Source organism: Rhinoderma darwinii, chromosome 3 (genome assembly GCF_050947455.1).
Source record: "Rhinoderma darwinii isolate aRhiDar2 chromosome 3, aRhiDar2.hap1, whole genome shotgun sequence".
Classification (NCBI taxonomy): Eukaryota; Metazoa; Chordata; class Amphibia; order Anura; family Rhinodermatidae; genus Rhinoderma; species Rhinoderma darwinii.
In genome coordinates, this window is record NC_134689.1 from 407,430,045 (window position 1) to 407,502,133 (window position 72,089).

Genomic DNA, 72,089 nt, shown 5'->3' on the forward strand with positions numbered 1-72,089 from the left:
CCCGATGCACACTGCCACAGACACTGTCACCGACAGTGTGCATCGCGAACGGCAGTGACGTCCTGTCACTCTGACAGGAAGTCTATCAGGAGGCTGGTCCTGATAGGCTTCCGTACATGGCAGACACGGAGGCCATTCAGTGGCGGATTAAGTAGACCATAGGCCCTGGGCTGTTACCCATAGTTGGGCCCCCCTTCTCCACCGCCGCCCTGTAACTATTGTTAACACTTCCTTTTTGTCCAGACATTAACAAATGGGTGTTACTACTCCCCTTGTCAAAAGGCTGTGTCCCCACATACTGACAGTCTCCAACCATCGCTGACAGTATCGCACCCTGTATGGACACATTCTCCTGACAAGGGGAATAGTAACACTTATTTGTCTATCAGTCCTGGACTGCACAAAGACTCTGTAAAATACAAGGATTTCCTATAATAAACATGTCAGTAGAGATGACAGATTATCTATAAATCTAGTGACTCACAGGTGACTACGTAGTTTTTTTTCCTCTTCTCCATCCATTCCAGACTTCATGACGACTTTTCCCGGCCATGACCCATTTCTGCAGAATTTGCCACTCAGATGTCTTTGGCTCCTCACTTTTCCAACATTTCCACACCTATAAACAAAGATAATATTATCATGGTGCCACACACTGTGCCCCTAAATATAATAGCACCAAACACTGCACCCCTGAATAAAATAGTACAAACACTGTGCCCCTAAATATTATAGCACCATAGACTGCGCCCCTGAATATAATTGTGTCAAACACTGTAGATAGCACCACACACAGCCCCCTGTAAATAGCGCTACACAGTCCTCCCCCTCTGTAAATAGCGTCACATAGCCCTCCCCCTCTTGTATATAGTGCTACACAGCAATCCCCCTTAGATATAGTGATACACAGCGCTCCCTTCTATATAGTGCTATACAACAATCCCCCCTTGTATATTGTTCTACACAGCGTCTCCCCCCTTGGACCTGCAGCTCTTGTAATTGCATAGTATAATGTCCCCCGTAGCTGCCCCCACAGTATATTGCCACCAATAGCTGCCCCCACAGTATAATGCCCTTCATAGCTGCCTCTACACAGTATAATGCCTCCATAGTTGCGACACAGTATAATGCCTCCATAGCTGTGACACAGTATAATGCCTCCATAGCTGCGACACAGTATAATGTCCCCATAGCTGCTACACAGTAATAATGCCCTCATAGCTGTGACACAGTATAATGCCCTCATAGCTGTGACACAGTATAATGCCCCCATAGCTGCGACACAGTATAATGCCTCCATAGCTGTGACACAGTATAATGCCCCCATAGCTGCGACACAGTACAATGCCTCCATAGCTGTGACACAGTATAATGCCCCCATAGCTGTGACACAGTATAATGCCCCATAGCTGCTACACAGTATAATTTCCCCATAGCTGCTACACAGTATAATGCCTCCATAGCTGTGACACAGTATAATGTCCCCATAGCTGCTACACAGTATAATGCCCCCATAGCTGCGACACAGTATAATGCCTCCATAGCTGCTACACAGTATAATGCCTCCATAGCTGCTACACAGTATAATGCCTCCATAGCTGCGACACAGTATAATGCCCCATAGCTGACACAGTATAATACCCCCATAGCTGCTACACAGTATAATGTCCCCATAGCTGCTACACAGTATAATGTCCCCATACCTGCGACACAGTATAATGCCTCCATAGCTGCGACACAGTATAATGCCTCCATAGCTGTGACACAGTATAATGCCTCCATAGCTGTAACACAGTATAATGCCTCCATAGCTGCGACACAGTATAATGCCTCCATAGCTGTGACACAGTATAATGCCTCCATAGCTGCTACACAGTATAATGCCTCCATAGCTGCTACACAGTATAATGTCCCCATAGCTGCGACACAGTATAATGTCCCCATACCTGCGACACAGTATAATGCCTCCATAGCTGCGACACAGTATAATGCCACCATAGCTGCGACACAGTATAATGCCTCCATAGCTGCAACACAGTATAATGCCTCCATAGCTGCGACACAGTATAATGCCTCCATAGCTGCGACACAGTATAATGCCTCCATAGCTGCAACACAGTATAATTCCTCCATAGATGCGACACAGTATAATGCCTCCATAGCTGCTACACAGTATAATTCCTCCATAGCTGCTACACAGTATAATTCCTCCATAGATGTGACACAGTATAATGTCCCCATAGCTGCGACACAGTATAATGTCCCCATAGCTGCGACACAGTATAATGTCCCCATAGCTGTGACACAGTATAATGCCCCCATAGCTGCGACACAGTATAATGCCCCCATAGCTGTGACACAGTATAATGTCCCCATAGCTGCGACACAGTATAATGCCCCATAGCTGCGACACAGTATAATGTCCCCATAGCTGCGACACAGTATAATGCCCCCATAGCTGCTACACAGTATAATGCCCCCATAGCTGCTACACAGTATAATGCCCCCATAGTTGCGACACAGTATAATGCCCCATAGCTGCGACACAGTATAATGCCCCATAGATGCGACACAGTATAATGCCCCATAGATGCGACACAGTATAATGCCCCCATAGATGTGAGTGACACAGTATAATGCCCCATAGATGTGAGTGACACAGTATAATGCCCCATAGATGTGAGTGACACAGTATAATGCCCCATAGATGTGAGTGACACAGTATAATGCCCCATAGATGTGAGTGACACAGTATAATGCCCCATATGTACGTACCTAATAAATAAAAAAAAAAATAATTACTTACCTATCCCGGTTCCCACGACGGTGGGGGATGCTTCTCCTCTTCTGCACTGTGCTGTGAGTGACTCCGTGCAGACAGGCGCGATGACGTTACTACATCGCGCCTGCCTGCACCGAGCCGCTCACAGCAGAGCCTGTGCTCACAGGCTCCAGCATTCCACCCAACTGAATCTGCGTCCTGTGGACGCAGATTCAGTTGGAAGCGGGAAGCGCGGCAGCGCTGCATAGTTGCATAGTTTTTTAACATTGTGTGCGGGGGCGATGGGCCCCCTGGCAGCCTCGGGCCCCGGGCGGCCGCCCGAAACGCCCAAATAATAATCCGCCATTGAGGCCATTACTTGGCCACCGGTCGCCATGCTAGCCATCTGCAAACCTCACGATTTCATTGTGAGGTCTGCCGTTGTGCTAGTAACCTCTAATTTCAATCGATCACCGCAATTAAGGGGTTAATTGCCAAAATCAGCAGAAATAAGCCGCTGATCGGTATACAGTGGAGTGTCAACTGTCGGGGACAGCTGGCCTCACGGTTCCCTGGCACACTATCGCCGACAGTGTGCACCGGGAACCGCGCAGTAACTGTACGTCCCCGTGCGCTAAGACACTGGCCACCCGGACGTACAGTTGAGTCGTGGTGCGCCTAGGGGTTAATGATCCCTCATTATGATAATGAGGCACATGGTTTATATACTGCATGTATTGGTTGTGTCACTATGCTTGAAAACGGTCCTATAGCAGGACGCAAACGTTGCAGCTGTTGACTGAATAAATCACATTCTATTTTGGAACCTTCGGAGTGCTGTGGGATTTCTTTCACTTATGCCTTACAATCCACGGATCTGGATTACCTGCTTGCACCATCTCCGTGTTGGAATTTGACGCAATGTGCTGCTTATTTCTATATATATATATATATATATTATACACGCACATGGCCGATTGTAGCTGTTCTGCTGTCTAAGGGAAAAATTTAAAATGGTGCCCCCCCATCCGCCAAAAAATCATAAGAAATCCAAGTAGCCAACCTCTAAAATGCCCACAAAGATGGCCCCATACAGTATAATGCCCTATAGCAGCTCCATACAGTATAATGTCCCCATAGCTGCTCTTATACAGTCTAATGCCCCATAGCTGCCATACACGGTATAATGCCCCCTTGCATTATAATGCCCCAACAGCTTCCCATACAGTATAATGCCCCTCTAGCTTCATCCTTACAGTATTATGCCCCCATACAGCATAATGGCCTCATACCGTATCATGCCCCCTTAGCTGCCACCATACACTATAATGGCCCCTCAGCTGCAACCATATGGTATAATGTCACTATAGCTTCCGCCATACAATATAATGCCTTCATAGCTTCCTCCATACAGTATAGTACCCCCATAGCTGCCCCCATACAGTTGAATGCCGCTTTAGTTGCCACCATACAGTATAATGCCCCCTTAGCTGCCCCTATACATTATAATGCCCCTTTAGCTACCACCATACAGTATAATGCCCCCTTAGCTGCTCCAATACAGTATAATGCTTCATATCTGCCCCATACAGTGTAATTTCACCTCAGCTGCCCCCATACAGTATAATGCCCCCTTAGCTGCCCCTAGTGCCACTGCCCACATATAAAGTGCCAGTGCCCACGTGGATAGTGCCACACCCCCTAAAAGATAGGGTCACCCCCCTGTAGATATATCACTACCCCCTGCTGTAGCCATTGGCCGGGGATTCCGCTATGGACAGTGACATCAGGGATTCCCTCTATGAGCTTAATCCCCGGCCACAGCATCGGCAATGCTCTGGCATGGGATTCCACTGTACCGGGGAGTCCTTTGTACTAATGCTGAAGCAGGGATCTGATGGTTCCCTGCTTCATCATTGGGTTCAATTGTATCTGCGTCCTGCGAAAGAAAGATACAGTTGACACCAGGAGTCCAGGACATACCACCGGCTGCCCGGATTGGAGGGCCCCCCCTCGAAATCTGGGACTGTCCCGTTGAATCCGGAATGTTTGGAAGGTATGTAACAACCACTGTCTGATTGACAGCATTCCATTACTAGGCTGGGGCTTAGTATTAGTCAGTAAAAAGACACTAACCCCCATTATTACCCCAGTACCCATCGCCACCAGGGGTACCGGAAAGATCCGGGTACGATACAGTACCCGACCATCTGAAGTGATGGCCGGGCAAAGGGGCGGCTGCAGGCTGGTACTGCTAGGCTGGGAAGGGCCAAAAACTGTGACCATCGTTTCAGATGGTCAGGTACTGGATTGCGTCCTGCTGTTCATGATACCCCTTCTAGCGTTGGGTACCGGGGTAATATTGGGAGTGTAACATCCACAGCCTGTCGCACTCACTTGCCCCCCGATGGCCACGGCCGCAAACTTCCATGTCCGTGTCGGCACCTCCCTCCCAGGAGAAGCCAGCGCTCGTATCCGCCCATTTCTGCACTGGTCTTTAAGGTGCGCGCGCGTGCTCGTTCCCGGCCTTAATGGACCAGTGAGCACATATTTATTTAATTAATTATCCCCACATCACCCTGGACAATAAGTAGGGCCCTGCCCTTTCACTCCTTGCCTGAGCGTTGTTATGTTTACCCATGTTAGTCTTGCAAATGGTCCCTTAGTCATATCCTGTTCCCAGTGTTCCCGTGCCCTGCTACCTGTATCCTGTATCCCGTGCTGTGTTTGTTCCAGTGCCCTTTCCAGTGTTGGAGTTGTGTAGTACCATCTGCCACACCTGCTGTCATTCACCACGTCTGGTGACGTCTGTCACGCCTGGTATCATCCGCCACGTTTTGCGTTATCTACCGTCAAGTTCCATCTGTGCTAAACCTCTACTACTGACAGGACTGTTACAGGTACTCCCATACTAGGACTTTGCATAGACTGTATATACTATTGTTTGCAGAGCTGCTACTCCGCTACGGCCTAGTGGGTCCACATACCCATCGTGGATCGTGACAGGCTGAGTGCTAGCCTTTTTACTGACTAACGCTAAGTCCTGCCTTAGTAATGGACGTCATCAAACAGACAACTGCCATTACTAAGGCGGTAATAAAGTATTAGAAAAACACAGAGTCATAAGATTTCTTTTATTGAAATAAAAACTCCCTTACACAATCCTCGCTAACCATTTTATTTTATTAAAAAAATAAAATAAAACATAAATCATCGAAGTAGTCCAACGAATCTTCGACGTAGTCGAAACGGTCCAGTGGAACCTGCAAAACAAAAATGAGCAATATGAAAAATAAAAAATAATTATAGTCATCCACAACAGTCTTCTGTCTTCTTTTTTTCTCCCCTCTGTCGCAATACCCCATTTCTGGTGATAAACTGCCGTTTGGGCCCATGGGAGGGCTTAGAAGGAAAGTAGCGCTATGTGTTTGATCGAGTCCAGATTTTGCTGGATTGGTTTTCGGGTGCCATGTCGCAAATGCAGAGCCCCAGAGATATCAAAGCAATGGAAACCCACCAGAAGTGACCCCCATCTTTGAAACTAAACCCCTCAAGGAATTGATTTATCGCTGTTGTGACCATTTTGACTGCTCAGTTTTTTTACAGCACGTATTTGAAATTGGGCTGTGAAATTAAAAAAATTGCATTTTTTCCAATAAGAGGTCATTTTTGATCAAAATTTCTTATTTTGACAGGTAACAAAATACCCAATTTTGTTGCCCAATTTGTCCTGAGTGTGGCAATAGCCCATTTGTGGTGATAAACTGCCGTTTGGGCCCATGGGAGGGCTCAGAAGGAAAGGACCACCATTTGGCCTATTGTAGCTTTTCTGGTGCTAAGTCATGTATGCAGAAGCCCCTGAGGTACCAGTACAGTTGAAACCCCCGAGAAGTGACCCCATTTTAAAAACTACACCCCTTAAGACATTCATCTAGAGGTGTAGTAAGCATTTTGACACAACAGGTATTGTTGAAAAAAGGTAATGCACAGCAGATGGTGCAGTGTGATATTTGCAATTTTCTATATACAGTATCTATGCCATTTCAGTGTCCAATATATTGTGCCCAGCATGCGCCACCAGAGATATACACCCTATAAACTGTAATGTGGGTTCCCCCAGGTACAGCAATACCTTACATGTGGCTGTTATCAGCTGCCTGGGCACACAGCAGTGCTCAGAAGGGTAAGATGAGGGGGATAAGCTGTGCGGAGTGCGTCAGGGTAGATGAAAAATCTAAGGGATGTATGATAAATTTTAAAACACTTTCATACAGAGCCCTGGTTTTTCGGGGCACGTGTCACATTGAGATATTGTGTCCTCCCTTATCCCTCTCTTATAGCAGACTTTGGACCTCTTTTGACTTTTTCCCTTCTTGCCAGTTTGGGGAACTTCTCCTGGAATGTGCTGCCCTGGTACGATGCGTGTGGCCTCGCTTCCAGAAGTACTGGGTGCCCCCCCCCTTCCTGGTCCCTAAAGATTAGGTTCTTGATAATGATGTGCATGGCCAGATTCTTATACCACACCACATGGCGCTGTAGGGCTTCAGGAATTGATCTGACAAGTCCACCCCTCCCATGTACCTATTGTAGTCCAGGATGCAGTCTGGTTTGGGGGTCTCTGTACTGGTACCTCGTACTGGTACATGGGTGCTGGTGTGGCCATTTATTGTTATCAATACAAGGACATCTCTCTTGTCCTTGTACTTGACACACAATATGTTGTTGCTAGATTGTGCCCTGCTCTCACCCCTTCCTCTTTGCCCAAGCAGTGTCTTAGGGAGGCCTCTCAGATTTCTTCTAGCCGTGCCGCATGCCGCAGGACTTCTAGATGCGAGGCACTTAAAGAGCGGGACGCTGGTATAAGAATTATCCAGGTAGAGGTGGTAACCCTGGTTCAGCAGTGGGTGCACCAAATCCCACACAATTTTTGCATTAACTCCCAGTAAAGGGGGGGGGGTATTCTGTGGGCTGAGTACTGGTGTCCTTCCCTTCATATATCCTAAATTTGTAGGTATACCCTGATGCAATCTCACAAAGCTTATACATCTTCACGCCATACCTTGCCCTCTAGCTCGGCAGGTACTGGCAGAATTGAAGCCTCCCTTTAAAATCTACCAAGGACTCATCAATAGAAATACACTTCTCGGGGGTGTATGCTTGGGCAAACCGGGCACTGAAACGGTCTAATAGGGGTCTCCGTTTATACAAACGGTCAAAACTGGGGCCATCTCGGGGTGGGCACTGCTCATTATCAGTATAATGTAAGAAGCCAAGTATTGCCTCATTTATTTTTTTTAGGTTCCATTTCAGTTCTGAAGTTGCTTTGAGGGGCCTATATATTAGACACGCCCATCAAACACCCCATTTTAGAAACTAGACCCCTCATTGAACGCGGCTTTTAAGGGGTTAATCAGCGGGGACACAGCGATCAGTCCCCGCTATAGGATATGCAGCAACTGCTGTACAAGACAGCAGCTGATACAGCTCCTGCATGTGTCGGAAAGACGGCCGAAATGGCCGTTAATCCCGCAACGTAAGCACGACGGAATATTACGTCGCTGAGCGTTAAGGGGTTAAAACATGAGGTTCTTATAAACATTTTTATCATATTGTATAAGTCCAGTAGCCACTTCTCGGAGGCCTCTTTTAATTGAGTCCCTACTCTATTAGGTGCAGCACTGCATGGCGGTCGCGGTCTAGAAGGAGATCACATTAGGGTTTCCACCTTTTTGCCCTCAGTTTGTCCACATGGAAAGGTGACATTTTTTATCTATTCACATGGTTGTGGTGTTGTGTGGTGGTCTATGTTGCTGTGGTATTGTGCATGTGGGGGAATGTGGCTTAGAGCCAAGATGGCCTCGCCTTTCAGCAGGGGTAATGTTGAGCTTTTGGGTTGCCCCCCTGCAGGTGCCTTGTTGCGGCGAAGGCGGCCGCCATGCAGTACTGCACCTGATAGAGTAGGGACTCAATTAAAATAGGTCGCCGTGAAGTGTTAAGTGGACTAATACATTCTGACAATTATTTTTCTAAGAACCTCCTGTTCATGTTTGTGCAGCAATAGATGAAGGTATAAAAGTGGATGTGCGCTCCATGTCTTGTTCTCCCATGTTGGTAGATAAGTCATGTAATGTGTTTATAAAGATCCATCAGTAATCCGCTTCATGGAGACGACCTTTCTTATTTTTAGTTGATATATTATTCTTACTATTACTTTATAAGAAATGACTCGATACTTTACAGCTTTATGATATTTTATTGAGCTGATAATAAGAAAATAATGTTCGACCTTTCTGTGGACACCGGTGGAAGTGTCCTCCATGATTTTATAGGATGAAGTGGACTTCTTATATGGTCAGTGGTGGGCTTGGTGTTCACTGAGGTGAAGAGTTTTAATGGATGACCCTTCCAAGAAGAGATGGACCTGGCTGTGTGCCATCAAGAGGTCACGACCCTCCGGCTGTGTGCCATCAGGAGGTCGTCACCATCAGGCATTGTGCCATATCCAGATGTAAACTTCAGACTGGGGGCCATCACCTCAGTTCTTCACCACTGACAGCAGATGGTAGAGAATAGACAAACCCAACAGTGTGGTCATAAGGTGGCAAGAAGGTGAGATGCTGATGACTTCAGGAGGCATTACTCAACCTGTAATCTGGATGAAATAGTGATGGTTCAGGAACAGGTGAGCACTTGTGATGACTGAGGCATTTTTGCTCACCTCAGTCTTCTTCGCCTCTTAAGCATCCCCAGAAAGATCTTCTTCTCGCTCTTGTGCGTCTGGATTCGGATGTACTGGGTTCTGGTGTTCTGGGTTCCGGTGTTCTGGGTTGTTGACGTTGATAGACCAGAATCCTCTCCTCATGACTATTAGAAGAAGGAGCTTTGCGTCCTATGTTGTCAGGAGGTATTGACTGGGCCCAGACGATGTTACTGAATGCCACATTATACTTGCGTTTTGGTGACTCTTTCACATCGTGTAGAGCAGAAGCAATAGGTTCACTTGGAACATTCTGTGATACAGATTTATGATGTATTTCTGATGTTCTTGATTCTGGTGTTCTGGGCTCTGGTGTTCTGGATGGTTGACGTTGATAAACCAGAATCCTCTCCTTATGACTATTAGTAGAAGGTGCTTTGCGTCCTGTGTTGTCAGAAGGTATTGACCGGGCCCAGACGATGTTACTGAATGCCACATTATACTTGGGTTTTGGTGTCTTTTTCACATCCTGTGGAGCAGAAGCCGTGGATGGTCCAGGACGTTCCTTGTTAGACAGGACTGGTGTTCTCCTGGATTCTTGTACCCGAAATTCAGGGGTATAAATCGGCTCCTTACAAGCTTCTTGGTCTTTCAGAACATTTTCTTTTTCAGGAATGTGACTTTGTTTGGTTGTGTCCTTGGCTTCAGCTGTACTTGTCAGAGGTGATTCTGTGTTTGGTTCTTCATCAGAATCAGAGGGCTCCTCCTCCTCCTCCTTCTCCCTCTCACTCAGGACAGGCACTATAGCCAAGGACAGTATAAGGACGAGTGGTGACATCATGATGACACAGGCCACGCCATTGATGAGCCGAGCATGAAGTTTGATCTCACATTCAGAGGGGTCTTTTTTGGGAACCACAGGTGGTGGGTCGTCCTGTAACAGAAAGAGGAATAATAAAATCTTGTAGATATTAGGTTACCGCGCCATTTGTGTTCTTGCTGCGCCATTTTATCATCTCCTTTTCTTGTGTTGAATCTGCAAATTTTTACTTACCCCAAAGACCATTGCATTTATCCAGCTGTAGAACCTCTGTAATATAATCGGCTTCTCACGGGGGGCAATAGATTCATTTGGAACATTCTGTAAAACAGATTTATGATATATTCATGACATGTCACATGACTGTCGCCATCACTATCTTAACCCCTTAAAACACCGCCTATTTCGGACCAAAGGAGGCAGCGATATTTTTGTTTTTCCTTCTTCGCATTCTGAAAGTCATAATTTTTATTTGGTTTTCAGTCTATGGAGTCATATGAGGGCTTATTTTTTTTAGAACAAGACGAACATTTTAATGGCAACATTTTGGGGTACATATAATGCATTGTATTCGTTTTATTAACTTTCTTTTGGTGGGAGAGAGGAAAAAATCTGCAATTCTACCATTGTTTTTTGGATTTTGTTTTTACAGAGTTCAACGTGCGCTATAATTGACATAATAAATAAATTTATTCTAAGCGATACCAAATGTATATTTTTTTCATGATTTTCCACTTTTGCTCAATAAAAACCTTTTTTTTTAGAATTTTTTTTATGTGTTGCTGCATTTAAAGACCCCTATGATTTTTTTATTTTTAGTCAAAGGAGCTCTATGTTGTCTTATGTTTTGCAGGACGAGTTGTAGTTTTTATTGGTACCATTTTGGGGTACATACTATATTCTTTTCACTTGGATTTCAGTTTCATTCAGAGGCGGGATGATCAAAAAACAGCAATTTTGCTGTTGATTTTTAGTATATTACGAAGGCAGTGATACCAAATATGTATAGGTTTTTTTTTCATTTTTTGCAGCTTTTCTAAAATAAATGGCTTTGTACAGGGAAAAAACAGCGACTTCCTTTGTATTTTTAAATATTTTTACAAAATGTTTTTAACTTTTATTGTTCGTCCCACATGGGACTTGAACATCTGACTTTCTGATTACTTATATAATACATTATGTAACACTTCTGTATTGCAATGCATTATATGTGTCAGTGTAAAACTGGCAGGCAGCTTATTAGGCTTCTGTTTATGCCAGACCTGCCATAGCAACCCATCGGCACACCACGATCCGTTTTCATGGAGTCCGGTTGAGTGATAGAGGGAGGCCACTGAGGGGTTAAATGTTCAGGATCAGAGTTTTCTCCATTCCCGGGGGTTAGAGTCTCTGCTATCACAGCGTTGTAATACTACAGCAGCTCGCGTTAACTTACCGCAAGCCAAGACGTATTATTACAGAGTAGGGTGGAAGGGGTTAAAATCGGGATTTTATTTTAACTTATACAGGAACTTTACCCTATAGGGTCCCTGAATAATAAGCCCCAACAATAGAGAAGCTACTTACCCCAATGCACCACTCTCGTGTCCTTGTATGTCCAGGAGGAACGTACGGGTCCCCAACTGGGTCAGATAGAAATCCCTACAACACAAGTGATAGATGTAATGTAGACTCTATTCTATCCCGTGCAGGTAATGGGATTATTACATCTATATTCCTGTACAGCTGATTATTAGGATCTCCTCATCTACTTTATGTCTATTGTTTCTATGAAGAGCCGACATTTCCTGATAATAAATATTATACTGGTGATACAACCAGATACAAGCAAGTAACTCACCCCAAAGAGCTGGAATACGATCCGTATATGTGGAACCACGTCCTCAGACTGGAAATCCTGAAAGACAAGAAGTGGCTGTAATACCCCGGATAAGAAGAGTAAAGTGGGGGTTTGGTTGGACACCCCCTTTTTTCAGATTGTGGGTCCCACAGAGACAGGATAATGACGGGAGCCCCCACTACTTGAGTCCTAAATAATGAACTGCCCCCAAAATCACCGGACGACCACTGTTCTCAATGCCGGCCTGTTGTCCTCCAGAGCTGAGAGACATATTACATGAGACTCTCAGCAGCAGCTAGTAGAGGGGGGTCCTGAGTGGGGGTGACCCCTCTATCAGCGTAATAGAGTAACAGACACCAGACAAACTCTCTAATAGGACATTTTGTTAGAAATCAGTAGAAAGTTGTTGCGTTACCTCAAAGTTCCATGTTTTCTGGGGTTCGGAGGAACCTTTATTGAATGGAAGATATTTAATCCAGAATAAAAGGTCCTGTAAAGAGACAATATGATCATTATAGTCCTATATCTCCTGCATAGAAGAGCGCAGTATATTTATATATATGGTGAGGAATGTTCTAGAGGCCCAGAATGTAGCCAATCACAGTGCGGAAGCCAGTGACATCACACAACGTCTATTCCCATCCCCCCAAGTTCTACATTAGACATCCGCGTCCCCGTCATCCATGAAAAGAATATTCCATATATAATATCAGAAGAAGTTGTGGATTTACCTCCAGCGTCCATGGAATCAGGTTGTTGGTTGGACTTTCATATAATGGAAGGTGATGAGTCCAGTATGAAAAGTCCTGCAAGAGACAAAATCATCATTATAGTCACCTCTGTCCCATACAGAGCAGTGTATATGTATATATGTGCCCCCTATAGATATATATACTGTACAGACCCCACACTTATATCCGCTCTGACCATTCACATCCTCTGTATATTCTCTTGTTATATCTCCCCCTTCATAGCAGATAATTCTTACACCCCCCAATCACCTGACCCTGCCACAGCCGATTCCAAGTTACCTCTATATTGAATAAGGGAAACTTACTCACCGGCAGCGTACCGCAATGTACGGGGTAGATCAAGTTCAAAGACAGAAAAAATAGGATAATCCTCATTTTCTCCAAAACATCAAAGGGTCTCTCAGCACCAAGATGACAATGAGATAGAAGCTGCGGGTGGGCGGAGCCCCCTTATATACCCCCAGCTGTGACATCACAATGCCCTCTGTGACATCACAATTTTCTATGTGACATCATCACCGACCACACAATACCACATGACATCATCACACACCACTAGACATCATGTGACTCTGAGACTATGGGCCTCATGTATCATAACCGTCTAATAGAAAAAATTTCGTTGTTGTCCATAGCAACCAATCACAGAGCAGCTTTCATTGTAGCACAACAGTTAGGAGATGAGAGATGCACTGTGATTGGTTGCTATGGGTAACTAGGACAGTTTTCCTGTTAGACAGTGTGGATACATGAGGCCGCCATCTTTGAATTATCTTCCTGAACCATTAAAAATGAGAATTATCGTATTCAGTATGGAGGTACACTATGGAGGGGTCACATAGAAACATCAACATGGCCCTTCTCCTTGTGTGGACCCTAAAAAATCAACAACTCATCTACTCTCCAATATATATATATATATATATATATATATATCATCCTACTACATCTCATTATCCCCTACACATCCTTACATTCATCCAGAGCCCTCGATACCTAACACCCCCAAGTGTGGCCCCCCTGTGGAGCTGCAGATGTGGGGACGGAGGCAGGAGAGGGGCCCAGCGTCTAGATACCCCTCCCCCAGACACTGACTTTGAACTCAGGAATTGTCCCTTGGATAATGGCGGTTCCGCTCTGGACCTTACTGCACTGACATGGCCCAATACTGAGTTACAGACTATGGACTTGTTACTATAAGAGGGGGTCACATGTACCCCATTTACTTATTGTTGGGCTTTAAAGGGACAGTAGCAAGGACCCACAATTAAGTCCAGGACATTATCATTATCGTTACCCCCTCCCCCATCACCTCACCCTGCCGCAGCTGATTCTAGGCACCCGCCATATGTAATAATAGAGATGTACTCACCGGCAGCGTACCGCAATGTACGGGGTAGATCAAGTTCAAAAACAGGAGTAATAGGATAATCCTCATTGTCTCCAATACGTCAAGGGGTCTCTCAGCACCAAGATGCCAATGAGATACAAGCTGCAGGTTCACGGAGCCCCCTTATATACCCCCCATTGTGACATCACAATACCCTCTGTGACATCATCACCCACCACACGACACCACGTAACTTCATCACCCACCACAAAATACCACATGACATCATCACCCACCACACAATACCACGTGACATCATCACCCACCACACAATACCACATGACATCATCACCCACCACACTACCCTCTGTGACATCACCCACCACACAATACCACGTGACATCATCACCCATCACACTACCCTCTGTGACATCATCACCCACCACACAATACCACATACGACTAAATTTATGAAAGCAAGAAAAGATAGAACGATCAAAATAGCGCACACCCAATACAAATAGTTTGAAAGAAGAAAAAAACTTTTATTGATCCAAAACATATATATATATGACACACAAATAAAAACATTTAAAAACATGTATGAACAGAAGCCCATGTGTAGATAAACAGGGCAAAACTACAGTCACTATACTTGTCTCAATAGGACAATAATATACCAATAGATGGATAGTACTGGGTAAATATAAAGCCGCTACTCAACAACATACAATAATCACAAGAACCAGAAACCTGGGATTACCTGGTGCTCAGCATGCCAAGAATTGCTTTATAATGCAGCTTCCTCAGGGGAAATAGAATGCCACACACAATACCACATGACATCATCAGCCACCACACTACCCTCTGTGACATCACGCACCACATGTCACCACGTGACATCATCACTCAGCACAAGACGTCATGTGACCAGCACAATTTCCAGATTTAGTTATTTCTAAAGTAAAAGCACCACGTAACATCATCACCCACCACAAAATACCACGTGACATCTTCACCCACCACACAATACCACTGACATCATCACCCACCACACTACCCTCTGTGACATCATCACCCACCACACAATACCACATGACATCATCACCCACCACACAATACCACATACGACTAAATTGATGAAAGCAAGAAAAAAAAATCACGATCAAAAAAGCGCACACCCAATACAAATAGTTTGAAAAAAGAAAAAACTTTTATTGATCCAAAACATATATATATGACACACAAATAAAAACATTTAAAAACATGTATGAACATAAGCCCATGTGTAGATAAACAGGGCAAAACTACAGTCACTATACTTATCTCAATAGGACAATAATATACCAATAGATGGATAGTACTGGGTAAATATAAAGCCTCTACTCAACAACATACAATAATCACAAGAACCAGAAACCTGGGATTACCTGGTGCTCAGCATGCCAAGAATTGCAGCTACACAAGGGATAAAGCTGGAGAATGAATTACAAGCAGGCACCAGAAAACAGATAGAAAACAGAAAGAGTAGACGCCAAATATTTGAAGCACGCCGAATATCAGGTACGCATAACCCAGGAGTGCTGAAGTAAGGGAACTACCCCACGCGTATCGCTGCTTTACATTGCAGCTTCCTCAGGGAAAATAGAATGCCACACACAATACCACATGACATCATCAGCCACCACACTACCCTGTGTGACATCACGCACCACATGTCACCACCATGTGACATCATCACTCAGCACAAGACATCATGTGACCAGCACAATTTCCAGATTTAGTCATTTCTATAGTAAAATCTTGAGTTTCTTGTACTGTCCCTGGACATTGGGGAGTGCTGGTGACGTGTGTGACAGTGCCATAGTGAGACTTCTCTTCTCCTGTATACCAGGATATATGATAAGGCCACATGCACACGTTGCATATTTTGCTGCGGAAGATACTCACTAAAACCGCAGCAATACTCAGGAAACTTGAGGTGAAAACTGCACCTAATCATGCGTTTTTCTATAAGTTTTTTTACATTTTGATGAGATTTTCGGCGCGTTTTCATGCTGCGGGTTTTGGTGTGATTTTCCACAGCACTAGGCAGATATAATTTGCGAGGGGAAACACAAAATAAATTGACATGCTGCGGATTCTAAAAAACACATTGCTGGTCAATTTCCGTCCCGAAAAATACTGCAGTACATGAGATTTCCTGGAATCTCATTGACTATGCTGGTACTGTATTACGCCATCCGCGCGGCATAGCCACACGTATACGCATCGTGCGCATTGAGCCTTACGCTGCTGTTACAAGGTGTATACATGTAGTATATGTCTCTGGACGCCATGTTGGTTGGGAGGGGTGCCAGTCTCTGGCTATCAGAAGTTTAGGAGTGTGGCTGGCGCCATATTCCGGGTGAGGGGCAGCATGTAGTGGGTGCTGCTCCCATGGAGGGGAGGGATTTCAGTTACTATGGTAACATCAGTAATAAATATGGAGGAGCAGCGCTGACTTTTCAGGACTAATAAATAATCGTATTAATTGTGTAACGTTCCCGCACCGCCACTCGCCGTTCTCTATATGTGGACGTTACGTTATCAGGTGTAAACAGAGGAGAGGAATGACGCCATAATGCCGTTTTTCTATGTCATGTGACCAGTCCTTATAATATAATATCTGTACAGTTAATGTTCATTATATTATTTTCTATCAGATATTTATAGCTGGAGCTCTGTTATTACTGATGCAGCGTGTGAGGAGATTAGATATTTTATTATAAACAATTCGCTCCTCACGACTCGTATCTGACTCGTATGTCGGAAAAGTAGAATAGGTCTGAACACCAAATATGTCACTGTATATACAGCGGACAACTGACATATATACATTACTAAATCTCCCCCGTACATCTCCAAACATGATAAATCACTGGCTGCCTGCACCACCACTAGGGGGAGCTGCTTTATATGGATTTATACAGATAGCGCTGAACTCAATGGAAGCTGTAAACATCTCTATGTAGTGAGCTCCCCCTAGTGGTGGCTGCAGGAAATACAATGGGAGCTGCAGGAAATACTATGGCTCTTTATCAGGAAGCAGGAGGATCAGTGCCGGCCCCCGCTCACCTCGGGCCCCATAGCAGTGACGTGGTCTGCCTCTATGGTGTGTACAGCACTGAGTATATGTAGCTATTATGTATATGTACAGTATATAGTAGTAATAGTTACATATCCTATATATATGGGTTTGCATCAACAAAATCCCAATTCCAATACAGGTGATTTTTTAGGCCATCCAACATACAGGACCCAGAAGGAGTGCTAGGAGGGCATGTCGAGGAGGAATAGAACAAAGAAAAATGCGACCGCCACTTTACGACCACAAGGAATGAGGAACCCACCCAACATAGGGAAATATCCTCAGAAACAGTGGTAAAGATCTCATCCACTGTTTTGACACCCATTATACAATCATTGGTCTTGTCCAAAGGACTGTCTTTCTGCCCAAGACAAACGATGGATTGGTTTGGTTTGGAGTTGGATTTGTATAATTTCATTAGGAGTTTAAAATTAGAAGTGTGGTTTAACATACGTGGGGTAGATACTGATTACAACAATGTTGACAGTGGATTCTGTCTGAACAGTCTTGGACTACATGAGAAAAGTAAATTCCAACCACCAAGTTTAGAACATCCCATAGAGACTTATATGGATTTAGTTAAAAAAAGATATTGATAAATTGCGTATTGAATGCCAAGATATGAATTTGAGACACCCTGATATTACATCTATTGAAATGCTGGCTCTTTACTAGACCAACTCAAAGACTGGTGGCTCCCTCATTCTGATAAGAAATGGGTAGACATAGAAAAAGCTTCCCTAGGAGTAGATAACTTAAAAATATATATTGTACTCAAAAGCCATTAAATATAGGCCAGAACACGGCTCCACATCTACAGTACATGCTACTTTACAAATTTGGAACAATTTTACTAAAAATAAAGATCTTGATATGCCACCAAAATAGAGAAAATCCCATTCCAAATCTTGAATGACTTTCTTCCAGATCTAGACATAAACAGCTGGATAAACGCAGGCTTAACATATATAGATGATCTATATGTGGAAAATAATCTATGTTGCTTCTCTGACTTATCATTCAGATACAAACTAGATAAAACTCAATTCTACAAATTTCTGCAGATAAGAACGATTATGAGAGAAATTCCATATCCATTACTCTCCCTACCTATGCCGGCCTCTACGTACTTAAATAACCAATTAAAAAAAATTAAAGGTATTCACACGTTTTATCAGATTGGTTCCCAATCACTTACCTTTGAAAATCAGACACATATATCTAAATGGCATAGAGATCTGAACGGCCAATTCTCAAGAGACCAGTGGTCAAGAGCGTTCTCCATCTCTCTTAAATCCTTTTCCTGTACTAATCATCAAGAATTATATTATAAAATATTCTATCGATGGTATCTCACTCCGTATAAACTTTCCAGAATATATAGTGATGCATCGCCCCAATGTTGGAGAGGCTGTAACCATTTGGGATCCATACTTCACATATTTTGGGAATGTCCTTTATTATTAACCTTTTGGCAATCTATTAGTGCATTACTAAATGAGATTACAACTCAAAATATCAACCTCACGCCGGAACTTGGGTTACTACGGCTTGGAATTGATGTTATTCCCAAACAATTCCAAATTGTAATATGTCATATATTAATATCTGCCACATCAGCTGTAGCATTCAGATGGAAAACATGTAACGTCCCGACCATCACAGACATCATTAAAAAAGTCAATACAAACTATCAATATGAATATATTTATGCCTGTAGCATACAGAGACATGACCGGTTCTGTAGAGATTGGATGTGTTGGAATAATTCTGTATATGCCGTACCACTCCCTTTCTAGTGGGAGCTCATATGTTGTCTATTGTATACATTTTATTTTTTCTTTATGATGACCTGTATACGTTCTTCACAACATTTATTTTACTTACCTTTCTTTTATTATCCATATTATTTTGAATCCCATTTTCTCAAAATGTTAAAACTTATAGGTTAATTATTATTTGAGACTAACTATTTACTTCTACCTGCGAGTAGAACTGTTATACACATATATTTTCTGATGTCTCAACTGTTTAATAAAGACATATTGAAACAGAAATGCTGGCTCTTGATGAACTGATCCATAACCACGATCTAACCATAAAACCCGTGGACAAGAGTGGGGCGATCGTGGTCATGGACACTATTATGTATATGAGGGAGGCATATAGACAGTTACAAGATGGGAATGTCTATAGATTACTTATTGGTGATCCTAGGTTTGACATAGAGAGAAAGATTTTGAAGCTAGTCAATCAAGCTTTTGAAGATGGGTTAATTGATCGTGCCCTAAAGAAATATCTTATTATTGAGCATCCTAAGACACCTTGTCTTTATTTGTTGCCTAAAGTGCATAAATGCCTTGCTAATCCCCCAGGTCGCCCGTTAGGGACTCTATATTGAACAATATTTCTATTTTTATTGATAGAACATTGAGAGATTTTGCTATAGATACTAGGTCCTATATGAGAAGTACCTCTGACTTTATCTGTAAACTACAACAGGTCACACCACCGCAGGGGGCAATACTTGCTTCCTTCGATGTAGTGTCACTGTACACATCCATTGACCATAGTAATGGGTTGGAAGCTGTCAAACATAGATTGCTCACATCGGTATGTAGTCCATCATGCTGCGAGCTGATTATTTCCCTTCTGGAACTTATACTTTCCTCTAACTACTTTGAATTTGATGATACATTTTATCTACAACTAAGGGGCACGGCAATGGGGTCCTATATGGCCCCTACGTATGCCAACATTTTTCTGGGCATGATGGAGGAGATGTCGATCTATGTATCCCACCACTTCACATATGTTCTGAGGTGGAGGCGATACATAGACGACATCTTCCTCATCTGGACAGACACGACAGAATCCTTTTTGGAATTCCACACCTTTTTGAATCAAATTGATCCAGATATTCAATTTACTTATACTTACTCGACTGAGATGATCCAATTCTTGGATGTCTCAATAAGTATTAAAAATGATGTCTTATACACTAGTCCATATACTAAGCAAACTGACAGTAACACCATTATTGAAATTTGAGAGCTCTCATCCGAAAAAGATGATACGCTCTCTTCCATACAGTCAAATGCTCAGGTATTGTGGATGATGATTCAGAATTGAATCAGACTCTTGATCAGATGATCCTAAACTTTAAACATAGAGGATATCCAAGACGACTGTTGAATACATTTAAGCACCAGGTCAAGAAGACTCCTAGAAATAATCTATTGGTTAATCCTAAATAGCGTATATCTCTTTCCCGTGTTCCGTTTTTGTCCACCTATCACGATCTTAGTGGAGAAGTGGCAAAGATTTTTAATAGACATTGGGGCATTATTAAGAACAGTTATAAACACATTGAATCGTTTAATAACGCACCCCTCATGTCATATAGACGTCCACAAAATTTACGTCACAAATTAGTCAATAGTCTGACAGATCGAAAAACAGGACAACAGACACTCCTTAGACCGAAAAAAATGGGTAACTTTCCCTGTCTCTATTGCATTAATTGTCGTCTTATGCATAGGGGGAATGTCTTTATTCATCCACAAACACAAAGAGAGCACAGGATTAAACAATTTCTTACATGCGCTTCGGATTGGGTTATTTACGTTCTCTGGTGCCTGTGTTCACTTCTATATGTCGGTGAAACCTCTTGTGATTTCAAGACACGTCTGAATAATCACAGATATTCCATTCGTAAGAAGAAAAGTGATTTACCGGTATCGAAACATTTCTCGGAACTTGGACACACAGAAAAAAATCTTAGATTTATGATTTTGGAACAGGTTCCTAGCCCTTATAAGGGGGGTAATAGATCAGCATTATTACACAAGTGTGAATTGAAATGGATCTTTTTACTAGAATCATTGAAACCAAAGGGCCTCAATGTTGAGTTCAATGTTATGAGACTCATTACCTAATATGTCGCGTTCCCGTTTTTTTCCCCTCCCTGTCCTTGCGGTGTCTTTCTCGGTGAATGTATATTTATACACACATGCGATACATGATTTGTATATTTGTAGATTGTTTTTAATTTTTCCTTTTTTCTCTTTCCAGAGGATTATAGAATTTCAGGACCACTCACCATGACTGGAGCGCTGTCTTCATATATGATGTATGATATCTTACACAAGTCTCTCTGTTTACATTAATATGTACTAGTTTAGTATTATTATTATTTCTTCTTTTTTAATCCTTTGAATTCATGAGAGACATGTGTACATTTAAATTTAGGGGCTATTGAATATATATTAACCCCTAAAAATCTTCTTCTTGCTGTCATCAAATGAGTAATAGGTTTTCTAGCGGCTGTCCCTGTTCATGAATTTGGAACGGGATTACACACGGACCATTTTTTGATCTAACGATACCCATTTCTATTGGTTCGGTTGGCTCGAGTAGTCATTTGTAAAAGAGCAGATAATATGTAACACAATTAAAAATTAACGTCAATTTCTGCATTTATTTGTATGATTACCTTCACAATAAACATATACTTTGATTTCTTTTTGACACTGTCTATTGTACATATGTCTCTCATATCCATGACTGGATTGCTAGCCATTATTTCCCTGGACTATTGTCCTGTTTGATGTCGGCGTACAGACATATCATAATCCATAAATTGCAAACCTATTTTGTTGGCCCTCCTTATGCAGTTACACTGTATCTTATTCACGGAGGTTCGTATCCGGACCCCCAGCGCATGCGCAACAAATAAAGCATCGTGTGGTTGCTATGCAACCGGACGCGTCTGTGATGACGACACAAGCATGCCCAGTTCTGTTTGGAGGACGCCAGACATCCTGACCACACGTGGAAATCAGCACGAACAAGGATTAAACTGTTTACTTCACATATCAAGTCAGTGATTGGTGAGTGGCCTGAAGACCTTGCCCCCTACACATATGATTGCATTTTTGATTAAGGGATAATCAAGCTATATTATGCGTTTTTAAATGTATGTCTATTTTTACACTGGATTTTATCACTGTGCACTGTTTTCATAATTGCAACATATGATATTTATACAAGTATTTATATCCTGTACCACATATGTTTTTGTCTGTGCACTTTATTAACAACTTTAGGACGCAGCCTGTTTTGGCCTTGTGGCTGTAATGATGGGGTAGGGAGACAGACAGGTGAGCCCTAATCTACCCGCCACTCGGTCCCTGCCTACTTGCAACTACCCGTCATAGGCGACGGGGTACAACTGGGCGACGGTCCCTACGCTCAGTAAGTGCACGACAGACACACAGACAAGGGTACACAGAAGCTAGGGAAATGGGGCAGCCTCCCACGGAGACACCGTGAGCAACGAGAGTAGTGAACGAGCCGAGTCAAACCAGGAGTGCACGAGGTACAAAACGCTGAGCAGGAGAGTAGTCAGTAAACCAAGGTCAATAACAAGCAGAGGATCAGTAGTTCAAGCAGCAGAGCCGGGAAAGAAGCAGAGCAGAATCACAGGCAAAGGAGGAACAGGAAAGGCAGGTATAAATAGACAGTGGGCGGGAGCTAGCTCCGTCTCGTCAGACTGTGATAGGCTCTCCCACTCCTAAGCCTGCCACCATGATTGGTGGAAGATGGAGTCAGTCTCACAGACAAAGGAGCAGGTGCAGACTGATTACCCACAGGCGTCGACACAGGAGCTGTTTCTGGCAGATCCTTTACAGTGGCACAGCCGATTTTGTCAGATCTGACATGTGTCACTTTATGTGGTAATAACTTGGGAATGCTTTTACCTATCCAAGTGATTCTGAGTTTGTTTTCTCGTGACATATTGTACTTTATGATAGTGGAAAAATTTGGTCGATAAATTCAATATTTATTCGTGAAAAACATCAAAATTTAGGGAAAATTGGCAAAAATTGGCATTTTTCTAAATTTAAATGTATCTGCTTGTAAAACAGATAGTAATACCACACAAAATAGTCACTAGTTAACATTTCCCATATGTCTACTTTATGTTTTCATCGTTTTTTTAATGTCCTTTTATTTTTCTAGGACGTTACAAGGCTAAGAACTTTAGCAGCAATTTCTCACATTTTCAAGTTAAAAGGCCATTTTTACAGGGACCAGTTTAGTTGTGGGTTTGAGGGCCTTATATATTAGAATCCCCAAATAAATCACCCCATTTCAAAAACTGCACCCCTCAAAGTATTCAAAACAGCATTCAGAAAGTTTCTTAACCCTTTAGGCGTTTCACAGGAAATAAAGCAAAGTAGAAGGGAAATTTACAAATTTCTCTTTTGCCGAAATTCATTTGCAATAAAAAAAAAATCTGTACCACAGAAGGTTTTACTAGAGAAACGCAACTCAATATTTATTGCCCAGGTCCTGCAGTTTTTAGGAATATCCTACATGTGGCCCTAGTGCCATAATGGACCGAAACACCGGCCTAAGAAGCAAAAGAGCACCTACAGGATTTTGGGGCCTGCTTTTTTTTAGATTATATTTTAGGCACCATGTCAGGTTTGAAGAGGTCTTGTGGTGCCAAAACAGTGGAAACCCCCCAAAAGTGACCCCATTTTGGAAACTAGACCCCTCAAGGAATTTATCTAGGGGTATAGTAAGCATTTTGACCCCACAGGTATTTTGCTATATTTATTGAAATTAGTCTGTGAAAATGAAACTCTACTCCAAAATTTGTAAAGCAATGTCTCCCGATTACGGAAATACCCCATATGTGGTAATAAACTGCTGTTTGGACCCACAGCAGTGTTCAGAAGGGAAGGAGCGCCATTTGGATTTTGGAGCGCAGATTTTTATGGATTGGTTTTTAGTGCCATGTCGCGATTGCAACGCCCTGGAGAGAACAAAATAGTGGAAACACCCCAAATGTGACCCCATTTGGGAAACTACACCCCTCATGGAATTTTTCTAGGGGTATAGTAAGCATTAATACCACACAGGTTTTTGCCGAATTTAGTAGAATTAGGCCGTGAAAATTAATATAAACATTTTTGTCCACTAAAATGTTGAATTTTTTCATTTAAAGGAGAAAAAGTCACCCTAAATTTGTAACGCAATCTCTCCCGAATATGACAATACCCCACATGTGGTAATAATTTATTTTTTTAATAGAAATGAATTCATCTTTGCAGGACTGATGCTTTTTTGCTTTTCCATTTGATTTTCACTCCACGCCTTCCAAACGCCATAACTTTTATATTTTTCCATCAATTGAGCGGTGTGAGGGCTTATTTTTGGCAGGACGAGCTGTAGTTTTTATTGGTACCATTTTTTGGTACATGCAACTTTTTGATCACTTTTTATTACATTTTGTTAAAAGCTTTGGTGACCATAAAACAGTGATTTTGGTGTTTTAAATTCTTAATTTCTTACGGCGTTCATAATGCGCTATAAATGACCATTATATTTTATTCTGCGGGTCGGCATGATTACGGCGATACCATATGTATATAGTTTTTTTATGTTTTGCAGCGTTTGCACAATAAAATCACTTCTTTATAAGATAATTTCTTTTCTGTGTCACCATATTCTGAGAGCCGTAACTTTTTTATTTTTCAGTCAAAAAAGCGGTGTAAGGGCTTGTTTTTTGCGGGACGGGTTATAGTTTTTATTGGTACTATTTTGGGGTACATGCGACTTTTTGATCACTTTTTATTTTATATTTTGATAGGGGTGGTGACCAAAAAATAGTTATTCTGGCATTGTTTTTAGTTGGTTTTTTTTTTGCGGCGTTCACCGTGCGGTAAAAATAACATTGTAGTTTTATATATTGGGTCGTTATGAACGCGGTGATACCAAATATGTGTACTGTTTTTTAACGTTTTCATTTTGTTCCTATAATAAGAGACTTATTATAGGAAAAAAAATCTTTTATTTTTACACTTTTGTAAAACATATTTATTAACGTCTTTTTACTTTTTTCTTTACTTTTTACGCTTTCTTTTTTTACCTGCAGGTCTGATCGCTGCTAGAATACATTACACCTACCTAGGTAGTGTAACGTATTCCAACTGTCAGTGTGACGTCACAGTCACTCTGACATTTACCAGGCTGGTCCTTATAGGCTTCCATACACGGCAGACCCGGAGGCCGTTGTCTGGCCCCCGGGTGCCATCTCAAGCATCAGCAGGCCCCCACAATTGCATGGGGGCTGCTGATGTGCTATATACCCCCTACATGTGGAGATCGCAATCGAGCTCCACATTTAACGGGTTAATTGCCAATATCAGCGGCAATGAGACGCTGATCGGCAACAGTGGAGTGTCAGCTGTCAGGGACAGCTGACGTCCCGGTTGCCAATGCACACTGTCACAGACACTGTCACCGACAGTGTGCATCACGAACGGCAGTGACATCCTGTCACTCTGACAGGAAGTCTATCAGGAGGCTGGTCCGATTTCATTGTGAGGTCTGCCGATGTGCTAGTAACTTCTAATTTCAATCGATCACCGCAATTAAGGGGTTAATTGCCAAAATCAGCGGAAATAAGCCGCTGATCGGTATACAGTGGAGTGTCAGCTGTAGGGGACAGCTGGCTCCACGGTTCCCGGTGCACACTATCGCCGACAGTGTGCACCGGGAACCGCGCAGTAACTGTACGTCCCCGTGCGCTAAGACACTGGCCACCCGGACGTACAGTTGGGTTGTGGTGCGCCTAGGGGTAAATGATCCCTCATTATGATAATGAGGCACATGGTTTATATACTGCATGTACTGGTTGTGTCACTATGCTTGAAAAAGGTCCTATAGCAGGACGGAAACGTTGCAGCTGTTGACTGAATAAATCACATTCTATTTTGGAACCATCGGAGTACTGTGGGATTTCTTTCACTTATGCCTTACAATCCACGGATCTGGATTACCCGCTTGCACCATCTCCGTGTTGGAATTTGACGCAGAGTGCTGCTTAATTCTATATATATATATATATATATTATACACGCACAGGGCCGATTGTAGCTTTTCTGTTGTCTGAGGCAAAAATGTAAAATGGTGCCCCCCCATCCGCCAAAAAATCATAAGAAATCCAAGTAGCCAACCTCTATTGGAAGTTTATAGTATTAACGTTTCTTTTTTTGGTAGGTTCCGCTGGACCGTTTGGGCTAATTCAAAGATTTGTTGGACTTGCATAATGGAGTTTTTAGTTCAATAAAATATGTTTTTTTTTTTTACAGATGTAGCCATCACACAACAAAAGCCATTGAAAAAATAATTGAAAAAGTCAAGATAAGGGATCTAGCCACTGTTTATGTAATGCGTTAATGCGAGTCAAGATACAGACGGCTACATCTGTATGTCTCTGTTTTTTAATACATTATTAGCGCCTTAGTCATGGCATACCTCCCATCTTTCAAGTAACGCAAAGAGGGACAACCAATGCGGAAAGTTTTTTTCCTTTTAAGCCATACCTCTATTCCCGCCCAATCCCCACCCATACACATCCGGTTCAGCCCACACAGTATCATGCTCCCATAGTGCCTCCCACACAGTATAATTCCAAATAGCTGCCCCATACAGTATAATGCCCTCACAGCTGCCCCATACAGTATAAAGCCAACACAGATGTCCCAATACCGTATAATACCCACTCAGATGCCCCCATGCAGTATAATGCCCACACAAATGCTCCCATGCAGTATAATACCCGAAAGTTTCCCCATACAGTATAATGCCCACAAAGATGGCCCCATACAGTATAATACCCTATAGCTGCTCCATACAGTATAATGTCCCCATAGCTGCTCTTATACAGTCTAATGCCCCATAGCTGCCATACACGGTATAATGCCCCCTTGCATTATAATGCCCCAACAGCTTCCCATACAGTATAATGCCCCTCTAGCTTCATCCATACAGTATTATGCCCCCATACAGCATAATGGCCTCATACCGTATCATGCCCCCTTAGCTGCCACCATACACTATAATGGCCCCTCAGCTGCAACCATATGGTATAATGTCACTATAGCTTCCGCCATACAATATAATTCCTTCATAGCTTCCTCCATACAGTATAGTACCCCCATAGCTGCCCCCATACAGTTGAATGCCGCTTTAGTTGCCACCATACAGTATAATGCCCCCTTAGCTCCCCCTATACATTATAATGCCTTTTTAGCTGCCACCATACAGTATAATGCCCCCTTAGCTGCTCCAATACAGTATAATGCTTCATATCTGCCCCATACAGTGTAATTTCACCTCAGCTGCCCCCATACAGTATAATGCCCCCTTAGCTGCCCCTAGTGCCACTGCCCACATATAAAGTGCCAGTGCCCCCGTGGATAGTGCCACACCCCCTAAAAGATAGGGTCACCCCCCTGTAGATATATCACTACCCCCTGCTGTAGCCATTGGCCGGGGATTCCGCTATGGACAGTGACATCAGGGATTCCCTCTATGAGCTTAATCCCCGGCCACAGCATCGGCAATGCTCTGGCATGGGATTCCACTGTACCGGGGAGTCCTTTGTACTAATACTGAAGCAGGGATCTGATGGTTCCCTGCTTCATCATTGGGTTCAATTGTATCTGCGTCCTGCGAAAGCAAGATACAGTTGACACCAGGAGTCCAGGACATACCACCGGCTGCCCGGATTGGAGGGCCCCCCCTCGAAATCTGGGACTGTCCCGTTGAATCCGGAATGTTTGGGAGGTATGTAACGGCCACTGTCTGATTGACAGCATTCCATTACTAGGCTGGGGCTTAGTATTAGTCAGTAAAAAGGCACTAACCCCCATTATTACCCCAGTACCCATCGCCACCAGGGGTACCGGAAAGATCCGGGTACGATACAGTACCCGACCATCTGAAGTGATGGCAGGGCAAAGGGGCGGCTGCAGGCTGGTACTGCTAGGCTGGGAAGGGCCAAAAACTGTGACCATCGTTTCAGATGGTCAGGTACTGGATTGCGCCCTGCTGTTCATGATACCCCTTCTAGCGGTGGGTACCGGGGTAATATTGGGAGTGTAACATCCACAGCCTGTCGCACTCACTTGCCCCCCGATGGCCACGACCGCAAACTTCCATGTCCGTGTCGGCACCTCCCTCCCAGGAGAAGCCAGCGCTCGTATCCGCTCATTTCTGCACTGGTCTCTAAGGTGCGCGCGCGTGCTCGTTCCCGGCCTTAATGGACCAGTGAGCACATATGTATTTAATTAATTATCCCCACATCACCCTGGACAATAAGTAGGGCCCTGCCCTTTCACTCCTTGCCTGAGCGTTGTTATGTTTACCCATGTTAGTCTTGCAAATGGTCCCTTAGTCATATCCTGTTCCCAGTGTTCCCGTGCCCTGCTACCTGTATCCTGTATCCCGTGCTGTGTTTGTTCCTGTGCCCTTTCCAGTGTTGGAGTCGTGTTGTGTCATCTGCCACACCTGCTGTCATTCACCGCGCGCGTGCTCGTTCCCGGCCTTAATGGACCATTGAGCACATATGTATTTAATTAATTATCCCCACATCACCCTGGACTATAAGTAGGGCCCTGCCCTTTCACTCCTTGCCTGAGCGTTGTTATGTTTACGCATGTTAGTCTTGCAAATGGTCCCTTAGTCATATCCTGTTCCCAGTGTTCCCGTGCCCTGCTACCTGTATCCTGTATCCCGTGCTGTGTTTGTTCCTGTGCCCTTTCCAGTGTTGGAGTCGTGTTGTACCATCTGCCACACCTGCTGTCATTCACCACGTCTGGTGATGTCTGCCACGCCTGGTATTATCCGCCACGTTTTGCGTTATCTACCGTCAAGTTCCATCTGTGCTAAACCTCTACTACTGACAGGACTGTTACAGGTACTCCCATACTAGGAATTTGCATAGACTGTATATACTATTGTTTGGCCAGCTGCTACTCCACTACGGCCTAGTGGGTCCACATACCCATCGTGGATCGTGACAGGCTGAGTGCTAGCCTTTTTACTGACTAACGCTAAGCCCTGCCTTAGTAATGGACGTCATCAAACAGACAACTGCCATTACTAAGGCGGTAATAAAGTATTAGAAAAACACAGAGGCATAAGATTTCTTTTATTGAAATAAAAACTCCCTTACACAATCCTCGCTAACCATTTTATTTTTTAAAAAAAAATAAATAAAACATAAATCATCGAAGTAGTCCAACGAATCTGCGACGTAGTCGAAACGGTCCAGTGGAACCTGCAAAACAAAAATGAGCAATATGAAAAATAAAAAATAATTATAGTCATCCACAACAGTCTTCTGTCTTCTTTTTTTCTCCCCTCTGCCGCAATACCCCATTTGTGGTGATAAACTGACGTTTGGGCCCATGGGAGGGCTCAGAAGGAAAGTAGCGCTATGTGTTTGATCGAGTCCAGATTTTGCTGGATTGGTTTTCGGGTGCCATGTCGCATTTGCAGAGCCCCAGAGATATCAAAGCAATGGAAACACACCAGAAGTGACCCCCATCTTGGAAACTAAACCCCTCAAGGAATTGATTTATGGTTGTTGTGACCATTTTGACTGCTCAGTTTTTTCACAGCACGTATTTGAAATTGGGCTGTGAAATTTAAAAAATTGAATTTTTTCCAATAAGATGTCATTTGTGATCAAAATTTCTTATTTTGACAGGTAACAAAATACCCCATTTCGTTGCCCAATTTGTCCTGAGTGTGGCAATAGCCCATTTGTGGTGATAAACTGCCGTTTGGGCCCTTGGAAGGGCTCAGAAAGAAAGGACCACCATTTGGCCTACTGGAGCTTTTCTAGTGCTTAGTCATGTATGCAGAAGCCCCTGAGGTACCAGTACAGTTGAAACCCCCGAGAAGTGTCCCCATTTTAAAAACTACACCCCTTAAGACATTCATCTAGCGGTGTAGTGAGCATTTTGACCCAAGAGGTATTGTTGAAAAAAGGTAATGCGCAGCAGATGGTGCAGTGTGAGATTTGCAATTTTCTATATACAGTATCTATGCCATTTCAGTGTCCAATATATTGTGCCCAGCATGCGCCACCGGAGATATACACCCTATAAACTGTAATGTGGGTTCCCCCAGGTACAGCAATACCTTACATGTGGCTGTTATCAGATGCCTGGGCACACACCAGGGCTCAGAAGGGAAAGATGAGGGGGATAAGCTGTGCGGAGTGCGTCAGGGTAGATGAAAAATCTAAGGGATGTATGATACATTTTAAAACACTTTGATACAGAGCCCTGGTTTTTCGGGGCACATGTCACATTGAGATATTGTGTCCTCACTTATCCCTCTCTTATAGCAGACATTGGACCTCTTTTGACTTTTTCCCTTCTTGCCAGTTTGGGGAACTTCTCCTGGAATGTGCTGCCCTGGTACGAACCGTGTGGCCCCGCTTCCAGAAGTACTGGGTGCCCCCCCCCTTCTTGGTCCCTAAAGATTAGGTTCTTGATAATGATGTGCACGGCCAGATTCTTATACCACACCGCATGGCGCTGTAGGGCTTCAGGAATTGATCTGACAAGTCCACCCCTCCCATGTACCTATTGTAGTCCAGGATGCAGTCTGGTTTGGGGGTCTCTGTACTGGTACCTCGTACTGGTACATGGGTGCTGGTGTGGCCATTTATTGTTATCAATACAAGGACATCTCTCTTGTCCTTGTACTTGACACACAATATGTTGTTGCTAGATTGTGCCCTGCTCTCACCACTTCCTCTTTGCCCAAGCAGTGTCTTAGGGAGGCCTCTCAGATTTCTTCTAGCCGTGCCGCATGCCGCATGACTTCTTAAAGCGAGGCAGTTGAAGAGCGGGACGCTGGTATAAGAATTTTCCAGGTAGCAGTGGTAACCCTGGTTCAGCAGTGGGTGCACCAAATCCCACACAATTTTTGCATTAACTCCCAGTAAGGGGGGGGGGGTATTCTGTGGGCTGAGTACTGGTGTCCTTCCCTTCATATATCCTAAATTTGTAGGTATACCCTGATGCACTCTCACACAGCTTATACATCTTCACGCCATACCTTGCCCTCTTACTCGGCAGGAAATGGCAGAATTGAGGCCTCCCTTTAAAATCTACCAAGGACTCATCAATAGAAATACACTTCTCGGGGGTGTATGCTTGGGCAAACCGGGCACTGAAACGGTCTAATAGGGGTCTCCGTTTATACAAACGGTCAAAACTGGGGCCATCTCAGGGTGGGCACTGCTCATTATCAGTATAATATAAGAAGCGAAGTATTGCCTCATTTTGTTTTTTTAGCTTCCATTTCAGTTCTGAAGTTGCTTTGAGGGGCTTATATATTAGACACCCCCATCAAACACCCCATTTTAGAAACTAGACCCCTCATTGAACGCGGCTTTTAAGGGGTTAATCAGCGGGGACACAGCGATCGGTCCCCGCTATAAGATATGCAGCAACTGCTGTACAAGACAGCAGCTGATACAGCTCCTGCATGTGTCGGGAAGACGGCTAAAATGGCCGTTAATCCCGCAACGTAATAGTCCGTCGCTGAGCGCGAACGGGGTGGTCAGCGCGACGGAATATTACGTCGCTGAGCGTTAAGGGGTTAAAACATGAGGTTCTTATAAACATTTTTATCACATTGTATAAGTCCAGTAGCCACTTCTCGGAGGCCTCTTTTAATTGAGTCCCTACTCTATTAGGTGCAGCACTGCATGGCGGTCGCGGTCTAGAAGGAGATTACATTAGGGTTTCCACCTTTTTGCCCTCAGTTTGTCCACATGGAAAGGTGACATTTTTTATCTATTCACATGGTTGTGGTGTTGTGTGGTGGTCTATGTTGCTGTGGTATTGTGCATGTGGGGGAATGTGGCATAGAGCCAAGATGGCCTCGCCTTTCAGCAGGGGTAATTTTGAGCTTTTGGGTTGCCCCCCCCTGCAGGTGCCTTGTCGCGGCGAAGGCGGCCGCCATGCAGTGCTGCACCTAATAGAGTAGGGACTCAATTAAAATAGGTCGCCGTTAAGTGGACTAATACATTCTGATAATTATTTTTCTAAGAACCTTCTGTTCATGTTTGTGCAGCAACAGATGAAGGTATAAAAGTGGATGTGCGCTCCATGTCTTGTTCTCCCATGTTGGTAGATAAGTCATGTAATGTGTTTATAAAGATCCATCAGTAATCCGCTTCATGTAGACGACCTTTCTTATTTTTACTTGGTATATTATTCTTACTATTACTTTCTAAGAAATGACTCGATACTTTACAGCTTTATGATATTTTATTGAGCTGATAATAAGAAAATAATGTTCGACCTTTCTGTGGACACCGGTGGAAGTGTCCTCCATGATTTTATAGGATAAAGTGGACTTTTCATATGGTCAGTGGTAGGCTTGGTGTTCACTGAGGTGAAGAGTTTTAATGGATGACCCTTCCAAGAAGAGATGGACCTGGCTGTGTGCCATCAAGAGGTCACGACCCTCCGGCTGTGTGCCATCAGTAGGTCGTCACCATCAGGCATTGTGCCATATCCAGATGTAAACTTCAGACTGGGGGCCATCACCTCAGTTCTTCACCACTGACAGCAGATGGTAGAGAATAGACAAACCCAAAAGTGTGGTCATAAGGTGGCAAGAAGGTGAGATGCTGATGACTTCAGGAGGCGTTACTCAACCTGTAATCTGGATGAAATAGTGATGGTTCAGGAACAGGTGAGCACTTGTGATGACTGAGGCATTTTTGCTCACCTCAGTCTTCTTCGCCTCTTAAGCATCCCCAGAAAGATCTTCTTCTCGCTCTTGTGCGTCTGGGTTCTGATGTACTGGGTTCTGGTGTTCTGGGTTCCGTTGTTCTGGGTTGTTGACGTTGATAGACCAGAATCCTCTCCTCATGACTATTAGAAGAAGGAGCTTTGCGTCCTATGTTGTCACAGGGTATTGACCGGGCCCAGACGATGTTACTGAATGCCACATTATACTTGCGTTTTGGTGACTCTTTCACATCGTGTAGAGCAGAAGCAATAGGTTCACTTGGAACATTCTGTAATACAGATTTATGATGTATTTCTGATGTTCTTGGTTCTGCTGTTCTGGGCTCTGGTGTTCTGGATGGTTGACGTTGATAAACCAGAATCCTCTCCTTATGACTATTAGTAGAAGGAGCTTTGAGTCCTGTGTTGTCAGAAGGTATTGACCGGGCCCAGACGATGTTACTGAATGCAACATTATACTTGGGTTTTGGTGTCTTTTTCACATCCTGTGGAGCAGAAGCCATGGATGGTCCAGGACGTTCCTTGTTAGACAGGACTGGTGTTCTCCTGGATTCTTGTACCCGAAATTCAGGGGTATAAATCGGCTCCTTACAAGCTTCTTGGTCTTTCAGAACATTTTCTTTTTCAGGAATATGACTTTGTTTGGTTGTGTCCTTGGCTTCAGCTGTACTTGTCAGAGGTGATTCTGTGTTTGGTTCTTCATCAGAATCCGAGGGCTCCTCCTCCTCCTCCTCCTCCCTCTCACTCAGGACAGGCACTATAGCCAAGGACAGTATAAGGACGAGTGGTGACATCATGATGACACAGGCCACGCCATTGATGAGGCGAGCATGAAGTTTGATCTCACATTCAGAGGGGTCTTTTTTGGGAACCACAGGTGGTGGGTTGTCCTGCAATAGAAAGAGGAATAATAAAATCTTGTAGATATTAGGTTACCGCGCCATTTGTGTTCTTGCTGCACCATTTTATCATCTCCTTTTCTTGTGTTGAATCTGCACATTTTTACTTACCCCAAAGACCATTGCATTTATCCAGTTGTAGAACCTCTGTAATATAATCGGCGTCTCACGGGGGGCAATAGATTCATTTGGAACATTCTGTAAAACAGATTTATGACATATTTATGACATGTCACATGACTGTCGCCATCACTATCTTAACCCCTTAAAAACACAGCCTATTTCGGACCAAAGGAGGCAGCGATATTTTTGTTTGGTTTTTCCTTCTTCGTATTCTGAAAGTCATAATCTTTATTGGGTTTTCAGTCTATGGAGTCATATGAGGGCTTATTTTTTTTTAGATGAAGACGTACATTTTAATGGCAACATTTTGGGGTACATATAATGTATTGTATTCGTTTTATTAACTTTCTTTTGGTGGGAGAGAGGAAAAAATCAGCAATTCTACCATTGTTTTTTGGATTTTGTTTTTACAGAGTTCAACGTGCGCTATAATTGACATAATACATTTATTCTAAGCGATACCAAATGTATATTTTTTTTCATGATTATCCACTTTTGCTCAATAAAAATCCTTTATTTTTTTTAAAAATATTTTATTGTGTTGCTGCATTTAAAGACCCCTATCATTTTTTATTTTTAGTCAAAGGAGCTCTATGTTGTCTTATGTTTTGCAGGACGAGTTGTAGTTTTTATTGGTACCATTTTGGGGTACATACTATATTCTTTTCACTTGGATTTCAGTTTCATTCAGAGGCGGGATGATCAAAAAACAGCAATTTTGCTGTTGATTTTTAGTATATTATGAAGGCAGTGATACCAAATATGTATAGTTTTTTTTTACATTTTTTGCAGTTTTTCCAAAATAAATGGCTTTGTACAGGGAAAAAACAGCGACTTTCAGGTATTTTTAAATATTTTTACAAAATGTTTTTAACTTTTATTGTTCGTCCCACATGGGACTTGAACATCTGACTTTCTGATTACTTATATAATACATTATGTAACACTTCTGTATTGCAATGCATTATATGTGTCAGTGTAAAACTGGCAGGCAGCTTATTAGGCTTCCGTTTATGCCAGACCTGCCATAGCAACCCATCGGCACACCACGATCCGTTTTCATGGAGTCCGGTGGAGTGACAGAGGGAGGCCACTAAGGGGTTAAAGTTTCAGGATCAGAGTTTTCTCCATTCCCGGCGGTTAGAGTCTCTGCTATCACAGCGTTGTAATACTACAGCAGCTCGCGTTAACTTACCGCAAGCCATGACGTATTATTACAGAGGAGGGCAGAAGGAGTTAAAATCGTGATGGTCACCATATTAACACAGCAGAAATGCCCGTTCTACCCACAACTTATGAAGGAACATTACCCTATAGGGTCCCTGAATAATAAGCCCCAACAATAGAGAAGCTACTTACCCCAATGCACCACTCTCGTGTCCTTGTATGTCCAGGAGGAACGTACGGGTCCCCAACTGGGTCAGATAGAAATCCCTACAACACAAGTGATAGATGTAATGTAGACTCTATTCTATCCCGTGCAGGTAATGGGATTATTACATCTATATTCCTGTACAGCTGATTATTAGGATCTCCTCATCTACTTTATGTCTATTGTTTCTATGAAGAGCCGACATTTCCTGATAATAAATATTATACTGGTGATACAACCAGATACAAGCAAGTAACTCACCCCAAAGAGCTGGAATACGACCCGTATATGTGGAACCACGTCCTCAGACTGGAAATCCTGAAAGACAAGAAGTGGCTGTAATACCCCGGATATGAGGGGTTTGGTTGGACACCCCGTTTTTTCAGATTGTTGGTCCCCCAAAGACAAGGTTTTGGCGGGAGCCCCCACTACTAGTGACCTAAATAATGAACTGCTCCCGAAATCACCGGACGACCACTGTTCTCAATGCCGGCCTGTTGTCCTCTAGAGCTGAGAGACATATTACATGAGACTCTCAGCAGCAGCTAGTAGAGGGGGGTCCTGAGTGGGGGTGACCCCTCTATCAGCAAAATGGAGTAAAGGACACCAGGCAACCCCTCTAATAGGACGTTTTGTCAGAAATCAGTAGAAAGTTGTTGCGTTACCTCAAAGTTCCATGTTTTCTGGGGTTCGGAGGGACCATCATAGAATGGAAGATATTTAATCCAGAAGAAATGGTCCTGTAAGAGACAATATGATCATTATAGTCCTATATCTCCTCCATAGAAGAGCGCAGTATATTTATATATATATGGTGAGGAATGTTCTAGAGGCCCAGAATGTAGCCAATCACAGTGCAGAAGCCAGTGACATCACACAACGTCTATTCCCATCCCCCCCCCCAAGTTCTACAAGGAACGTCCGCGTCCCCGTCATCCATGAAAATAATATTCCATATATAATATCAGAAGTTGTGGTGGATTTACCTCCAGCGTCCATGGAATCAGGTTGTTGGTTGGACTTTCATATGATGGAAGGTGATGAGTCCAGTATGAAAAGTCCTGCGAGAGACAAAATCATCATTATAGTCACCTCCATCCCATACAGAGCAGTGTATATGTATATATGTGCCCCCTATAGATATATATAGTGTACAGACCCCACACTTATATCCGCTCTGACCATTCACATCCTCTGTATATTCTCTTGTCATATCTCCCCCTTTATAGCAGATAATTTCTCCCCCCCCAATCACCTGACCCTGCCGCAGCCGATTCCAAGTGACAGCCATATTGAATCAGGGAAACATACTCACCGGCAGCGTACCGCAATGTACGAGGTAGATCAAGTTCAAAGACAGAAAAAATAGGATAATCCTCATTTTCTCCAATACTTCAAAGGGTCTCTCAGCACCAAGATGCCAATGAGATAGAAGCTGCAGGTGGGCGGAGCCACCTTATATACCCCCAGCTGTGACATCACAATGTCTTCTGTGACATCACAATTCTCTTTGTGACATCACAATTCTCTTTGTGACATCATCACCGACCACACAATACCACATGACATCATCACACACCACTAGACATCATGTGACTCTGAGACTATGGGCCTCATGTATCATAACCGTCTAATAGAAAAAATGTCCTTGTTGTCCATAGCAACCAATCACAGAGCAGCTTTCATTGTAGCACAACAGTTAGGAGATAACTGTGATTGGTTGCTATGGGTAACTAGGACAGTTTTCCTCTTATACAGTGTGGATACATGAGGCCGCCATCTTTGAATGATCTTTCTGAACCATTAAAAATGAGAATTATCGTCTTCAGTATGGAGGTACACTATGGAGGGGTCACATAGAAACATCAACATGGCCCTTCTCCTTGTGTGGACCCTAAAAAACCAACAACTCATCTACTCTCCAATATATGTATATATATCATCCTACTATATCTCATTATCCCCTACACAACCTTACATTCATCCAGAGACCTCGATACCTAACAAGTGTGGCCCCCCCTGTGGAGCTGAAGATGTGGGGACGGAGGCAGGAGAGGGGCCCAGCGTCTAGACACCCCTCCCCCAGACACTGACTTTGGACTCAGGAATTGTCCCTTGGGTAATGGCTCCGCTCTGGACCTTACTGCACTGACGTGGCCCAATACTGAGTTACAGACTATGGACTTGTCACTATAAGAGGGGGTCACATTTACCCCATTTACTTATTGTTGGGCTTTAAAGGGACAGTAGCATGGACCCATAATTAAGTCCAGGACATTGTCATTATCGTTACCCCCTCCCTCATCACCTCACCCTGTCGCAGCTGATTCTAGGCACCCGCCATATGTAATAATAGAGATGTACTCACCGGCAGCGTACCGCAATGTACGGGGTAGATCAAGTTCAAAAACAGGTGTAATAGGATAATCCTCATTGTCTCCAAAATGTCAAGGGGTCTCTCAGCACCAAGATGCCAAAGAGATACAAGCTGCAGCTGCACGGAACCCCCTTATATACCCCCCATTGTGACATCACAATAGCCTCTGTGACATCATCACCCACCACACGACACCACGTAACATCATCACCCACCACAAAATACCACGTGACATCTTCACCCACCACACAATACCGCATGACATCATCACCCACCACACAATACCACATGACATCATCACCCACCACACAATACCACATGACATCATCACCCACCACACTACCCTCTGTGACATCATCACCCACCACACAATACCACATGACATCATCACCCACCACACAATACTACATACGACTAAATTGATGAAAGCAAGAAAGGATAGCAGGATCAAAAAAGCGCACACCCAATACAAATAGTTTGAAAAAAGAAAAAACTTTTATTGATCCAAAACATATATATATGACACACAAATAAAAACATTTAAAAACATGTATGAACAGAAGCCCATGTGTAGATAAACAGGGCAAAACTACAGTCACTATACTTGTCTCAATAGGACAATAATATACCAATAGATGGATAGTACTGGGTAAATATATAGCCTCTATTCAACAACATACAATAATCACAAGAACCAGAAACCTGGGATTACCTGGTGCTCAGCATGCCAAGAATTGCTTTATAATGCAGCTTCCTCAGGGGAAATAGAATGCCACACACAATACCACATGACATCATCAGCCACCACACTACCCTCTGTGACATCACGCACCACATGACACCATGTGACATCATCACTCAGCACAAGACATCATGTGACCAGCACAATTTCCAGATTTAGTCATTTCTATAGTAAAATCTTGAGTTTCTTGTACTGTCCCTGGACATTGAGGAGTGGTGGTGACGTGTGTGACAGTGCCATAGTGAGACTTCTCTTCTCCTGTATACCAGGATATATGATAAGGCCTCATGCACACGTTGCGTATTTTGCTGCGGAAGATACTCACTAAAACCGCAGCAATACTCAGGAAACGTGAGGTAAAAACTGTACCCAATCATGCGTTTTTCTATACGTTTCTTCACGTTTTGATGAGATTTTCGGCGCGTTTTCATGCTGCAGGTTTTGGTGCGATTTTCCACAGCACTAGGCAGATATAACTTGCAAGGGGAAACGCAAAATAAATTGACATGCTGCGGATTCTAAAAAACACATTGCTGGTCAATTTCTGTCTCGAAAAATACTGCAGCGAGTACATGAGATTTCCTGGAATCTCATTGACTATGCTGGTACTGTATTACGCCTTCCGCGCGGCATAGCCACACGTATACGCATCGTGTGCATTGAGCCTTACGCTGCTGTTACAGGGTGTATACATGTAGTATATGTCTCTGGACGCCATGTTGGTTGGGGGGCGCCAGTCTCTGGCTATCAGAAGTTTAGGAGTGTGTGCTGGCGCCATATTCCGGGTGAGGGGCAGAATGTAGCGGGTGCTGCTCCCATGGAGGGGAGGGATTTCAGTTACTATGGTAACATCAGTAATTAATATGTAGGAGCAGCGCTGACTTTTCAGGACTAATAAATAATCGTACTAATTGTGTAACGTTCCCGCACCCCCGCTCGCCGTTCCCTTTATGTGGACGTTACGTTATCAGGTGTAAATGGAGAAGAGGAATGACGCCATAATGCCGTTTTTCTATGTCATGTGACCAGTCCTTATAATATAATATCTGTACAGTTAATGTTCATTATATTATTTTCTATCAGATATTTATAGCTGGAGCTCTGTTATTACTGATGCAGCGTGTGAGGAGATAAGATATTTTATAATAAACTATTCGTTCCTCCCGACTCGTATCTGACTCGTATGTCGGAAAAGTAGAATAGGTCTGAATACCAAATATGTCACTGTATATACAGCGGACAACTGACATATATACATTACAAAATTTCCCCCGTACACCTCCAAACATGATAAATCACTGGCTGCCTGCACCACCACTAGGGGGAGCTGCTTCATATGGATTTATACAGATAGCGCTGAACTCAATGGAAGCTGTAAACATCTCTATGTAGTGAGCTCCCCCTAGTGGTGGCTGCAGGAAATACAATGGGAGCTGCAGGAAATATTATGGCTCTTTGACAAGAAGCAGGAGGATCAGTGCCGGCCCCTCCTCACCTCGGGCCCCATAGCAGTGACGTGGTCTGCCTCTATGGTGTGTACAGCACTGAGTATATGTAGCTATTATGTATATGTACAGTATATAGTAGTAATAATTACATATCCTATATATATGGGTTTGCATCAACAAAATCCCAATTCCAATACAGGTGATTTTTTTTAAGCCATCCAACATACAGGACCCAGAAGGAGTACTAGGAGGGCAGATCGCAGGAGGAATAGAACAAAGAAAAATTCGACCACCACTTTACGACCACAAGGAATGAGGAACACACCCAACAAGGGGAAATATCCTCAGAAACAGTGGTAAATATGTCATCCACTGTTTTGACACCCATTATACAATCATTGCTCTTGTCCAAAGGACTGTCTTTCTGCCCAAGCCAAACGATGGATTGGTTTAGTTTGGAGTTGGATTTGTATAATTTCATTAGGAGTTTAAAATTAAAAGTGTGGTTTAACATATGTGGGGTAGATACTGATTACAACAATGTTGACAGTGGATTCTGTCTGAACAGTCTTGGACAACATAACAAAAGTAAATTCCAACCATGTTTAGAACATCCCATAGAGACTTATATGGATTTAGTTAAAAAAGATATTGATAAATTGTGTATTGAATGCCAAGATATGAATTTGAGACACCCTGATATTACATCTATTGAAATGCTGGCTCTTGATGAACTGATCCATAACCACAATCTAACCATAAAACCCGCGGACAAGGGTGGGGCGATCGTGGTCATGGACACTATTATGTATATGAGGGAGGCATGTAGACAGTTACAAGATGGGAATGTCTATAGATTACTTATTGGTGATCCTAGGTTTGACTTTAGACTTTAGATTTTGAATCTAGTCAATCAAGCTTTTGAAGATGGGTTAATTGATCATGCCCTAAAGAAATATCTTATTATTGAGCATCCTAAGACACCTTGTCTTTATTTGTTGCCTAAAGTGCATAAATGCCTTGCTAATGCCCCTGGTCGCCCAATCGTATCGGGTAGGGACTCTATATTGAACAATATTTCTATTTTTATTGATAGAACATTGAGAGATTTTGCTATAGATACTAGGTCCTATATCAGGGGTACCTTTGACTTTATCTGTAAACTACAACAGGTCGCACCACCGCATGGGGCAATACTTGCTTCCTTCGATGTAGTGTCACTGTACACATCCATTAACCATAGTAAGGGGTTGGAAGCAGTCAAACGTAGATTGCTCACATCGGTATATAGTCCATCATGCTGCGAGCTGATTATTTCCCTTCTGGAACTTATACTTACCTCTAACTACTTTGTATTTGATGATAAATTTTATCTACAACTAATGGGTACGGCAATGGGGTCCAATATGGCGCCTACGTATGCCAACACTTTTGTGGGCATGATGGAGGAGATGTCGATCTATGTATCCCACCACTTTACATATGTTCTGAGGTGGTGGCGATACATAGACGACATCTTCCTCATCTGGACAGACACGACAGAATCCTTTTTGGAATTCCACACCTATTTGAATCAAATCGATCCAGACTTTCAATTTACTTATACTTATTTGACTGAGATGATCCAATTCTTGGATGTATCAATAAGCATTAAAAATTATGTCTTATACACTAGTCTATATACTAAGCAAACTGACCGTAACACCATTATTGAAATTTGAGAGCTGTCATCCGAAAAAGATGATACGCTCTCTTCCATACAGTCAAATGCTCAGGGCGAGACGTTTTGTGGATGACGATTCAGAATTGAATCAGACTCTTGATCAGATGATCCTAAACTTTAAACATACAGGATATCCAAGACGACAGTTGAATACCTTTAAGCACCAGGTCAAGAAGACTCCTAGAAATAATCTATTGGTTAATCCTAAACAGCGTATATCTCTTTCCCGTGTTCCGTTTGTGTCCACCTATCACGATCTTAGTGGAGAAGTGGCAAAGATTTTTAATAGACATTGGGGTATTATTAAGAACAGTTATAAACACATTGAATCGTTTAATAACGCACCCCTCATGTCAAAAAGACGTCCACAAAATTTACGTGACAAATTAGTCAATAGTCTGACACATCGAAAAACAGGACAACAGACACTCCTTAGACCGAAATAAATGGGTCATTTTCCCTGTCTCCATTGCATTAATTGTCGTCTTATGCATTGGGGGAATGTCTTTATTCATCCGCAAACACAAAGAGAGCACAGGATTAAACAATTTCTTACACGCGATTCGGATTGGGTTATTTACGTTCTCTGGTGCCCGTGTTCACTTCTATATGTCGGTGAAACCTCTTGTGATTTCAAGACACGTCTGAATAATCACAGATATTCCATACGTAAGAAGAAAAGTGATTTACCGGTAGCGAAACATTTCTCGGAACTTGGACACACAGAAAAAGATCTTAGATTTATGATTTTGGAACAGGTTCCTAGCCCTTATAAGGGGGGTAATAGATCAGCATTATTACACAAGTGTGAATTGAAATGGATCTTTATACTAGAATCATTGAAACCAAATGGCCTCAATGTTGAGTTCAATGTTATGAGACTCATTACCTAATATGTCTCGTTCCCGTTTTTTTCCCCTCCCTGTCCTTGCGGTGTCTTTCTCAGTGAATGTATATTTATACACACATGCCATACATTATTTGTATATTTGTACATTGTTTTTAATTTTTCCTTTTTTCTCTTTCCAGAGGATTATAGAATTTCAGGACCACTCACCATGACTGGAGCGCTGTCTTCATATATGTTGTATGATATCTTACACAAGTCTGTCTGTTAACATTAATATGTACTAGTTTAGTATTATTATTATTTCTTCTTTTTTAATCCTTTGAATTCATGAGAGACATGTGTACCTTTAAATTTAGGGGCTGTTGAATATATATTAACCCCTAAAAATCTTCTTCTTGCTGTCATCACATGAGTAATAGGTTTTCTAGTGGCTGTCCCTGTTCATGAATTTGGAATGGGATTACACACGGACCATTTTTCGATCTAACGATACCCATTTCTATTGGTTCGGTTGGCTCGAGTAATCATTTGTAAAAGAGCAGATAATATAATAATAATAATAATAATAATCTTTATTTATATAGCGCCAACATATTACGCAGCATTTTACAATTTAGAGGGAACATGAAACAAACAATATCAGACATTACAAACATAGTGATGACCCTGCTCGCAAGAGTTTACAATCTATGAGGACATAAGGGAGACACAAAGTGTAACAGTGTTTGTTCTGTACAATGGTCCGGCCATTTTTATATACATGCGGTGGTAACATAAAGCTGCATGAGCCGGTCACCAGCCAGTATCCATGTATGACGGACATGAAGAGAAGGAGTGTGAGGGAATCTTATTCTGATGACTAATCTAAAAGGAGGGCCATGGAAAGGAGTCAGATTAGGGAATGTTATAGGCCTGTCTAAGGGCATGACCACACGTGGCGGATTTCCTCCGCAACTGTCCGCATCAATGCTGCACAGAATCTGCGTTGCAGATTCTGCTGCGGATCTGCACAAAATGTGCAGTAAATTGATGCGGACTAGCTGCTGCGGACTGCGGTAAAAGTACTTCCCTTCTCCCTATTCAGTGCAGGATAGAGAGAAGATACAGCACTTTCCCTTGTGAAAGTCAAAGAAATTCATACTTACCGGCCGTTGTCTTGGTGACGCGTCCCTCCTTCGGCATCCAGCCCGATCTCCCTGGATGACGCGGCAGTCCATGTGACCGCTGCAGCCTGTTATTAGCCTGTGATTGGCTGTAGCCGTCACTTAGACTGAAACGTCATCCTGGGAGGCCGGACTGGAGACAGAAGCAGGGAGTTCTCGGTAAGTATGAACTTCATTTTTTTTTACAGATACATGTATATTGGGATCGGTAGTCACTGTCCCGAGTGCAGAAACAGTTACTGCCGATCGCTTAACTCTTTCAGCACCCTGGACAGTGACTATTTACTGACGTCTCGTAGCAACGCTCCCGTCATTACGGGAGCCCCATTGACTTCCTCAGTCTGGCTGTAGACCTAGAAATACATAGGTCCAGCCAGAATGAAGAAATGTCAAGTTAAAAAAGCAAGACGGATCCGCAGCACACATAACATGTGCATGACAGCTGCGGACTTCATTGCGGAAATTAGAATCTCCATTGAAGTCAATGGAGAAATTCCGCCATGAGTCCGCCACTGCTCCGCAACAGACAGAGCATGCTGCGGACACCAAATTCCGCTCCGCAGCCTATGCTCCGCAGCGGAATTTTACGCCTCGTCTAAACGAACACTGCTAAATTAAAGTGTAAGTCAATGGACAAACGGCTCCGCTGCGGATTAACGCTGCGGAGTGTCCGCAGCGGAATTTAAGTGAAATTCCGCCACGTGTGAACCCAGCCTAAATAGATGTGTTTTCAGGGCACGTTTAAAACTGTGGATATTGGGAATTAATCTGATTGTCTGGGGTAGCGCATTCCAGAGGACGGTGCAGCACGAGAGAAATCCTGGAGACGGTAGTGGGAGGTTCGGATTATGGAGGATTTTAATGCCTGGCTGCTGCATTGAGGATACATTGGAGAGGGGAGAGTTTAGTGAGGGGAAGACCGACTAGTAATGAGTTACAGTAGTCAAGACGAGAGTGAATAAGAGCAACAATGAGAGTTTTGCCGGTTTCCTCCGTAAGAAAAGAGCGGATTCTGGAGATGTTTTTGAGGTGAAAATGACAGGAGCGTGAAAGTAATTGTATGTGAGGAGTAAAGGAAAGATCTGAGTCAAAAATAATCCAGAGACAGCGGGCGTGCTGCTTAGGAGTGATGGTAGTGCCACACACAGAGATGGAGACATCAGGTTTAGGGAGGTTAGTAGATGGTGGGAACACAAGGAGCTCAGTTTTAGAAAGATTCAGTTTCAGATAGAGAGAGGACATGATGTTAGAGACAGCGGACAGACAATCACTGGTGTTCTGTATTAGAGCAGGGGTGATGTCACGGGAAGAGGTATATAATTGGGTGTCATCAGCGTAGAGATGGTACTGGAAGCCAAATCTGCTGATGGTTTGTCCAATAGGAGCTGTGTAGAGAGAAAAGAGCAGCGGGCCTAGGACTGAACCCTGAGGAACCCCGAGAGCAAGGGGAAGAGGAGAAGAAGTGGAACCAGCAAATGACACACTGAATGAGCGGTCAGAGAGATAGGAGGAAAACCAAGAGAGAGCCGCGTCCTTGAGGCCAATAGAGTGGAGCATGTTAAGTAGGAGTTTGTGGTCTACAGTGTCAAAGGCTGCAGAGAGATCCAAAAGAATCAGGAGAGAGGATTTACCGTCCGATTAAATTAACGTCAATTTCTGCATTTATTTGTATGATTACCTTCACAATAAACATATACTTTGATTTATTTTTGACACTGTCTATTGTACATATGTCTCTCATATCCATGACTGGATTGCTAGCCATTATTTCCCTGGACTATTGTCCTGTTTGATGTCGGCGTACAGACTTATCATAATCCATAAATTGCAACCTACGTTGTTGGCCCTCCTTATGCAGTTACCTTGTATCTTATTCACGGAGGTTCGTATCCGGACCCCCAGCGCATGCGCAACAAATAAAGCATCGTGTGGTTGCTATGCAACCAAACGCGTCTGTGATGACGACACGAGCATGCCCAGTTCTGTTTGGAGGACGCCAGACATCCTGACCACATGTGGAAATCAGCACGAACAAGGATTAAACCAGGGGTCTTAAACTCGGCCGGGTAAGTGGGCCGCATATAGAAAAAATGGGAAGTTGACGGGCCGCATTACTTTCAAATTTGATACAATACAAAGTTATTGTTAATCAATTAGTTATTTGAACTACTATAACACTATATTACTAGAATAATAATACTACATTACTATAATAATACAGCTAGGTTTAAAATGTGAGATATTTCTCCACGTGCTTATTTCAACAATCCAGCTTTCCAGTTTAAGTGTCGCTAAATGCAGTCCGGCGGCTCAGTTAGCACACATGTCAAGATTGGGCAGCCCCTTTTTAGATAATGCCGCAGTGCCCTCTGTGGATGCTGCCGCAGTGCCCTCTGTGGATGCTGCCGCAGTACCCTCTGTGGATAATGCAACACACCCCTAGATAAGTCCACAGTGCCCTCTGTAGATAAGGCCACGGTGCCCTCTGTAGATAAGGCCACGGTGCCCTCTGTAGATAAGGCCACGGTGCCCTCTGTAGATAAGGCCACGGTGCCCTCTGTAGATAAGGCCACGGTGCCCTCTGTAGATAAGGCCACGGTGCCCTCTGTAGATAAGGCCACGGTGCCCTCTGTAGATAAGGCCACTGTGCCCTCTGTAGATAAGGCCACGGTGCCCTCGGTAGATAAGGCCACGGTGCCCTCTGTAGATAAGGCCACGGTGCCCTCTGTAGATAAGGCCACGGTGCCCTCTGTAGATAATGCAACACACCCCTAGATAATGCCAGTGTCCTCTTCAGATACTGTCACACACCCACTTGTAGATAACGCCACAGTGCCCTCTGTAGAGGCTGCCACAGTGCCCTCTGTAGAGGCTGCCACAGTGCCCTCTGTAGAGGCTGCCACAGTGCCCTCTGTAGAGGCTGCCACAGTGCCCTCTGTAGAGGCTGCCACAGTGCCCTCTGTAGAGGCTGTCACAGTGCCCTCTGTAGAGGCTGCCACAGTGCCCTCTGTAGAGGCTGCCACAGTGCCCTCTGTAGAGGCTGCCCCAGTGCCCTCTGTAGAGGCTGCCCCAGTGCCCTCTGTAGAGGCTGCCCCAGTGCCCTCTGTGGAGGCTGCCCCAGTGCCCTCTGTAGAGGCTGCCCCAGTGCCCTCTGTAGAGGCTGCCCCAGTGCCCTCTGTAGAGGCTGCCCCAGTGCCCTCTGTAGAGGCTGCCCCAGAGCCCTCTGTAGAGGCTGCCCCAGAGCCCTCTGTAGAGGCTGCCAAAGTGCCCTCTGTAGAGGCTGCCAATGTGCCCTCTGTAGAAGCTGCCAATGTGCCCTCTGTAGAGGCTGCCCCAGTGCCCTCTGTAGAGGCTGCCCCAGTGCCCTCTGTAGAGGCTGCCCCAGTGCCCTCTGTAGAGGCTGCCCCAGTGATGTCAGGGGCTTGCCCAGAGCTGGAGTCCCAGGCAGAGCGCTAGTAGGCTCTTCCTGGGACTCCAGCTGTGCTCCTGACATCACTGGGACTCCTGCTCTGGGGAAGCCCCTGACATCATTGTCAATGTATGGACAGCGATGTCAGAGGCTTCCCCAGAGTCCCGGAGCAGAGCCGATAATAGCGCTCTGCCCGGGACTCCGCTCTGGGGAAGACCCTGACACACTGTCCATATATGGGCAGCGATGTCAGGGAATTCCACAGAGTCCCGGAGCAGAGCCGACACCAGCGCTCTGCTCGGGACTCCGGCTCTGGGGAAGCCCCAGACATCGCTGTTCATATGTGGACAGCGATGTCAGGGAATTCCACAGAGTCCGGCAGCAGAGCTGACACCAGCACTCTGCTCGGGACTCCAGCTCTGGGGAAGCCCCAGACATCGCTGTTCATATGTGGACAGCGATGTCAGGGAATTCCACAGAGTCCAGGAGCAGAGCCGACACCAGCGCTCTGCTCCACTCTGGGCATGACCCTGACACACTGTCCATATATGGGCAGCGATGTCAGGGAATTCCACAGAGTCCCGGAGCAGAGCCGACACCAGCGCTCTGCTCGGGACTCCGGCTCTGGGGAAGCCCCAGACATCGCTGTTCATATGTGGACAGCGATGTCAGGGAATTCCACAGAGTCCGGCAGCAGAGCTGACACCAGCACTCTGCTCGGGACTCCGGCTCTGGGGAAGCCCCAGACATCGCTGTTCATATGTGGACAGCGATGTCAGGGAATTCCACAGAGTCCAGGAGCAGAGCCGACACCAGCGCTCTGCTCCGCTCTGGGCAAGACCCTGACACACTGTCCATATATGGGCAGCGATGTCAGGGAATTCCACAGAGTCCCGGAGCAGAGCCGACACCAGCGCTCTGCTCGGGACTCCGGCTCTGGGGAAGCCCCAGACATCGCTGTTCATATATGGACAGCGATGTCAGGGAATTCCACAGAGTCCCGGAGCAGAGCCGACACCAGCGCTCTGCTCGGGACTCCGGCTCTGGGGAAGCCCCAGACATCGCTGTTCATATGTGGACAGCGATGTCAGGGAATTCCACAGAGTCCAGGAGCAGAGCCGACACCAGCGCTCTGCTCCGCTCTGGGCAAGACCCCGACACACTGTCCATATATGGGCAGCGATGTCAGGGAATTCCACAGAGTCCCGGAGCAGAGCCGACACCAGCGCTCTGCTCGGGACTCCGGCTCTGGGGAAGCTCCAGACATCGCTGTTCATATGTGGACAGCGATGTCAGGGAATTCCAGTGTCTCGGAGCAGAGCCGATACTAGCGGCTCTGTGTCCCGCGGGCCGCAGATGACAGCCCAAGGGGCCACGTGCTTGAGACCCCTGGATTAAACTGTTTACTTCACATATCAAGTCAGCGATTGGTGAGTGGCCTGAAGACCTTGCCCCCTACACATATGATTGCATTTTTGATTAAGGGATAATCAAGCTATATTATGCGTTTTTAAATGTATGTCTATTTTTACACTGGATTTTATCACTGTACACTGTTTTCATAATTGCAACATATGATATTTATACAAGTATTTATATCCTGTACCACATATTTTTTTGTCTGTGCACTTTATTAACAACTTTAGGACGCAGCCTGTTTTGGCCTTGTGGCTGTAATGATGGGGTAGGGAGACAGACAGGTGAGCCCTAATCTACCCGCCACTCAGTCCCTGCCTACTTGCAACTACCCGTCATAGGCAACGGGGTACAACTGGGCGACGGTCCCTACGCTCAGTAAGTGCACGACAGACAAACAAAGAAGGGTACACAGAAGCTAGGGAAACGGTACAGCCTCCCACGGAGACACCGTGAGCAACGAGAGTAGTGAACGAGCCGAGTCAAACCAGGAGTGCACAAGGTACAAAACGCTGAGCAGGAGAGTAGTCAGTAAGCCAAGGTCAATAACAAGCAGAGGATCAGTAGTTCAAGCAACAGAGCCAGGAAACAAGCAGAAAAGAATCACAGGCAAAGGAGGAACAGGAAAGGCAGGTATAAATAGACAGTGGGCGGGAGCTAGCTCCGTCTGGTCAGGCTGTGATAGGCTCTCCCACTCCTAAGCCTGCCATCCTGAGTGGTGGAAGATGGAGTCAGTCTCACAGACATAGGAGCAGGTGCAGACTGATTACCCACGGGCGTCGACACAGAAGCTGTGTCTGGCAGATCCTTTACAGTGGCACAGCCGATTTTGTCAGATCTGACATGTGTCACTTTATGTGGTAATAACTTGGGAATGCTTTTACCTATCCAAGCGATTCTGAGTTTGTTTTCTCGTGACATATTGTACTTTATGATAGTGGAAAAATTTGGTCGATAAATTCAATATTTACTCGTGAAAAACATCAAAATTTAGGGAAAATGTGCAAAAATGTGCAGTTTTCTAAATTTAAATGTATCTGCTTGTAAAACAGATAGTAATACCACACAAAATAGTCACTAGTTAACATTTCCAATATGTCTACTTTATGTTTGCATCGTTTTTTGAATGTCCTTTTATTTTTCTAGGATGTTACAAGGCTTAGAACTTTAGCAGCAATTTCTCACATTTTCAAGAAAATTTCAAAAGGACATTTTTACAGGTACCAGTTTAGTTGTGGGTTTGAGGGCCTTATATATTAGAATCCCCAAATAAATCACCCCATTTAAAAAACTGCACCCCTCAAAGTATTCAAAACAGCTTTCAGAAAGTTTCTTAACCCTTTAGGCGTTTCACAGGAAATAATGCAAAGTAGAGGGGAAATTTACAAATTTCTCTTTTGCCGAAATTCATTTGCAATAAAAAAAAAATCTGTACCACAGAAGGTTTTACTAGAGAAACGCAACTCAATATTTATTGCCCAGGTCCTGCAGTTTTTAGGAATATCCTACATGTGGCCCTAGTGCCCTAATGGACCGAAACACCGGCGTCAGAAGCAAAAGAGCACCTACAGGATTTTGGGGCCTCCTTATTTTTAGATTATATTTTAGGCACCATGTCAGGTTTGAAGAGGTCTTGTGGTGCCAAAACAGTGGAAACCCCCCAAAAGTGACCCCGTTTTGGAAACTAGACCCCTCAAGGAATTTATCTAGGGGTATAGTTAGCATTTTGACCCCACAGGTATTTTGCTATATTTATTGAAATTAGTCTGTGAAAATGAAACTCTACTTTTTTTCTGAAAAAACATAGAAATTTGTAATTTTTAAAAGTAAATGCTCTCCAACATTTGTAAAGCAATGTCTCCCGATTACGGAAATACCCCATATGTGGTAATAAACTGCTGTTTGGACCCACAGCAGTGTTCAGAAGGGAAGGAGCGCCATTTGGATTTTGGAGTGCAGATTTTGCTGGATTGGTTTTTAGTGCCATGTCGCGATTGCAACGTCCTGGAGAGAACAAAATAGTGGAAACACCCCAAAAGTGACCCCATTTGGCAAACTACACCCCTCAAGGAATTTTTCTAGGGGTATAGTAAGAATTAATACCACACAGGTTTTTGCTGAATTTAGTAGATTTAGGCCATGAAAATTAATATAAACATTTTTGTCCACTAAAATGTTGCATTTTTTCATTTTCACAAGAGTTAAAGGAGAAAAAGTCGCCCTAAATTTGTAACGCAATCTCTCCCGAATATGACAATACCCCACCTGTGGTAATAATTTATTTTTTTAATAGAAATTAATTAACCTTTGCAGGACTGATGCTTTTTTGCTTTTCCATTTGATTTTCACTCCACGCCTTCCAAACGCCATAACTTTTTTATTTTTCCATCAATTGAGCGGTGTGAGGGCTTAGTTTTGGCAGGACGAGCTGTAGTTTTTATTGGTACCATTTTTTGGTACATACAACTTTTTGATCACTTTGTATTACATTTTGTTAAAAGCTCTGGTGACCATAAAATAGTGATTTTGGTGTTTTAAATTCTTAATTTCTTACGGCGTTCATAATGCGCTATAAATGACCATTATATTTTATTCTGCGGGTCGGTACGATTATGGCGATACCAGATGTATATAGTTTTTTTATGTTTTGCAGCGTTTGCACAATAAAAGCACTTCTTTATAAAATAATTTATTTTCTGTGTCACCGTATTCTGAGAGCCGTAACGTTTTTATTTTTCAGTCAAAAAAGCGGTGTAAGGGCTTGTTTTTTGCGGGACGGGTTATAGTTTTTATTGGTACTATTTTGGGGTACATGCGACTTTTTGATCACTTTTTATTTTATATTTTGATAGAGGAGGTGACCAAAAAATAGTTATTCTGGCATTGTTTTTAGTTTGGTTTTTTTTTGCGGCGTTCACCGTGCGGTAAAAATAACATTGTAGTTTTATATATTGGGTCGTTATGAACGCGGTGATACCAAATATGTGTACTGTTTTTAAACGTTTTCATTTTGTTCCTATAATAAGAGACTTATTATAGGAAAAGAAATCTTTTATTTTTACACTTTTGTAAAACATATTTATTAACGTTTTTTTACTTTTTTCTTTACCTTTTACGCTTTCTTTTTTTACCTGCAGGTCTGATCGCTGCTAGAATACATTACACTACCTAGGTAGTGTAACGTATTCCAACTGTCAGTGGGACGTCACAGTCACTCTGACAGTTAGTCTACAAGGACCAGCCAGAGGCTGATCCTCATAGGCTTCCATACACGGCAGACCCGGAGGCCGTTGTCTGGCCCCCGGGTGCCATCTCAAGCATCAGCAGGCCCCCACAATTGCATGGGGGCTGCTGATGTGCTATATACCCCCTACATGCGGAGATCGCAATCGAGCTCCACATTTAACGGGTTAATTGCCAAAATCAGCGGCAATGAGACGCTGATCGGCAACAGTGGAGTGTCAGCTGTCAGGGACAGCTGACGTCCCGATTCCCGATGCACACTGTCACAGACACTGTCACCGACAGTGTGCATCGCGAACGGCAGTGACGTCCTGTCACTCTGACAGGAAGTCTATCAGGAGGCCACCGGTCGCCATTCTAGCCATCTGCAAACCTCATGATTTCATTGTGAGGTCTGCCGTTGTGCTAGTAACCTCTAATTTCAATCGATCACCGTAATTAAGGGGTTAATTGCCAAAATCAGCGGAAATAAGCCGCTGATCGGTATACAGTGGAGGGTCAGCTGTCGGGGACAGCTGGCCTCACGGTTCCCGGGCACACTATCGCCGACAGTGTGCACCGGGAACCGCGCAGTAACTGTACGTCCCCGTGCAATAAGACACTGGCCACCCGGACGTACAGTTGGGTTGTGGTGCGCCTAGGGGTTAATGATCCCTCATTATGATAATGAGGCACATGGTTTATCTACTGCATGTATTGGTTGTGTCACTATGCTTGAAAAAGGTCCTATAGCAGGACGGAAACGTTGCAGCTGTTGACTGAATAAATCACATTCTATTTTGAAACCATCGGAGTGCTGTGGGATTTCTTTCACTTCACTTTACAATCCACGGATCTGGATTACCCGCTTGCACCATCTCCGTGTTGGAATTTGACGCAGAGTGCTGCTTATTTCTGTATATATATATATATATATATATATATATATATATATTATACACGCACAGGGCCGATTGTAGCTGTTCTGCTGTCTGAGGCAAAAATTTAAAATGGTGCCCCCTCATCCGCCCAAAAATCATAAGAAATCCAAGTAGTCAACCTCTATTGGAAGTTTATAGTATTAACGTTTCTTTTTTTGGTAGGTTCCGCTGGACCGTTTGGGCTAATTCGAAGATTTGTTGGACTTGCATAATGGAGTTTTTAGTTCAATAAAATATGTTTTTTTTTACAGATGTAGCCATCTTTAACTTGATTCTGATAACTTGCTGCAGGTTGATATCACACAACAAAAGCCATTGAAAAAATAATTGAAAAAGTCAAGATAAGGGCTCTAGCCACTGTTTATGTAATGCGTTAATGCGAGTCAAGATACAGACGGCTACATCTGTATGTCTCTGTTTTTTAATACTTTATTAGCGCCTTAGTCATGGCATACCTCCCATCTTTCAAGTAACGCAAAGAGGGACAACCAATGCGGCAAGTTTTTTTCCTTTTAAGCCATACCTCTATTCCCGCCCAATCCCCACCCATACACACCCGGTTCAGCCCACACAGTATCATGCTCCCATAGTGCCTCCCACACAGTATAATTTCAAATAGCTGCCCCATACAGTATAAAGCCAACACAGATGTCCCAATACCGTATAATGCCCACTCAGATGCCCCCATGCAGTATAATGCCCACACAAATGCTCCCATGCAGTATAATACCCGAAAGTTTCCCCATACAGTATAATGCCCACAAAGATGGCCCCATACAGTATAATGCCCTATAGCTGCTCCATACAGTATAATGTCCCCTCAGCTGCTCTTATACAGTCTAATGCCCCATAGCTGCCATACACGGTATAATGCCCCCTTGCATTATAATGCCCCAACAGCTTCCCATACAGTATAATGCCCCTCTAGCTTCATCCATACAGTATTATGCCCCCATACAGCATAATGGCCTCATACCGTATCATGCCCCCTTAGCTGCCACCATACACTATAATGGCCCCTCAGCTGCAACCATATGGAATAATGTCACTATAGCTTCCGCCATACAATATAATGCCATCATAGCTTCCTCCATACAGTATAGTACCCCCATACAGCCCCCATACAGTTGAATGCCGCTTTAGTTGCCACCATACAGTATAATGCCCCCTTAGGTGCTCCAATACAGTATAATGCTTCATATCTGCCCCATACAGTGTAATTTCACCTCAGCTGCCCCCATACAGTATAATGCCTCCTTAGCTGTCCCTAGTGCCACTGCCCACATATAAAGTGCCAGTGCCCCCGTGGATAGTGCCACACCCCCTAAAAGATAGGGTCACCCCCTGTAGATATATCACTACCCCATGCTGTAGCCATTGGCCGGGGATTCCGCTATGGACAGTGACATCAGGGATTCCCTCTATGATCTTAATCCCCGGCCACAGCATCGGCAATGCTCTGGCATGGGATTCCACTGTACCGGGGAGTCCTTTGTACTAATGCTGAAGCAGGGATCTGATGGTTCCCTGCTTCATCATTGGCTTCAATTGTATCTGCGTCCTGCGAAAGCAAGATACAGTTGACACCAGGAGTCCAGGACATACCACCGGCTGCCCGGATTGGAGGGCCCCCCCTCGAAATCTGGGACTGTCCCGTTGAATCCGGAATGTTTGGGAGGTATGTAAGGGCCACTGTCTGATTGACAGCATTCCATTACTAGGCTGGGGCTTAGTATTAGTCAGTAAAAAGGCTCTAACCGCCATTATTACCCCAGTACCCATCGCCACCAGGGGTACCGGAAAGATCCGGGTACGATACAGTACCCGACCATCTGAAGTGATGGCCGGGCAAAGGGGCGGCTGCAGGCTGGTACTGCTAGGCTGGGAAGGGCCAAAAACTGTTACCATCGTTTCAGATGGTCAGGTACTGGATTGCGCCCTGCTGTTCATGATACCCCTTCTAGCGGTGGGTACCGGGGTAATATTGGGAGTGTAACATCCACAGCCTGTCGCACTCACTTGCCCCCCGATGGCCACGACCGCAAACTTCCATGTCCGTGTCGGCACCTCCCTCCCAGGAGAACCAGCGCTCGTATCCGCCCATTTCTGCACTGGTCTCTAAGGTGGGCGCGCGTGCTCGTTCCCGGCCTTAATGGACCAGTGAGCACATATTTATTTAATTAATTATCCCCACATCACCCTGGACAATAAGTAGGGCCCTGCCCTTTTACTCCTTGCCTGAGCGTTGTTATGTTTACCCATGTTAGTCTTGCAAATGGTCCCTTAGTCATATCCTGTTCCCAGTGTTCCCGTGCCCTGCTACCTGTATCCTGTATCCCGTGCTGTGTTTGTTCCTGTGCCCTTTCCAGTGTTGGAGTCGTGTTGTACCATCTGCCACACATGCTGTCATTCACCACGTCTGGTGACGTCTGCCACGCCTGGTATCATCCGCCACGTTTTGCGTTATCTACCGTCAAGTTCCATCTGTGCTAAACCTCTACTACTGACAGGACTGTTACAGGTACTCCCATACTAGGACTTTGCATAGACTGTATATACTATTGTTTGGCCAGCTGCTACTCCGCTACGGCCTAGTGGGTCCACATACCCATCGTGGATCGTGACAGGCTGAGTGCTAGCCTTTTTACTGACTAACGCTAAGCCCTGCCTTAGTAATGGACGTCATCAAACAGACAACTGCCATTACTAAGGCGGTAATAAAGTATTAAAAAAACACAGAGGCATAAGATTTCTTTTATTGAAATAAAAACTCCCTTACACAATCCTCGCTAACCATTTTATTTTATTTAAAAAAAACAAAAACATAAATCATCGAAGTAGTCAAACGAATCTTCGACGTAGTCGAAACGGTCCAGTGGAACCTGCAAAACAAAAATGAGCAATATGAAAAATAAAAAATAATTATAGTCATCCACAACAGTCTTCTGTCTTCTTTTTTTCTCCCCTCTGCCGCAATACCCCATTTGTGGTGATAAACTGCCGTTTGGGCCCATGGGAGGGCTCAGAAGGAAAGTAGCGCTATGTGTTTGATGGAGTCCAGATTTTGGTGGATTGGTTTTCGGGTGCCATGACGCATATGCAGAGCCCCAGAGATATCAAAGCAATGGAAACCCACCAGAAGTGACCCCCATCTTGGAAACTAAACCCCTCAAGGAATTGATTTATCGTTGTTGGGACCATTTTGACTGCTCAGTTTTTTCACAGCACGTATTTGAAATTGGGCTGTGAAATTTAAAAAATTGCATTTTTTCCAATAAGATGTCATTTTTGATCAAAATTTCTTATTTTGACAGGTAACAAAATACCCCATTTTGTTGCCCAATTTGTCCTGAGTGTGGCAATAGCCCATTTGTGGTGATAAACTGCCGTTTGGGCCCATGGGAGTGCTCAGAAGGAAAGGACCACCATTTGGCCTATTGTAGCTTTTCTGGTGCTAAGTCATGTATGCAGAAGCCCCTGAGGTACCAGTACAGTTGAAACCCCCGAGAAGTGACCCAATTTTAAAAAACTACACCCCTTAAGACATTCATCTAGAGGAGTAGTGAGCATTTTGACACAACAGGTATTGTTGAAAAAAGGTAATGCGCAGCAGATGGTGCAGTGTGAGATTTGCAATTTTCTATATACAGTATCTATGCCATTTCAGTGTCCAATATATTGTGCCCAGCATGCGCCACCGGAGATATACACCCTATAAACTGTAATGTGGGTTCCCCCAGGTACAGCAATACCTTACATGTGGCTGTTATCAGCTGCCTGGGCACACAGCAGGGCTCAGAAGGGAAAGATGAGGGGGATAAGCTGTGCGGAGTGCGTCAGGGTAGATGAAAAATCTAAGGGATGTATGATAAATTTTAAAACACTTTCATACAGAGCCCTGGTTTTTCGGGGCACGTGTCACATTGAGATATTGTGTCCTCCCTTATCCCTCTCTTATAGCAGACTTTGGACCTTTTTTGACTTTTTCCCTTCTTGCCAGTTTGGGGAACTTCTCCTGGAATGTGCTGCCCTGGTACGATGCGTGTGGCCCCGCTTCCAGAAGTACTGGGTGCCCCTCTTTTCTTGGTCCTTAAAGATTAGGTTCTTGATAATGATGTGCACGGCCAGCTTCTTATACCACACCACATGGCGCTGTAGGGCTTCAGGACTTGATCTGACAAGTCCACCCCTCCCATGTACCTATTGTAGTCCAGGATGCAGTCTGGTTTGGGGGTGTCTGTACTGGTACCTCGTACTGGTACATGTGTGCTGGTATGGCCATTTATTGTTATCAATACTTGACACACAATATGTTGTTGCTAGATTGTGCCCTGCTCTCACCCCTTCCTCTTTGCCCAAGCAGTGTCTTAGGGAGGCCTCTCAGATTTCTTCTAGCCGTGCCGCATGCCGCAGTACTTCTGGAAGCGAGGCACTTGAAGAGTGGGACGCTGGTATAAGAATTATCCAGGTAGAGGTGGTAACCCTGGTCCAGCAGTGGGTGCACTAAATCCCACACAATTTTTGCATTAACTCCCAGTAAGGGGGGGGGGGTATTCTGTGGGCTGAGTACTGGTGTCCTTCCCTTCATATATCCTAAATTTGTAGGTATACCCTGATGCACTCTCACACAGCTTATACATCTTCACGCCATACCTTGCCCTCTTACTCGGCAGGTACTGGCAGAATTGAAGCCTCCCTTTAAAATCTACCAAGGACTCATCAATAGAAATACACTTCTTAGGGGTGTATGCTTGGGCAAACCAGGCACTGAAACGGTCTAATAGGGGTCTCCGTTTATACAAACGGTAAAAACTGGGGCCATCTCGGGGTGGGCACTGCTCATTATCAGTATAATATAAGAAGCGAAGTATTGCCTCATTTCGTTTTTTTAGGTTCCATTTAAGTTCTGAAGTTGCTTTGAGGGGCCTATATATTAGACACCCCCATCAAACACCCCATTTTAGAAACTAGACCCCTCATTGAACGCGGATTTTAAGGGGTTAATCAGCGGGGGGACAGCGATCGGTCCCCGCTATAGGATATGCAGCAACTGCTGTACAAGACAGCAGCTGTCACAGCTCCTGCATGTGTCGTGAAGACGGCCAAAATGGCCGTTAATCCCGCGACGTAATATTCCGTCGCTGAGCGCGAACAGGGTGGTCAGCGCGACGGAATATTACATCGCTTAGCGTTAAGGGGTTAAAACATGAGGTTCTTATAAACATTTTTATCACATTGTATAAGTTCAGTAGCCACTTCTCGGAGGCCTCTTTTAATTGAGTCCCTACTCTATTAGGTGCAGCACTGCATGGCGGTCGCGGTCTAGAAGGAGATTACATTAGGGTTTCCACCTTTTTGCCCTCAGTTTGTCCACATGGAAAGGTGACATTTTTTAACTATTCACATGGTTGTGGTGTTGTGTGGTGGTCTATGTTGCTGTGGTATTGTGCATGTGGGGGAATGTGGCATAGAGCCAAGATGGCCTCGCCTTTCAGCAGGGGTAATGTTGAGCTTTTGGGTTGCCCCCCTGCAGGTGCCTTGTTGCGGCGAAGGCGGCCGCCGTGCAGTGCTGCACCTGATAGAGTAGGGACTCAATTAAAATAGGTCGCCGTGAAGTGTTAAGTGGACTAATACATTCTGATAATTATTTTTCTAAGAACCTCCTGTTCATGTTTGTGCAGCAATAGATGAAGGTATAAAAGTGGATGTGCGCTCCATGTCTTGTTCTCCCATGTTGGTAGATAAGTCATGTAATGTGTTTATAAAGATCCATCAGTAATCCGCTTCATGTAGACAACCTTTCTTATTTTTACTTGGTATATTATTCTTACTATTACTTTATAAGAAATGACTCGATACTTTACAGCTTTATGATATTTTATTGAGCTGATAATAAGAAAATAATGTTCGACCTTTCTGTGGACACCGGTGGAAGTGTCCTCCATGATTTTATAGGATAAAGTGGACTTTTCATATGGTCAGTGGTAGGCTTGGTGTTCACTGAGGTGAAGAGTTTTAATTAATGGATGACCCTTCCAAGAAGAGATGGACCTGGCTGTGTGCCATCAAGAGGTCACGACCCTCCGGCTGTGTGCCATCAGGAGGTCGTCACCATCAGGCATTGTGCCATATCCAGATGTAAACTTCAGACTGGGGGCCATCACCTCAGTTCTTCACCACTGACAGCAGATGGTAGAGAATAGACAAACCCAACAGTGTGGTCATAAGGTGGCAAGAAGGTGAGATGCTGATGACTTCAGGAGGCGTTACTCAACCTGTAATCTGGATGAAATAGTGATGGTTCAGGAACAGGTGAGCACTTGTGATGACTGAGGCATTTTTGCTCACCTCAGTCTTCTTCGCCTCTTAAGCATCCCCAGAAAGATCTTCTTCTCGCTCTTGTGCGTCTGGGTTCGGATGTACTGGGTTCTGGTGTTCTGGGTTCCGGTGTTCTGGGTTGTTGACGTTGATAGACCAGAAGAAGGAGCTTTGCGTCCAATGTTGTCACAGGGTATTGACCGGGCCCAGACGATGTTACTGAATGCCACATTATACTTGCGTTTTGGTGACTCTTTCACATCGTGTAGAGCAGAAGCAATAGGTTCACTTGGAACATTCTGTAATACAGATTTATGATGTATTTCTGATGTTCTTGGTTCTGGTGTTCTGGGCTCTGGTGTTCTGGATGGTTTACATTGATAAACCAGAATCCTCTCCTTATGACTATTAGTAGAAGGAGCTTTGCATCCTGTGTTGTCAGAAGGTATTGACCGGGCCCAGACGATGTTACTGAATGCCACATTATACTTGGGTTTTGGTGTCTTTTTCACATCCTGTGGAGCAGAAGCCGTGGATGGTCCAGGACGTTCCTTGTTAGACAGGACTGGTGTTCTCCTGGATTCTTGTACCCGAAATTCAGGGGTATAAATCGGCTCCTTACAAGCTTCTTGGTCTTTCAGAACATTTTCTTTTTCAGGAATGTGACTTTGTTTGGTTGTGTCCTTGGCTTCAGCTGTACTTGTCAGAGGTGATTCTGTGTTTGGTTCTTCATCAGAATCAGAGGGCTCCTCTTCCTCCTCCTTCTCCCTCTCACTCAGGACAGGCACTATAGCCAAGGACAGAATAAGGACGAGTGGTGACATCATGATGACACAGGCCACGCCATTGATGAGCCGAGCAAGAAGTTTGATCTCACATTCAGAGGGGTCTTTTTTGGAAACCACAGGTGGTGGATTGTCCTGTAATAGAAAGAGGAATAATAAAATCTTGTAGATATTAGGTTACCGCGCCATTTGTGTTCTTGCTGCGCCATTTTATCATCTCCTTTTCTTGTGTTGAATCTGCACATTTTTACTTACCCCAAAGACCATTGCATTTATCCAGCTGTAGAACCTCTGTAATATAATCGGCGTCTCACGGGGGGCAATAGATTCATTTGGAACATTCTGTAAGACAGATTTATGATATATTCATGACATGTCACATGACTGTCACCATCACTATCTTAACCCCTTAAAAACACAGCCTATTTCGGACCAAAGGAGGCAGCGATATTTTTGTTTTGTTTTTCCTTCTTCGTATTCTGAAAGTCATAATTTTTATTTGGTTTTCAGTCTATGGAGTCATATGAGGGCCTATTTTTTTTTAGACAAGACGTACATTTTAATGGCAACATTTTGGGGTACATATAATGTATTGTATTCGTTTTATAAACTTTCTTTTGGTGGGAGAGAGGAAAAAATCTGCAATTCTACCATTGTTTTTTGGATTTTGTTTTTACAGAGTTCAACGTGCGCTATAATTGACATAATAAATTTATTCTAAGCGATACCAAATGTATATTTTTTATTCATGATTTTCCACTTTTGCTCAATAAAAACCTTTTTTTTTTAGATTTTTTTTTATGTGTTGCTGCATTTAAAGACCCCTATCATTTTTTATTTTTAGTCAAAGGAGCTCTATGTTGTCTTATGTTTTGCAGGACGAGTTGTAGTTTTTATTGATACCATTTTGGGGTACATACTATATTCTTTTCACTTGTATTTCAGTTTCATTCAGAGGCGGGATGATCAAAAAACAGCAATTTTTCTGTTGATTTTTAGTATATTACGAAGGCAGTGATACCAAATATGTATAGGTTTTTTTTTCATTTTTTGCAGTTTTTCTAAAATAAATGGCTTTGTACAGGGAAAAAACAGCGACTTCCTTTGTATTTTTAAATATTTTTACAAAATGTTTTTAACTTTTATTGTTTGTCCCACATGGGACTTGAACATCTGACTTTCTGATTACTTATATAATACATTATGTAACACTTCTGTATTGCAATGCATTATATGTGTCAGTGTAAAACTGGCAGGCAGCTTATTAGGCTTCCGTTTATGCCAGACCTGCCATAGCAACCCATCGGCACACCACGATCCGTTTTCATGGAGCCCCGGTGTAGTGACAGAGGGAGGCCACTAAGGGGTTAAATGTTCAGGATCAGAGTTTTCTCCATTCCCGGCGGTTAGAGTCTCTGCTATCACAGCGTTGTAATACTACAGCAGCTCGCGTTAACTTACCGCAAGCCATGACGTATTATTACAGAGTAGGGTGGAAGGGGTTAAAATCGCGATGATCACCATAGTAACACAGCAGAAATGCCCGTTCTACCCACAACTTATACAGGAACTTTACCCTATAGGGTCCCTGAATAATAAGCCCCAACAATAGAGAAGCTACTTACCCCAATGCACCACTCTCGTGTCCTTGTATGTCCAGGAGGAACGTACGGGTCCCCAACTGGGTCAGATAGAAATCCCTACAACACAAGTGATAGATGTAATGTAGACTCTATTCTATCCCGTGCAGGTAATGGGATTATCACATCTATATTCCTGTACAGCTGATTATTAGGATCTCCTCATCTACTTTATGTCTATTGTTTCTATGAAGAGCCGACATTTCCTGATAATAAATATTATACTGGTGATACAACCAGATACAAGCAAGTAACTCACCCCAAAGAGCTGGAATACGACCCGTATATGTGGAACCACGTCCTCAGACTGGAAATCCTGAAAGACAAGAAGTGGCTGTAATACCCCGGATAAGAAGAGTAAAGTGGGGGTTTGGTTGGACACCCCGTTTTTTCAGATTGTTGGTCCCACAAAGACAAGGTTTTGGCGGGAGCCCCCACTACTAGTGACCTAAATAATGAACTGCCCACGAAATCACCGGACGACCACTGTTCTCAATGCCGGTCTGTTGTCCTCCAGAGCTGAGAGACATATTACATGAGACTCTCAGCAGCAGCTAGTAGAGGGGGGCCCTGAGTGGGGGTGACCCCTCTATCAGCGTAATAGAGTAATGGACACCAGACCACCCCTCTAATAGGATGTTTTGTCAGAAATCAGTAGAAAGTTGTTGCGTTACCTCAAAGTTCCATGTTTTCTGGGGTTCGGAGGGACCATCATAGAATGGAAGATATTTAATCCAGAAGAAATGGTCCTGTAAGAGACAATATGATCATTATAGTCCTATATCTCCTCCATAGAAGAGCACAGTATATTTATATATATGGTGAGGAATGTTCTAGAGGCCCAGAATGTAGCCAATCACAGTGCAGAAGCCAGTGACATCACACAACGTCTATTCCCATCCCCCCCAAGTTCTACAAGGAACGTCCGCGTCCCCGTCATTCATGAAAAGAATATTCCATATATAATATCAGAAGAAGTTGTGGATTTACCTCCAGCGTCCATGGAATCAGGTTGTTGGTTGGACTTTCATATGATGGAAGGTGATGAGTCCAGTATGAAAAGTCCTGCGAGAGACAAAATCATCATTATAGTCACCTCCATCCCATACAGAGCAGTGTATATGTATATATGTGCCCCCTATAGATATATATAGTGTACAGACCCCAAACTTATATCCGCTCTGACCATTCACATCCTCTGTATATTCTCTTGTCATATCTCCCCCTTTATAGCAGATAATTTCTCCCCCCCCCAATCACCTGACCCTGCCACAGCCGATTCCAAGTGACAGCCATATTGAATAAGGGAAACATACTCACCGGCAGCGTACCGCAATGTACGGGGTAGATCAAGTTCAAAGACAGAAAAAATAGGATAATCCTCATTTTCTCCAATACTTCAAAGGGTCTCTCAGCACCAAGATGCCAATGAGATAGAAGCTGCAGGTGGGCGGAGCCACCTTATATACCCCCAGCTGTGACATCACAATGTCTTCTGTGACATCACAATTCTCTTTGTGACATCACAATTCTCTTTGTGACATCATCACCGACCACACAATACCACATGACATCATCACACACCACTAGACATCATGTGACTCTCGGCCTCATGTATCATAACCGTTTAATAGAAAAAATGTCCTTGTTGTCCATAGCAACCAATCACAGAGCAGCTTTCATTGTAGCACAACAGTTAGGAGATAAGAGCTGCACTGTGATTGGTTGCTATGGGTAACTAGGACAGTTTTCCTCATACAGTGTGGATACATGAGGCCGCCATCTTTGAATGATCTTCCTGAACCATTAAAAATGAGAATTATCATCTTCAGTATGGAGGTACACTATGGAGGGGTCACATAGAAACATCAACATGGCCCTTCTCCTTGTGTGGACCCTAAAAAACCAACTACCCACCTACTCTCCAATATATATATATCATCCTACTACATCTCATTATCCCCTACACAACCTTACATTCATCCAGAGACCTCGATACCTAACAAGTGTGGCCCCCCCTGTGGAGCTGCAGATGTGGGGACGGAGGCAGGAGAGGGGCCCAGCGTCTAGATACCCCTCCCCCAGACACTGACTTTGGACTCAGGAATTGTCCCTTGGGTAATGGCTCCGCTCTGGAACTTACTGCACTGACGTGGCCCAATACTGAGTTACAGACTATGGACTTGTCACTATAAGAGGGGGTCACATTTACCCCATTTACTTATTGTTGGGCTTTAAAGGGACAGTAGCATGGACCCATAATTAAGTCCAGGACATTATCATTATCGTTACCCCCTCCCCCATCACCTCACCCTGTCGCAGCTGATTCTAGGCACCCGCCATATGTAATAATAGAGATGTACTCACCGGCAGCGTACCGCAATGTACGAGATAGATCAAGTCCAAAAACAGGAGTAATAGGATAATCCTCATTGTCTCCAAAACGTCAAGGGGTCTCTCAGCACCAAGATGCCAAAGAGATACAAGCTGCAGGTGCACGGAGCCCCCTTATATAACCCCCATTGTGACATCACAATAGCCTCTGTGACATCATCACCCACCACACGACACCACGTAACATCATCACCCACCACAAAATACCACGTGACATCTTCACCCACCACACAATACCACGTGACATCATCACCCACCACACTACCCTCTGTGACATCATCACCCACCACACAATACCACATGACATCATCACCCACCACACAATACCACATACGACTAAATTGATGAAAGCAAGAAAAGATAGCACGATCAAAAGAGCGCACACCCAATACAAATAGTTTGAAAAAAGAAAAAACTTTTATTGATCCAAAACATATATATATATGACACACAAATAAAAACATTTAAAAACATGTATGATCAGAAGCCCATGTGTAGATAAACAGGGCAAAACTACAGTCACTATACTTGTCTCAATAGGACAATAATATACCAATAGATGGATAGTACTGGGTAAATATAAAGCCTCTACTCAACAACATACAATAATCACAAGAACCAGAAACCTGGGATTACCTGGTGCTCAGCATGCCAAGAATTGCTTTATAATGCAGCTTCCTCAGGGGAAATAGAATGCCACACACAATACCACATGACATCATCAGCCACCACACTACCCTCTGTGACATCACGCACCACATGTCACCACGTGACATCATCACTCAGCACAAGACGTCATGTGACCAGCACAATTTCCAGATTTAGTCATTTGTAAAGTAAAATCTTGAGTTTCTTGTACTGTCCCTGGACATTGGGGAGTGCTGGTGACGTGTGTGACAGTGCCATAGTGAGACTTCTCTTCTCCTGTATACCAGGATATATGATAAGGCCTCATGCACACGTTGCATATTTTGCTGTGGAAGATACTCACTAAAACTGCAGCAATACTCAGGAAACTCAAGGTAAAAACTGTACCCAATCATGCGTTTTTCTATACATTTTTTTACGTTTTGATGAGTTTTTCGGCGCGTTTTCATGCTGCGGGTTTTGGTGCGATTTTCCACAGCACTAGGCAGATATAATTTGCAAGGGGAATCGCAAAATAAATTGACATGCTGCGGATTCTAAAAAACACATTGCTGGTCAATTTCCGTCCCGAAAAATACTGCAGCGAGTACATGAGATTTCCTGGAATCTCATTGACTATGCTGGTACTGTATTTCGCCATCCGCGCGGCATAGCCACACGTATACGCATCGTGTGCATTGAGCCTTACGCTGCTGTTACAGGGTGTATACATGTAGTATATGTCTCTGGACGCCATGTTGGTTGGGGGGTGCCAGTCTCTGGCTATCAGTCAGAAGTTTAGCAGTGTGGCTGGCGCCATATTCCGGGTGAGGGGCAGAATGTAGCGGGTGCTGCTCCCATGGAGGGGAGGGATTTCAGTTACTATGGTAACATCAGTAATTAATATGGAGGAGCAGCGCTGACTTTTCAGGACTAATAAATAATCTTATTAATTGTGTAACGTTCCCGCACCGCCACTCGCCGTTCTCTATATGTGGACGTTACGTTATCAGGTGTAAACAGAGAAGAGGAATGACACCATAATGCCGTTTTTCTATGTCATGTGACCAGTCCTTATAATATATTATCTTTACAGTTAATGTTCATTATATTATTTTCTATCAGATCTTTATAGCTGGAGCTCTGTTATTACTGATGCAGCATGTGAGGAGATTAGATATTTTATAATAAACTATTCGCTCCTCCCGACTCGTATGTCAGAAAAGTAGAATAGGTCTGAATACCAAATATGTCACTGTATTTACAGCGGACAACTGACATATATACATTACTAAATTTCCCCCGTACACCTCCAAACATGATAAATCACTGGCTGCCTGCACCACCACTAGGGGGAGCTGCTTTATATGGATTTATACAGCTAGCGCTGAACTCAATGGAAGCTGTAAACATCTCTATGTAGTGAGCTCCTCCTAGTGGTGGCTGCTGGAAATACAATGGGAGCTGCAGGAAATACTATGGCTCTTTGTCAGGAAGCAGGAGGTTCAGTGCCGGCCCCCCCTCACCTCGGGCCCCATAGCAGTGACGTGGTCTGCCTCTATGGTGTGTACAGCACTGAGTATATGTAGCTATTATGTATATGTACAGTATATAGTAGTAATAGTTACATATCCTATATATATGGGTTTGCAGCAACAAAATTCCAATTCCAATACAGGTTATTTTTTTAGGCCATCCAACATACAGGACCCAGAAGGAGTGCTAGGAGGGCAGGTCGCAGGAGGAATAGAACAAAGAAAAACGCGACCACCACTTTACGACCACAAGGAATGAGGAACACACCCAACAAGGGGAAATATCCTCAGAAACAGTGGTAAAGATCTCATCCACTGTTTTGACACCCATTATACAATCATTGGTCTTGTCCAAAGGACTGTCTTTCTGCCCAAGCCAAACGATGGATTGGTTTGGTTTGGAGTTGGATTTGTGTAATTTCATTAGGAGTTTAAAATTAAAAGTGTGGTTTAACATACGTGGGGTAGATACTGATTACAACAATGTTGACAGTGGATTCTGTCTGAACAGTCTTGGACAACATAACAAAAGTAAATTCCAACCATGTTTAGAACATCCCATAGAGACTTATATGGATTTAGTTAAAAAATATATTGATAAATTGTGTATTAAATGCCAAGATATGAATTTGAGACACCCTGATATTACATCTATTGAAATGCTGGCTCTTGATGAACTGATCCATAACCACAATCTAACCATAAAACCCGCGGACAAGGGTGGGGCGATCGTGGTCATGGACACTATTATATATATGAGGGAGGCATGTAGACAGTTACAAGATGGGAATGTCTATAGATTACTTATTGGTGATCCTAGGTTTGACTTAGAGAAAAAGATTTTGAATCTAGTCAATCAAGCTTTTGAAGATGGGTTAATTGATCATGCCCTAAAGAAATATCTTATTATTAAGCATCCTAAGACACCTTGTCTTTATTTGTTGCCTAAAGTGCATAAATGCCTTGCTAATGCCCCAGGTCGCCCAATCGTATCGGGTAGGGACTCTATATTGAACAATATTTCTATTTTTATTGATAGAACATTGGGAGATTTTGCTATAGATACTAGGTCCTATATCAGGGGTACCTCCGACTTTATCTGTAAACTACAACAGGTCGCACCACCGCATGGGGCAATACTTGCTTCCTTCGATGTAGTGTCACTGTACACATCCATTGACCATAGTAAGGGGTTGGAAGCAGTCAAACGTAGATTGCTCACATCGGTATATAGTCCATCATGCTGTGAGCTGATTATTTCCCTTCTGGAACATATACTTACCTCTAACTACTTTGTATTTGATGATAAATTTTTTCTTCAACTAATGGGTACGGCAATGGGGTCCAATATGGCCCCTACGTATGCCAACACTTTTGTGGGCATGATGGAGGAGATGTCGATCTATGTATCCCACCACTTTACATATGTTCTGAGGTGGTGGCGATACATAGACGACATCTTCCTCATCTGGACAGACACGACAGAATCCTTTTTGGAATTCCACACCTATTTGAATCAAATCGATCCAGACTTTCAATTTACTTATACTTATTTGACTGAGATGATCCAATTCTTGGATGTATCAATAAGCATTAAAAATTATGTCTTATACACTAGTCCATATACTAAGCAAACTGACCGTAACACCATTATTGAAATTTGAGAGCTGTCATCCGAAAAAGATGATACGCTCTCTTCCATACAGTCAAATGCTCAGGGCGAGACGTATTGTGGATGATGATTCAGAATTGAATCAGACTCCTTGATCAGATGATCCTAAACTTTAAACATAGAGGATAATCAAGACGACTGTTGAATACCTTTAAGCACCAGGTCAAGAAGACTCCTAGAAATAATCTATTGGTTAATCCTAAACAGCGTATATCTCTTTCCTGTGTTCCGTTTGTGTCCACCTATCAAGATCTTAGTGGAGAAGTGGCAAAGATTTTTAATAGACATTGGGGCATTATTAAGAACAGTTATAAACACATTGAATCGTTTAATAACGCACCCCTCATGTCAAAAAGACGTCCACAAAATTTACGTGACAAATTAGTCAATAGTCTAATACATCGAAAAAAAGGACAACAGACACTCCTTAGACCAAAATAAATGGGTCATTTTCCCTGTCTCCATTGCATTAATTGTCGTCTTATGCATAGGGGGAATGTCTTTATTCATCCGCAAACACAAAGAGAGCACAGGATTAAACAATTTCTTACATGCGATTCGGATTGGGTTATTTACGTTCTCTGGTGCCCGTGTTTACTTCTATATGTCGGTGAAACCTCTTGTGATTTCAAGACACGTCTGAATAATCACAGATATTCCATACGTAAGAAGAAAAGTGATTTACCGGTAGCGAAACATTTCTCGGAACTTGGACACACAGAAAAAGATCTTAGATTTATGATTTTGGAACAGGTTCCTAGCCCTTATAAGGGGGGTCATAGATCAGCATTATTACACAAGTGTGAATTGAAATGGATCTTTTTACTAGAATCATTGAAACCAAATGGCCTCAATGTTGAGTTCAATGTTATGAGACTCATTACCTAATCTGTCTCGTTCCCGTTTTTTTCCCCTCCCTGTCCTTGCGGTGTCTTTCTCAGTGAATGTATATTTATACACACATGCGATACATTATTTGTATATTTGTACATTGTTTTTAATTTTTCCTTTTTTCTCTTTCCAGAGGATTATAGAATTTCAGGACCACTCACCATGACTGGAGCGCTGTCTTCATATATGATGTATGATATCTTACACAAGTCTCTCTGTTAACATTAATATGTACTAGTTTAGTATTATTATTATTTCTTCTTTTTTAATCCTTTGAATTCATGAGAGACATGTGTACCTTTAAATTTAGGGGCTGTTGAATATATATTAACCCCTAAATATCTTCTTCTTGCTGTCATCACATGAGTAATAGGTTTTCTAGTGGCTGTCCCTGTTCATGAATTTGGAATGGGATTACACACGGACCATTTTTCGATCTAACGATACCCATTTCTATTGGTTCGGTTGGCTCGAGTAATCATTTGTAAAAGAGCAAATAATATAATAATAATAATAATAATAATAATCTTTATTTATATAGCGCCAACATATTACGCAGCATTTTACAATTTAGAGGGAACATGAAACAAACAATATCAGACATTACATACATAGTGAGGACCCTGCTCGCAAGAGTTTACAATCTATGAGGACATAAGGGAGACACAAACTGTAACAGTGTTTGTTCTGTACAATGGTCCGGACATTTTTATACACATGCGGTGGTAACATAAAGCTGCATGAGCCGGTCACCAGCCAGTATCCGTGTATGACAGACATGAAGAGAAGGAGTGTGAGGGAATCTTATTCTGATGACTAATCTAAAAGGAGGGCCATGGAAAGGAGTCAGATTAGGGAATGTTATAGGCCTGTCTAAATAGATGTGTTTTCAGGGCACGTTTAAAACTGTGGATATTGGGAATTAATCTGATTGTCTGGGGTAGCGCATTCCAGAGGACGGTGCAGCACGAGAGAAATCCTGGAAACGGTAGTGGGAGGTTCGGATTATGGAGGATTTTAATCTAAGGTCGTTGGCAGAACGTAGAGCCCGAGCAGGGTGGTAGACAGAGATGAGGGAGGACATGTAAGGAGGTGCAGCACTGTGGAGAGCTTTGTGGGTGAGAGTAATAAGTTTGAATTTTCTTCGGAAGGGGATGGGCTACTAGTGCAGTGACTGGCACAGATTAGAGGCGTTGGTGTAGCGGTTGGTCATAAAGATGAGCCTGGCTGCTGCATTGAGGATAGATTGGAGAGGGGAGAGTTTAGTGAGGGGAAGACCGACTAGTAATGAGTTACAGTAGTCAAGACGAGAGTGAATAAGAGCAACAATGAGAGTTTTGCCGGTTTCCTCCGTAAGAAAAGAGCGGATTCTGGAGATGTTTTTGAGGTGAAAATGACAGGAACGTGAAAGTAATTGTATGTGAGGAGTAAAGGAAAGATCTGAGTCAAAAATAACCCAGAGACAGCGGGCGTGCTGCTTAGGAGTGATGGTAGTGCCACACACCGAGATGGAGACATCAGGTTTAGGGAGGTTAGTAGATGGTGGGAACACAAGGAGCTCAGTTTTAGAAAGATTCAGTTTCAGATAGAGAGAGGACATGATGTTAGAGACAGCGGACAGACAATCACTGGTGTTTTGTATTAGAGCAGGGGGTGATGACACGGGAAGAGGTATATAATTGGGTGTCATCAGCGTAGAGATGGTACTGGAAGCCAAATCTGCTGATGGTTTGTCCAATAGGAGCTGTGTAGAGAGAAAAGAGCAGCGGGCCTAGGACTGATACCTGAGGAACCCCGAGAGCAAGGGGAAGAGGAGAAGAAGTGGAACCAGCAAATGACCCACTGAATGAGCGGTCAGAGAGATAGGAGGAAAACCAAGAGAGAGCCGCGTCCTTGAGGCCAATAGAGTGGAGCATGTTAAGTAGGAGTTTGTGGTCTACAGTGTCAAAGGCTGCAGAGAGATCCAAAAGAATCAGGAGAGAGGATTTACCGTCCGATTAAATTAACGTCAATTTCTGCATTTATTTGTATGATTACCTTCACAATAAACATATACTTTGATTTCTTTTTGACACTGTCTATTGTACATATGTCTCTCATATCCATGACTGGATTGCTAGCCATTATTTCCCTGGACTATTGTCCTGTTTGATGTCGGCGTACAGACTTATCATAATCCATAAATTGCAACCTACGTTGTTGGCCCTCCTTATGCAGTTACACTGTATCTTATTCACGGAGGTTCGTATCCGGACCCCCAGCGCATGCGCAACAAATAAAGCATCGTGTGGTTGCTATGCAACCAAACGCGTCTGTGATGACGACACGAGCATGCCCAGTTCTGTTTGGAGGACGCCAGACATCCTGACCACATGTGCAAATCAGCACGAACAAGGATTAAACCAGGGGTCTCAAACTCGGCCGGGTAAGTGGGCCGCATATAGAAAAAATGGGAAGTTGACGGGCCGCATTACTTTCAAATTTGATACAATACAAAATTATTGTTAATCAATTAGTTATTTGAACTACTATAACACTATATTACTAGAATAATAATACTACATTACTATAATAATACAGCTAGGTTTAAAATGTGAGATATTTCTCCACGTGCTTATTTCAACAATCCAGCTTTCCAGTTTAAGTGTCGCTAAATGCAGTCCGGCGGCTCAGTTAGCACACATGTCAAGATTTGGCAGCCCCTTTTTAGATAATGCCGCAGTGCCCTCTGTGGATGCTGCCGCAGTGCCCTCTGTGGATGCTGCCGCAGTACCCTCTGTAGATAAGGCCACGGTGCCCTCTGTAGATAAGGCCACGGTGCCCTTTGTAGATAAGGCCACGGTGCCCTCTGTAGATAAGGCCACGGTGCCCTCTGTAGATAAGGCCACGGTGCCCTCTGTAGATAAGGCCACGGTGCCCTCTGTAGATAAGGCCACGGTGCCCTCTGTAGATAAGGCCACGGTGCCCTCTGTAGATAAGGCCACGGTGCCCTCTGTAGATAAGGCCACGGTGCCCTCTGTAGATAAGGCCACGGTGCCCTCTGTAGATAAGGCCACGGTGCCCTCTGTAGATAAGGCCACGGTGCCCTCTGTAGATAAGGCCACGGTGCCCTCTGTAGATAATGCAACACACCCCTAGATAATGCCAGTGTCCTCTTCAGATACTGTCACACACCCACTTGTAGATAACGCCACAGTGCCCTCTGTAGAGGCTGCCACAATGCCCTCTGTAGAGGCTGCCACAGTGCCCTCTGTAGAGGCTGCCTCAGTGCCCTCTGTAGAGGCTGCCACAGTGCCCTCTGTAGAGGCTGCCCCAGTGCCCTCTGTAGAGGCTGCCCCAGTGCCCTCTGTAGAGGCTGCCTCAGTGCCCTCTGTAGAGGCTGCCCCAGTGCCCTCTGTAGAGGCTGCCCCAGAGCCCTCTGTAGAGGCTGCCCCAGAGCCCTCTGTAGAGGCTGCCAAAGTGCCCTCTGTAGAGGCTGCCAATGTGCCCTCTGTAGAGGCTGCCAATGTGCCCTCTGTAGAGGCTGCCCCAGTGCCCTCTGTAGAGGCTGCCCCAGTGCCCTCTG